At 34.2% G+C, this 71,110-nt stretch overlaps 8 protein-coding genes and 1 long non-coding RNA gene across 9 annotated transcripts; 7 read left to right on the forward strand and 2 right to left on the reverse strand.

The window, feature by feature from the left end:
* Nucleotides 1-2,208: 2,208 nt before the first annotated feature.
* LOC107415203 (protein GLUTAMINE DUMPER 3) lies at nt 2,209-3,643 on the reverse strand. Its single transcript, XM_016023491.4, has one exon. It carries the CDS (start codon nt 3,470-3,472, stop codon nt 2,963-2,965), a length of 510 nt encoding a protein of 169 aa, XP_015878977.1. The 5' UTR covers nt 3,473-3,643; the 3' UTR covers nt 2,209-2,962.
* Nucleotides 3,644-15,449: 11,806 nt separating this feature from the next.
* LOC107415204 (uncharacterized) lies at nt 15,450-19,047 on the reverse strand. The gene is made up of 6 exons (XM_016023492.4): nt 18,891-19,047; nt 18,744-18,770; nt 18,547-18,609; nt 15,984-16,062; nt 15,862-15,907; nt 15,450-15,740 (listed from the first exon to the last, which is right to left on the reverse strand). Exons 1-6 carry the CDS (start codon nt 18,930-18,932, stop codon nt 15,731-15,733), a joined length of 267 nt encoding a protein of 88 aa, XP_015878978.1. The 5' UTR covers nt 18,933-19,047; the 3' UTR covers nt 15,450-15,730.
* A 976-nt stretch (nt 19,048-20,023) lies between these two features.
* Nucleotides 20,024-21,607, forward strand: LOC132800360 (uncharacterized). The gene has a single exon (XM_060813861.1). It carries the CDS (start codon nt 20,024-20,026, stop codon nt 21,605-21,607), a length of 1,584 nt encoding a protein of 527 aa, XP_060669844.1.
* Nucleotides 21,608-26,086: 4,479 nt separating this feature from the next.
* On the forward strand, nt 26,087-30,037 carry LOC112490026 (glutamate receptor 2.8-like). Its single transcript, XM_060816926.1, has 5 exons — nt 26,087-26,565; nt 26,770-28,103; nt 28,251-28,563; nt 28,787-29,193; nt 29,448-30,037. The coding sequence occupies exons 1-3, from the start codon at nt 26,292-26,294 to the stop codon at nt 28,251-28,253; spliced, it is 1,611 nt and encodes a 536-aa protein (XP_060672909.1). The 5' UTR covers nt 26,087-26,291; the 3' UTR covers nt 28,254-28,563; nt 28,787-29,193; nt 29,448-30,037.
* LOC132803584 (glutamate receptor 2.8-like) lies at nt 28,344-29,954 on the forward strand. The gene is made up of 3 exons (XM_060816831.1): nt 28,344-28,563; nt 28,787-29,193; nt 29,448-29,954. Exons 1-3 carry the CDS (start codon nt 28,344-28,346, stop codon nt 29,952-29,954), a joined length of 1,134 nt encoding a protein of 377 aa, XP_060672814.1.
* Nucleotides 30,038-32,077: 2,040 nt separating the features above from the next.
* Nucleotides 32,078-35,925, forward strand: LOC125421758 (glutamate receptor 2.8-like). The gene is made up of 7 exons (XM_060816859.1): nt 32,078-32,303; nt 32,557-32,672; nt 32,821-33,356; nt 33,659-33,713; nt 33,806-34,012; nt 34,779-35,102; nt 35,425-35,925. Exons 1-7 carry the CDS (start codon nt 32,078-32,080, stop codon nt 35,923-35,925), a joined length of 1,965 nt encoding a protein of 654 aa, XP_060672842.1.
* A 3,519-nt stretch (nt 35,926-39,444) lies between these two features.
* Nucleotides 39,445-43,134, forward strand: LOC107408777 (glutamate receptor 2.8-like). Its single transcript, XM_016016195.4, has 5 exons — nt 39,445-39,806; nt 39,966-41,278; nt 41,373-41,685; nt 41,850-42,259; nt 42,429-43,134. The coding sequence occupies exons 1-5, from the start codon at nt 39,527-39,529 to the stop codon at nt 42,816-42,818; spliced, it is 2,706 nt and encodes a 901-aa protein (XP_015871681.2). The 5' UTR covers nt 39,445-39,526; the 3' UTR covers nt 42,819-43,134.
* Nucleotides 43,135-45,131: 1,997 nt separating this feature from the next.
* Nucleotides 45,132-49,622, forward strand: LOC125422276 (glutamate receptor 2.8-like). Its single transcript, XM_048473057.2, has 5 exons — nt 45,132-45,481; nt 46,256-47,541; nt 47,662-47,974; nt 48,203-48,612; nt 48,990-49,622. The coding sequence occupies exons 1-5, from the start codon at nt 45,211-45,213 to the stop codon at nt 49,410-49,412; spliced, it is 2,703 nt and encodes a 900-aa protein (XP_048329014.2). The 5' UTR covers nt 45,132-45,210; the 3' UTR covers nt 49,413-49,622.
* A 12,516-nt stretch (nt 49,623-62,138) lies between these two features.
* LOC132803068 (uncharacterized) lies at nt 62,139-62,733 on the forward strand. Its single transcript, XR_009638192.1, has 3 exons — nt 62,139-62,328; nt 62,456-62,550; nt 62,626-62,733. It is a non-coding gene; the product is annotated as an uncharacterized LOC132803068 (long non-coding RNA).
* The last annotated feature ends 8,377 nt before the right edge of the window (nt 62,734-71,110 follow it).

Raw genomic sequence — 71,110 nt, forward strand, 5'->3', positions numbered from 1 at the left:
TCTATAATTGTTTTATCAATTTTAAAATTTTTATCGGTTAATAAAAAATTAAATCAATATAATTAAACTTTATCTCATTAAAACTCTTTTTGTATAAAGTTTTCAAACCCAACAATGAAGTTGTAACTCTTTTTAATTTTTAGAAAAATAAAAACCAACAACAAAAAGTATTCCCAGTACGGTATAAAAGAATGCATACCTATCATTTCATATTATGTTATTGTTAATATTGCATTACGCAAGCATTATGCTCGATGTGAATGATTCATATATCCAATGTATCCATATACATAAGGAAAAGTGTATGGCACTCATAGATAAAGCGGATTACAATTAATACACTTTTGACAATGTATATAAGTGGCTGCATGTCATTGTGCACTCAATTAATTAATTTTTTAAGTGACTGTTTGGTGAGGATCGAGCTTAGCTTGTGAAGTAAGCACCTATCTTCAATGGGTATATTTAACAATTCCACAAACCCAAAAAAGAAAACAGCTTTTTATACAAGTTAAATACATCGGACAAAAGTCCTGTTTTGCATGATTTTTATTACTATATTTTTAAGGCTCAAAACTATTTCCAAAGTATAAGTAATTTTAATTTAAGAGCTTAATAACTTAATTCTTAACTTGAGTTTTTTTTGGCCAAGCCTATGCATAGCTTCTCCAATTAACTGTTAACAGAAAAAGAATTGCGCTTTCTATATTTTTAATTTTATGGTTATCTTAATTTGAAATTTTCATTGATCAAGAGTAAAAATCATTTTTTTTTTCTCTTTTTGTATGAAGGTTTAATTTTTAAATATTAAAGTTAATTCTAATCAAAAAAGTTAATCTTTTTACTACCGTTAATTTTTTAAAGTTAATAATAAAAACAAAAGCTATCCCAAAGAGATTCTGAAATATATGATGACTGATCAGTCGAACTCGAAAGTACTTAATAATTAGACGCATAAAAAGGGTTTATGAGGGACAAGCACTAAAAGTTAAAAGATAGACATTTTACCAAAACAAAAACAGGTAAAATAGAAAGAAAGATGAAAGCAAAACAGGGTGAATAAGAAAACAGTAGAAAGAAAACTTGTCAGTCCTGATGAACATCCATATCCATATAATGGTACAAAAATATTAATAAATAAAAACCCTGAAAGGAAGAAGCATCTTTGTATGTGCAGTGGTACTGCATGATGAGCAGCTATCTTCGTTGGGAAGATTAAACTCAAAGACACGTGGCATTCATTTACTCGATCTGCCTTAAAAGGGTGAAGAAAGTAGAAACCATGGGCTTAGTTACGTTTTATTATTCCCAAGGCATAGTACAAGGTTCCTTGTTTTTGAGCCATCTTTTTACCTTAATGCTCGTACAAGTTTTTATCCTTTCTGTTTCTCTTTTTATAAACGGATTCCAAAACCCATATGACATGCGTTCTCCTTCTGCCGCATCTTCCTTTCATATCAAGCTTCCTTATTATTTATCTACATTTTTCAATCGATTTCATTCTCTAGATTTTAATGTTTCATTCCCAAAACTTATATATATATATATGTATGAAAGTTAATTTGAACGACTAGTTACTATTTCAGCTTATGTATTACTTAATAGGCATAGATGGTTGTATTACTATATTGAGTAACCAATAAATTTTAATATTCTTGTTTATTAAATATGTGTACTACTATATATATTATTGTTTCAATGATAATTTAAAGCATGTAACATCTAGCATTTTATATCTCCTACTGTGAGTATATATGTAAGAAAACCTTAAACACTCACTCGAGCAGGTAATAAGAATATGTTGGATTTAGAAAATTCCTAATAAACCCATTTATCCTGTCATGAACATGTGCTCTAGTTTGGGAACAAATACCAAGTTCCAAAGAACCATTTAGAAAAAAAGGTAGTAGATTTAGTGGATTACTTCAATGTACCACTACTTCCAATCATTGTAGGTTTACCATCATTATCATCGTCATCATCATCATCTACCATCCAATATATGTGCAAATGCTCTGCCACAAATTACTGTATCACTACATCATCACCGTTACATGCACCACCACCACCACCCCCCAAAATAAAAATTAAATGTGTGTGTATGTGCATTTCGGCCGTGTTCCACTTACAAAACATTTGGCATGTAATTTGTGTATATAAATACTTAGAATTTCATGAAAGTATTGATGAATAGATAGGATTAATTAATGGACCAAATTAAAGAGTACCAAATGGCTTAATGGGTATGCAGCACTAAAATTTCTTACACATAGGACCAAAAACAGAGGGAGAGATCAAACTGAAACATGAAAAAAAGTACAAAAAGGTAGACCATTGCGAATGAAGGCTACAGGGAATGACATAAACACAGAACAGTTGCCAACATAGGAAACCAAATACCAACATTTTCAGCAAAATACAAAGTCCCATCATCTACTGCAGTTTCACCCCGCCGCATCATACACACCCCACCCTCTTTCTCCCCGTATGTGTATATATATATATATATATGGTCTTTATAACAATCGGCTTTGTTTTGTAATTTGTATATATTATATGTCCAACTTGCATGAACCCTCATAATTATAAACAAGGCCGCTCTGAATTTTCAGGTAGTTTTCTACCAGAGCATGTACTTGTTGCCAATAAGCAATGCCCCATAAAATTAGAAAAAGACAAGAATGGTTTACTTGCTAGATTGTGAAGCAATGAGTAATTTCCTCGATTTTAATTCAGCCTCAAATTAATTTACATCTGCCGGGAAAAAAAAAAGAGGAAAACATTTCAATCCTAAAAGAAAAGGGCCAAAAAAAAAAAAAAAAAGGGAAAACAGAGAACTTTAACATGCAAGCTCATATACAGACAACCCTCCATTAAAGGCCCTGAGCAAAACCTGTATACGAGTTTCTCTCTCTCACCATAAACGCATCCGGAGACCAAAAACGTCACATATAAAGGATAATTAATGGCTCTGGTCTGAAGCCTCACGAGTCTCTGAGTTCTGACTCGGTTCTTGATTATCACCATTAGTACTGCTTCCTTTCTTCTCTGTCTCAACCATTTCCACCGATTTTTCACTGCCCTTTAGGTTGCATACACAGCCGGTATTGTTATTATTATCCCCATACGATGAGGACCTGCTGGAAATGGGAGTGGCTAGGAACGTTGGCTTTGCATCACCGGCCATGATCACCAGCATTTTCTCTTCGTAAACCGGCGGTGGCTTCTGTGTTTCGTCTCCTTTCCCTTCTCCGGCCTCGAGGTCTCGGTCACCGGAGCCGCCTTCGCCACCTTCGAGGTAGCCTGAAAGCTTCCAGTATGAGCATGCAAGGATCAAAAGAGCGAAAGCAATCAGACCCAGCATCGCCGCCAAACCACCGAACAAGTATGGCACCGGGGAATGCCACGGCGAGCGCTGTGTCATGGCTACCGGGGGCTTGGCTGTCACGTTGAAAGGCTCTCTGGCTGCCATTTATCTTTTTTTTTTTAAATTTGAATTTCTTGTCGTGATTTTCAAGTGAAAATGGTTATGGAGGCAGAGGAAAACAGAGGAGTTTGGTAGATTGGGTTGTGAAGTGGGAGATAAGGAACAGAGGTATATATAGAGTAAGAAGAATGGTGGTTTCAGGAGGTTTAAGGAGAATGGTGGTTTTTCTGCTGAGATTAAATTTGGGTTTCTCGGGTGATTAATGTCGTCATCTTGCATGAATACTTGGGGTCCATTGGGACCCTCTCTCTGTTCTTTGTTTGGATATCTAAGACTACAGGATAACGCACTCAGCTTGAGGGGTAGATTTGGTAATTGGCACTTTTATGTTCATTGGATATTGGAATCACGGAACCTTTGGCAAGAAAAAATAAATAAATAAATAAAAATAAAAGATATTAGAGAAAGAAAAAAAAAAAGATAAAAGAGGATAGGAAAAAAAAAAAAAAAAACTTTTGCCGTACAGGTGCGGTACAGCACCTGGAACATCATAATATTACTTGCCTTTAATATTAACACTTTTATATCCTTGGGAGGGCTAGGCTCCTAGCAATTCTTGATATTTTTGTGACCAAATTGATCATCACCTTGAATTTTGTCTCCATTCATGAATCTAAAATCTTATTTCAATGTAGTTATAAGTTTCAATGAGATACATATGTTATTTACCAAAAAATGAGATACATATGTTAAATTCACAATGAATATTACAGCAATTAATATAATATTGTAATACAAAAAATATTTTATCCGTAATAGTTACAAACATGATAAGCAATTTATATATATATATATATTTAGGATGGTATTTTAGAATGGATGATCTGCATACGGATCAGTATCAAAATTAATATTCAACTTTACTGTATATATATACCAACAAAATCAATATTTTTTAAAAAAAATATCGACTTCGATGATAGTCCGTATCGTAACCTTAACTTATATATATATATAACAACAAAGTCAATATTTTTTTAAAAAAAATTGACTTTAATAATGGTCCGTAACATAGCCTTAACCTTTATATATATATATATATATATATATATATTTTTTTTTTTTTGTGTGTATAATATTAAGTTCAAGATGCATATTGAAATAAAGGGCCAGATCCTATTCAAATAAAGTTTCAAAAGCAATAGTCTTCAAGTGCCTATATGGAAAAAAGTAAACATTGGTGATGATCATCCTTATAATAAATGATATATATTATATTATATTATAATTTTAGTTTACCAAAAAAATAAATATATTTTTAATATAATCTTTACCTTTTCAGCCCTTGTCTAAAATATATTGGATGATTTTGAATAAAGTCCTAAACTTAACTTCTAAACTGAAATGATAAACATAAATCTTATTTGTAAAGTTCTAAAAAATGATCTATAAATTGTTCTGAAAATTCGAAATTTGATTCAATAAAGAATAAAGCATTAAAAAAAAAAAAGGCTGAATTTTGGATACGATTTTGATAAAAATGATCTATAAATTGTTCTGAAAATTCGAAATTTGATTCAATAAAGAATAAAGCATTAAAAAAAAAAAAAGGCTGAATTTTGGATACGATTTTGATAAAAGACTCAACTCGGACACAATTAATGATAGAAAGGAAGAAACTAAAGGGAGTTATAAGAAAATCTTCTTCTGAGTCATCATTTGAAGGATGATGTAATTTGAAGTTGGGGTCTGAGAGATATGATTATGTGTCTCAAGGAATGTTTCATTAGTAATGAGGAGCTGGGTCCCCTACCCTTTCACTGTATTTCGATAGGCATTTTTCTTATTAAGTAATAGCACTGTATTACCCATTATTATTATTATTATTATTATTATTATTATTATTAATCATTTAAAATCATTTATATTTCAAATTTAACTAATGTGAAGTATGAATGGGAATAGCATATTAATTGAATTAAACCTTATTTGACTGCATTATCCATTTTATACATTAACATTTTACTGCAAGTATATTAAATCTTTCAAAAACATGTTCACTTATCCCTTTTATTTTTGACAAGACACTCTTCCCCTCATCAGAGAAAAATAAAATTTACCAATTCTTATTAGACAATTTTAAAATTATTATTCTAATGTTGTTAATTTCATTAATTTGTCCTTTTTTTGATAATACACACGCACAGCACACATACACAAATGTGTTTGTGTATTGGGAATCCTAATTATCGGTAGTTCTTCCTCTCAAATCAAATTCTTTGACATCAATTGGAAAGAAATGAAAATAATATAACGACTTACATCTTCTCCCTGAATTTATGGTATAAATGTTTCTTAAGTTATTTAAGTTTAAAGTTTTAGGAGACAGAATAAATTGCCTTCTATAATTAAAGTTTATTATATTATATTATTTGCTTATCTTTATTTCTTGAAGCTCAAGTGGAAAGATTTTGAACATTTGAAAAAGCAGTAGTTTCTTAACTGAACTGTTATAATTATAGCTTTCAAATAATCTATACAATTAAGTACAGTTGACAATTGAAATTAAAAGACAAGAGTATAATTGTATAATAAGAAAAATAATTATCACATACACCGAGATTATACTGGAAATAGTTTTTTTTTTTTTTTTTCCTTCTTTTTCGAAATTTGTATCTGGCAAATAGTTATCCTGCCATCCCATGAGTTATATATTAGAATCATGTTCTCTCTTTTTGGAATAATAATAATAATAATAATGTTCTTTAAAAAAAAAAAAAAAAACCGGTGGGACAGGATGAGGATCGAATTGTGGGGTAAATCATGTCGCGTGAACGCAAAAAAATTATGGTTGGTTCACAAATCTAGAGATAGATCACTTAAAATGAACCAAGCCATTGAACAGACAAGATTCAACCATCTTCGAGAGGATTAGCATGAATCCGCAGCACACTGAATCACCGCCGACAGTATGCGCAATGATGAGGGTGTTTGGAAAACAGTTCGAGAAAAGGTTGTGATTTGTGAAAGAGGAGGGGTCCCTCGTGGGGTTAGTTGGAAATGTTGTAATAAAGGAGCTTCAACAAAGCTAAGCTAAAAGGAGCTTCAATAAAGCTAAGCTAAGCTATGGTGGTGCCTAGTACTTCAAATATGGACGAAACGGTTCCCATTTTTTATTCTTTTTTAATACAAAAGAAATAAATAAAGCAAAGAAACAACCAAAAATGGTAGATGAACAAAAGGAATCGGTTTTGGCTCATTTCTTGGATTTTTATTGGATTCCACTTATTCATACTCACACGCAATTTGCAGCCGCTGTTGTTTGTTGCTCATTTATTGATATGTCTGCCGCAGTTTTTTGGTTTTTGATTCAGTGTCCATATACTCCTTTTTATTGAATAAGATAGTAAAATAAAAATTATTAAAAAAAAAAAAGATGCATTTACAATAGGGAAATTCACATGAAATTACTAAAACAAAACTATTACAAAGTCAAAAAGTTTTTTTACAGTACTATTCTATTTGTGAGTGAGTCGTTTTCATGGAAAATTTCAAAAACTAACCTTTCATTTGACGTGAAATATTGCATTGTTGTATATAGGTTTTTAATTTTTTTTTTATAATAAATTATTCAGTGATCCGACTTATTATTAATGTATATAATTTTGTAAAAATAATAAAATATACCTGAAATAGATCTTTAACATACTAAGAATTGGTGAAATGGCTATTACCATAAACAACTAAACATGAAGATAGAGTGTGGAGTGGTCGAGAATGGGATCAAAAAAGAGAAGTAGCTTGGGGATGGACTGAATGCCCCACCATATCACCGCCATTATATGCTTTGCCTGCCACCCTTCACATCTCCCTCCCACCACTGCCCAATTTTTGTGTATGCAAACTCGAATCAACTACGACATTTCACTACTAGAGGCTATAGCTCTGTATACATACATTGCTAGCCATTATACACACAAACCCTATCCTATAGTTTTACAAGTGTAGGAATCATGCAGGATTAATTAAAGTTTAATAAAGTGTGATAGAAAATATTCACAAAGATAAAAATAAAAATAAAAATAAATAAACAATTTTTGTCGTGACAAATTTACTTTTTTCCACTAAAATTCTATATTTTTAAAAAATAATTTATAAATTGTACATCTTTAAAAGATAAAAAACAGTATATTTATAAATTACAAACTCTAGCTTTCTAGGATTTTATTTAGCACCTTATACTTAATTGATGAATTCCTTTCTGTCTAAATGACTACATAAATGAGCTCTATTACTTAATAAGCTAATTTGGAATTTTAATATTATTATTAATCAAGATTCTTGATCAAATCTTGTTTTTAGAACATAAATTCAACATAAACTTTCTCATAAATTAGAAATCCCTATGTAAATAATCCGATAGCAAAATATCATGTTTGCAAGTGCATCTATAAAATTGTGAGTTCAGAACATGAAAAAAATAAATTGTTATAAATGATAAAAAAGAAGAAGTTATTTTCAGTAAAAAGAAAATGAAAAAAAAAAATTTACATGGAGTTGAATTTCCAAACCCTACTGTTCCTCCACCCAATTGCATCCTTCGTCATCATCCACCACTCAACGTACACGCCAAGGACTATCTGCATAGGATATTCCTCCCCTTACGATACGTCCAAACTTTCTTTCAGTGTCATTTTTTTCTTTAATTTGTTGTAATTTTTAATTTGCCTTATTCTACTCGCATTATGATGATCTTATCCTGTTACTTGGATTGTTAATTAAGTGGGGTTTGGGGATAAAATTAATTTATTTGTAGAATCATATACGTAGTGACTATCAATTCCAAACCAAATCCCACTCTCTTGGTGATTAATTAACTAAATATAGTTGGGTCCATGTTACTTTAATTAATTAATTAGAGGTGGTTAAGTTAACGTAACGTAACTCTCTTTCTTCTAATACGTTAATTTTTTTGTTGCTGAACTTGTCAGGGTCTTATGTTGTATTTTAATCTGGCACAATATTTTCCAATTGCAGTTGACAATAGGTGGTAAAGTCAGAATAATTTTCGTGGTCTCAGTCACTCCTCACAAGTACCCAATAGTTCTCAAGCAAAGGTTTGTCAATAGATTCGGTAGGTTTTTAATTTCCTCCTCCTTTATGCTCCCTTTATTTATTTATTTTTTCTTTTTAAAGGAACCAAAAAAAAAAAAAAAAAAAGTGGAAATGAGAAATTAATTAAATTTTTGAGAACCAAATATATTATATATAAAACAAAAGAGCATCCAATACAGGTTAGCTTGCTAAATCCGATCATAGTAAGTTTCCTCTGATTAAAACGAGCCATAGTTGGTAATAGATTTCACTTGGGAGATTCATATCGAAAGAGTATTTTATTTCCTTTTTTTTTTTTTTTGACTATTTAAAATGTATAATTTCTCCTACAGACACAAAAAAATTAAAAATCATTTTTAATTTTTTAGTCAAGCACTATAGAGAAAACGTTTTATTCATTCTAAACAGAAACTAGTGTTATATATACAAAAGATAAGGAATCGAAATTGCCATAGAAAGGCTAAATAGAAAAAACCAAAAGTAAAGATTCAAGAAGACCCAAATTGGCAAGGAAGTATTATTAGCTTCAAGCTCCTTCCGTATATACATTTCATCTTCTATATACGTTACCATTTTTACTAAAAGACATAATATCAAAAGGCCGAGTTGTTACAATTTTTCACAAAGAGGGATTCAAAAAGAGTTGGAAAGTTTGAAGGGGCAACGGTACGTTTATCACCAATTCAATCATGTATGCATGCGAAAATGAAATTGATGATCATCTTAAAATTGCCAGCAATTTCCAACAAAAGGGTTTGGATAGCAAATGAAAATGATCCATCTATAAAAAGCAAAGAATTCCTATCAACTTTTTAATCAGTATTGAGTAACGTATCTTCTAATTTGTCCATGCTACCTAGCTAGCATGAAGATAAGCTGTTACTTTATTTTGCTTTCAATTTCTTTCTTTCAAACTTTTGATGTCTTTTTTATGTTTTCATTTTCTTTCTTTTACGCTATGTTGACATTAATCAAACTTAATGCACACAGGAATCCATTAGTTTCGAATCAATTATCCATTTGAATATATAATCTAATTAACGGATCCAGAAAACAATGACACATATGTCAATGCATGGAATAATTTCTTAAAATTAAGAGTGAGAATTATTCCACTTGTTTTTGACTATGAACTTTGCTGCTAATGAAATTAATTGTAACTTTAGTGAAGTGGGATTGCCACCAATTTGGCCTTCCTTTTTTTTTTTTTTTTTTTTTTTTTTTTTGTGGGGTGATCTTGTTCAGAGAATTATTTATTTTGCGGTGGGGGCTACAGAACCATTATTGATTCTTTGGTTGCTCTTATTTCTCTAGCTAGCTAGCTTTCCTAAACTTCTTATTCTTAAAAATATAAAAACACACACACACACACACACATATTAAATGTAGTTGCATAGTAAAGTTAAATTAAAGGAATAGGATCATATCTCAATAACTTTTATACATTAATATAATGGTTAATTAATTAAGAACTTTGTCCCAATAAATATATATATATATATATATATAGATTATGAAATGCTGGATAAGGCACTTGACCCCACGATGATCGATAAGGTTATTAATTTAATTAATAGGGATTGGGCCACTTTTTTAATTAATGGATCACTTTAATCAAAGGCTAAATATAAATATAATTCTAGCTTAGATATAAAGGACGGTATATAGAGCCACCTATAAAATTGATCAGTGGAAAAATGTTGGAATCTATTGTCACAACACAACATATAATGTAAAAGGAAAAGGGATAGAGAGCTATAAGTTCTTGTTCCCAACTAGGATGGAAACATTAGTAGCTAGCCATAGCTGTGGATAGGTGTGGCTTTTGCATTAGTAGCATCTATATTAAACTTGTTTACATTTCCATCGACTAGTAATTAATTTGCGTTTTAGATCTTAATTAAAATTGTGCGACAAAGGTGCACATAAGAAAAGAAATATGATGAAGTTAAAGAATAGGCACGTATAATTTAGTAGTATGCATTTGCGATGCGGCATATTTTTCCATTTGGCAAGGTTTTATGAACCTAAAATATATAAACTAAGTATAGATAACACACTACGGCAAAAGGCGAAAGATACGAAACCTCTTTTTCCTATAGAAAGCAAGATATAATTGTATGCATATATACATCAAAACAGTAAATAATAAGTATAAAATTAGCTAACTAAATATTAAACAATTTGATTCAAATTTGAGTAGTGGGTATATTGCATGAGGTAGGTTTTCGAAAAAGACCCAATTGTTAAATAAATTTGAAACGAAAAAGGATTCATCATGATTCATGAAGAAATAATTGAAGGGATATGTGTCAATTAGCTAGTATTGAGCCCTCAATAAAGTTGAATGCTGCCAGTTAACTTCAATGTACTAAAGTAAGCATCAATTAAGGTCATCCGGCCCCCATCAATTGGGCTTGAGCTGCTTCATTTTCTTTTTTCTTTTTACTTTTTTGTAATTAAAATTTTTTTCTAAATTTTTTTAAAAGCATACTTTCTAAATTTCAACCAATTAGAAGTGACCTTAGAATTAATCAGGATTAGATTGTTCACCTGAATGCCCCCTAGAGGGCTCATTCTTTATCTCTATCTTGATTGATGATTAAGTAAAGTTAGTTTGATTTTTGATGTAGACATTGTTTTAGTATGACACGCATTGTCATGATAGTCAAATTTTATATAGTTAAAATATTACGGGAGGAATGGAAACTATCACTGTCAAAGTAGGAAAACAAGAGTCAATTAAGCGTAGAATTTTTACCTTAATATAGAAAACAGAGACTCTGTACCCGTATAGATCTTATCTATATGCTATATATATAACATATGACAAAGAAAGGCACAAGAATAATGATAAATAAAAACATTACATGCAGTTGCATTGTCGTGAATGGTGATTCTTGACAAGAATTAGAAGCGCGTTTGATTTAAATAACTTCCAGTTTCCAAATAGAAATGATAAAACCCTGTTGAAGCTCAATCTCTATGAAATATGTATTCACCAAATAAATATGTCTTATAAATGTCAAACATATTAGGACTTAAACTAATTGGTTTTATACATAAATAAAACCCCGTTGACATGCATTCTTTTTTTTCTTCTCCCTAAAAAGTGGAGAAAAATATCTTAGTTGTTGAGGATCATTATACAATCAAAATTTCAGTATAACAGAGCAACCTGAGAGTTTCCAAAGTGAATATGTAGCTGAGTTTTTAAGGCAAAGTATATAAGGTTCCAAAATAAAAATGGATGCAAAAGGAAAGAGAACTTTGATTCTATCTGGCAGAAAGCATCTGACCCCATTTTCACCTTGGTTAGGTACAATTTTTATGTTGTCCAAAATGGCTAAGAATTTCCATGTGCTTTGCCCTGAAAAAATCCACCAAAAGAAGAGTTGAGTTGGCTCAATCTATCAAAATAGACAAAACCAAACCACTCTAAACCACCAAATAAAGAAGGATCCAATAAAACTCACAAAAAGGTACATTTCCGTACAAGGCAAACCAACCTTTTTCACTCTCTTGCCTGTTTGGTTTCCAAGAAATTGTTTAAGAGACCTGATATATACTAGACACAAATAAGATATAATAAATTCTTAAATCTTTAATGGTTAATCTGTATTTACTTTTTCATTTTCTTAATTTTTTTCTTTCAATATAACAGGAAAAACTTCTGCATCAATTGTAGTTAATAATCAGATTTCTGTACTATATTTCCACCCAAAAAGAAAAAAGAAAAAAGAAAAAAAAAAGATTACTGTACTATATTTCCACCCAAAAAGAAAAAAGAAAAAAGAAAAAAAAAAGATTACTGTACTATAATATTATGTATGAGTCAGTTAGTGGACTGATTTGGAAGATCATTAAGGAAACCGAGTGGTACAAAACACCGACCAATGAGAACAAAACAAACCCATTTGGAGAAAAAAATCAACCAAGGGCACTTATATCTTAATTGGTGGAATGTGCATCCCACTGTGGGTAAATTTCGTCGCAAAAGAATCAATTTTAAGCATATTATGTCTACGTAATGGACATTGACATCGACTCGAAACATTGTTCTCTGCTCCACATGCCTGCTAACCAATGCTATTTCCTTTTTCTTTCTCTTTTGTGGAAAGTATATGTATTGGAGCTACCATTTTTGGATTCCTCACCTCCCTTTTGTTATTAATGTCTCTCAGTTTTCATTATGTTTTGAATTTTTTTTTTTTTTTCAAAACTTTGTACTTCCAACTGGCTTTGCTTAAACTTATTTTAATTTAGATGCGGCGAAACGACCTTTTTTCCTTCTTTTAAAAAATTAAAATGTAGTACAAAATAAGTTACTCCCAATATATTTAGTGTCTGATAATTTGAAATTCATGAATTCGAATACAGAAATAAATTATATGTATGTGTTTATTATGCTATTTTTTTGGTTGGTTGCAAAATTAATGTGGGGTTTCCCATGAAACTTTACACAAAGTGTTTTTATATTATTTATGCATAGGATAGATATAGCTGCCTCTACTAGCCAAAGGCATTTTATGCGAACAAAAGTAAAGGAGATGATTCTGCAAATCTTTGTTCTGTACAAATTTCGGTTGGTCTTTCTAGTTTTGAAACTGCGGTGCACAATTATTGAGTGCAACCTCATATTTTCGACATTACCATGTCAAGGAAAACCTCTATTTCATCTGGTAGAAGCAGATTAAGAAGCCTAAGAAATCTGATCCCATAATGGCCAGGTAGACTAGGTTGGCTGCTCAATGGCAATTTTCTACTCTCTAGGGATTCCAAAAATCTACATCTAGTCGGTGGGTGAGTCAGACTTATGTAATTGCTGAGCTTTTTCAAAATGACCAATTGGGATAAGAATTAGTCATTTAGAGAAAAGATTCTGGTCAAAGAATTGTATATCGCATTAACAAAGTGAATAAAATACAGATGAAATACAAAAGTACTTATTCATATAAATTAAGGTCATTTTATCCACACACAGCTCTGTTTGATTCCCCAACCCTCTTTAGTCATCATGGTATAATAAAAATTCACCCACAAAAGCAAACAATGCAGAGCACCAAAATTCAAGAAAACGAGAAGCATTTTGGAAATGTAAAATGTTAAAAGAATGAAAAAGAGAGGACGATGAGGATGACTGGATATGATGTGTGTGGAGTATGAGTCAGTAATCAGTATTGACGGTGCTGACCACCCAAACATTTTAGAAAAAGAGATTGGAGCACTTTGCTTCCTCATGGGCAGACACATGGCACAAATGGCCAGCACAAGACACGGGTGCATCAGGACCAGGACCCACTGGCCCTACCACCTCAAAAACTCCAACTCCAACCACAGACCCAATCCAACCCAACCCACCTGCTTCTATGTTTATACATATATATATTTCAATTCATCACCTGTTGCTTTCAATCCACATTCTGCCTTATTGAATTGTTTCAATCACAGCGGGAAAATATATATATATATATCCCACTCTCATCTGCTGGTGCAAAATTGGCAATTATTTCGATCCATGTTTCATCTTGTTTTGCTTTACAGAGTTGGTGTATTTTGAAACAGCATTTCTGAAACTATAGCTTAATTTGCTGGTTTTTCATTTCTATTCAATATTTTTTTCATTTTCACTTCTGCCAAACAGTATGTACAGCTCATGTTTCCTACTCGGTTTTGCCTGTCTCTTTCAATTAGTAAAGTTAATGATATGAACTCTTTGAGTATTCTGGAATGGATAGTATTTCTTTTAAGAAATTGTGTCGGTTTTGTGTTGAGTTTCTTGTTTATTTCAATTAAGATATGGGAATATGAAATCTAGAATTAGACAACTATATTTTTAGGGTCAAAATAAGTATTTGAATAAGCTTCTTGTAGAAATTCTACTTGAAAGTAGAATGAAATTGAAAAAAAATATTTTGAAAAAGTTATTCAGAGTTCTGCATTCCTTAATTTTAAAAATTCAACATATATTCGGAAAAATACACTTTAAACCACATCAACTTGCCTTTAAAATTAAGAATATTTATTTTATTAACTTTAGATTTATTAATATACTCACATTTACACACATGAAAGGTTGTGTGATTAAAAAAAAAAAAAAAAAAAAAAAAAAAAAAACACCATTATTCTATGGCTTCCTCATCAACATCAATTAAAGAGTAAGGACATATTTATTATGCGAAACGAATTTCTAAATAAAACAAAAGAGTTTGATATGCAAATACAAAAATAAAATAACTATTCTATAATATTAATTTTTTCTGTATTTGATACGTTTTTAAAATAAATAAATATCTACTCCAAGGGAATAGAAATTCCCCGTTTGAAAAAATAGCATTTGTTTCTTTGTTTTACGAACTTAAAATTATTATTTTCATGTTTTTATTAAAATAAACTTTAAATATTCTTTTACCATAATTGTAATATATTTAAATTCAAATGGTTTATCACATTTTAAAAAAATACACAAATAAATATAAAAATTAATTTTTTATTGATTTTGATCAAATTCAATATTTTTTAAAGCCAAACTTGAATATAATCTTTATGGTTAACATATAAAATTTAAATTATTATTCCCCAAAGATGTTTTACTGCAGAAATATATATATATATATATATATACATATTAAACAATTTAAGGGTGGCAATTAGTTACCCATTTACAATCAAATCGATTTCAAGTCAGGTCAAATCCAAATTGCCACCATTATATACATGGAATTGTTTTGTTGGGTTTTAAGCACAAAAGCCTTAGAAGCCTCGCCATCTAGCCGGCCTTGATCCTAAAATCTATGGATTTCATTTTTTAGTCGTGCACACTAAAGAGTCTATCGCGTCAATCCAGGCCCAATGGGTCCAAAGCATCACAATGTTGCCAACTTGAGTTTTCTTACAAGTTGACATATCAATCAACAGACAGACATAATTCATTTCCGATAAACACATAAATGCTCTACAAAATAACCATAGTTTTTAATTTAGTCCTTCTCCCTACATAAGTAAACGAGATAAGAGCAGTTTCGGTGACGGTTTACTCAGAAGAAATAAAATCAACATAAAGGGCTGTAATACATGCCAGCTACATTGTACTTAAAAATAAACATTCAGCAGTAAATCAACATCGCTCCACCTCCATGTAATTGAAACCACAACTTGTCCCAATTAATCAATTCGCAGCAAAAACAATCACTTCCCCCTGGAATTTATAAAGAAATAAACATATAAACATGTTGAGAGAGAGAGAGAGAGAGAGAGAGAGAGAGAGAGAGAGACGAGAGAGAGACTAAGAGATTGATGGTGTTTAAATCTTTACTCACGTGTTCATCATCAGCGTTATGTTGTCTCCTTTTAGAAGTATCCTCCCTTTAAAATACAAATAAATTTATCAGATATTACAATCTAAAGGAGATAAAGAGGTAAGGACTAGAAGGATACTTACCTAATGACTTTCTGCTCTTCTTCTTGATGCTCACTTCTTCAGCATCATCCAAAACCAAATTCATGTACTCATCAAAACCCTAAAAGTCCACCATCAAACCAGAAAATATCAAAGAACTTGCATAGGAATTGAAACAACCTACAGATACCAACTGTACGAGAGGGAGGGAGTTCAAATGTTTGCTTCGTATGGTTAGATTGTCAATATGCAGCTACAAAGTAGACATTAAAATCAAATATATAATAAACACACAAACAAATGAAGAAGATTTCTTCAAGAAATGATACACCAAGCACAACAAATACATACCATGACGACTAACAGTGACATGACCCAACCCTTGACATCAAGAATTCATTGGAAGATGCAAGAAAGCAACAGATAGAGATAGAGGGGTGTGTCTACTGCATTAAAGCACACGGGCAATCTAAATATGTGTCTACTGCATTAAAGCACACAAGCAATCTAATAAACTGAAAAGATGCAAGGCAAACAAAGAGTTAATGCTGATGCAGCTAAAGGTCTTTTAAGTAGCCATCTATCATTATGCTGATGCAGCTAAGGGTCTTTTAAGTAGCCATCTATCATTATCCTATATAAAGCCCACACAGCTTTGAATCAACTTATTCTTTCAGTTCGATTTTGAAGGACAATAGATAACAAAAGTAGTACAGGATATTTATTCGATAAGTCCTCTCAATAATAGACATCTAAAGAGACTTTCAATGACAATTAATTATATGAAGTTTCAAACTTTTCCTTAAAAGTATGCTGGATATCACGTTATTATTCATTACAATATTAGACTCAACCATTGTCTAATATTTTTCACCACTTTGCTGCAAATAAATCAGAAAAGTATATTTGTTTCATTGTGTTTACATAAGAAAATATTAATAAAATAAAAGGAAAAAACTAAATTTGTGCCTACCATTTATGTAAACATAAATTTTGGTGGCATGGGAGGGACAATTTTCCGCTGTTTGCCTTTTGTTGCATAAATCAAAGATTGGAAATTATGTTCAGGAATCATGACCTCTACATCCTCTTAGTGGAATAAGGAAATGGTCATTAAGAGAAAATATGATTTAGACAAGGGGAAGGGGGCCATAAAGAGGATGAGCATGAGGGGATAAGCATAAGCTAGGAAATCTACTAGCTCTTCTGGACGCATAAAGACCCAGAAGTGAGAGTCCTTTCGCATGTAATCAGTAGAATTTCATAGGAAGTTATAATTTCAATTCCTTTTCTAAGCTTGGCAGTGAAAGAGATATTAGTGAGGGCATCCTCAGGCTTAGGAATCCTATATGAGACAACATGTACAAAGAACAGGGCAGACTTAAGCGAACGGAAAGTGAACAAAATGATAGTTCTGACCCTAAAATCGAGCGGCCAAAATTATATCACCATTTAGTTTCAGTTTGAATCTCCAAAGCACAAGTAAGATCCTATTGAAAGCAGGCTTGGAATAGATAAGAAGAGTGACCGAAGGAAGCAGGACAAGGCTACTAAAACAACCAATTATGCTATAGGATTGAGCCTCTTGTCTTTAATCAAGTAGAAGAAGTAAGCAAGGGGAACATTAGAGGCAAGCAAAGTAAGGCTGTTTGGACAACCTAAAGCCAGTAATACAGCTAGTTGTGTTAAATAAATTAAAATGCCATGCCTTTGTCAACATGTATGAACAATTGCTTCTATATGGAAGGTCTATAGGGCAAAGGCTACTAGATAAGAGTGACCAGGCAAGCCGGTGAGTATAGCAGCATTGGCAAGGCTACTAGAAGCAAAAATAAATAAATAAATAAATAAATAAAAATAAACAAAAATAACAAATAATAAATAATAAATAAAACAGAAGATAAAAGATCAAGCTTAATAGATTAAAATCTTCAAGCGATGCCCACTGGGTTGAGGCTACTTGTATGAAGGTCAAGCTGCTTGATTAAAGATGCTTTAAAGACAAAGTAAGCCTTAGCAGTCGAGATGATTGAGTTTAGTATAATCTAGCAAGCTCATACAGAAAGTACAATCAGAAAGAAAGTTCTTCTTCAATGCAATATTTCTTTTTCTAATGCAATCAACCCCTAATATATTCCTCAATACCGATAAGCTTAAAAGCTATCTTAAAGTATGCAATTCAAGCTGTAGCACAATTTAGTTACTTAATAAATAAATTAATAAATAACAGTGCATGCCAACCAGCATCTAATAGTTTGAAAAAGAGAAGGAAGTGAAGAGGCCAAACAAACATAAATATTTGATTATGAAACAATCACCTTATACTTCTGTCTAAAGCGCATAAATAATTGTACCCCATGAATAGTACGGAAAAAGAAAAAAAGGACCGAATTACATATTGGATTTACTCTACAGTGGAAAATTAATCATAATTTATATCTAAAACATACAAATTCGAAGAACTTGCTAGTGAGAATGTAGTCATAAAGAAAAAGCAAATAGCATGAAAAATATGAACAACTAATCACAAAAAGCGCTCCAAATGCATGGAAATAGGAATTGAGGGAATATATATATGTATATATATATATATATAAAGACTTACAATAATTCGGCCTTCGATCCTCAAGTCCTTCTGCTCAAAGAGCCAAATCTGAATGCGAGCTTTCTGGAAGAAAATTTAGCAGAAAACTCAGAAATTCATTATAAAAAAAAAAAAAAAAACATTTTAAAAAAACATATGGAAGCAAACCCAGAGGTGAAAATCAACCCAAAAAAAGATGAACATAATGGATGACTTACGCTCTGAAGAAACCTGAAAATCAAGTTCTGGAACAACAAGAAGCCGGAAAAAAAAGAGAAGACAAAAATAAGTTAGTGAAAATAAAAATAAAAAAAAATAAAAAAATAAAAACTTAAAAGAAAATCAAGGTGGAGAAAGAAACGCACAATGGGCTGGGTCATGATCCTCTGGACTTTGGTGCTCGCCATGGCTGCAAAATTGGAGAGGTGGAGTTGCAGATGTTCAAAACCCTAGCTTTTCCTCTGTCCAGGAAGAGTGAGAGAACGATACCTACTGAAATTGCCGCTTCTGACTTGACCTGACCCGCCCTTTTAATTCGCCAACAACTTAAAAATTGCAATTGACTCCCTATGGATTTTCATTATTATAAATGAATTAAAAGTTAAATTTAAACCCCTCAATTTTAATTGTTTTTCAGAAAGTCCCTCCATATTGTAAACATTATCATTTAGCACAAGGCATTCTGTTTTTCACATTACAAAATTAATCAATTACTTTTTTTGGGAGCGTTCAATAAATAATTTTTGACAAATTATTTTGATTTTGATTAGGTAATCCAAGGATACAAAAGCATTTGAAAATATAGATATTATTTATATGATTTGTATAACATTATATTCGTACATTTAATGAATAAAATAATATTTGTTAAAATTTTTTATCAAATATTTTAATACATAAAATGTGTCTTTATTTTTCTTTATTATAAAAGTAACCAATTACTTATTAACTATTTTTTTGGTTTGGTGTCTCTTTTGACAATCAAACCATGGCCACAAGAAGTCTCCTTTTATCTTCTCTGATCTGAACTTCTTTGATGGATATTAGGAGGGATCTAAATCGACCAATAGCGGATTCACGAAGAGGAAATTGCTGCTTCAAGTTGAGGTATTTGGGGGGTATACGTATCTAAGCTGCCCTGCTTGATGGGCTGAAAATTGCTGAGCTCTAAGATCTTGGTTCCTCTTCCTTTCTCGGTTATTCTTGCTACTTGTGTAGATTTCTGCATGCCTTATCTGAAGCTTTTATAAAGGGTTTGGATTTGCAGCCGGGGTCTTTGAAGGGCGTAATATCTGGGATGCCGAGAAGGTGTTTGTGGAAATGCCTGACTATGGCTCGGTGAAGCCAGGTCAGGCTACTGTTTCTCTGTCGGAGGCTTCGAGCAGCATGAGTCCCGGCCATTTCTAGTGGTGAGAATTTTCATTTCTCAAGTGGATTGTTTCCTAGTCCAGTCCATACCCAGGTGGTATCACAGATGAATTTTTCATCCCGATCCGATATGGAACAGAGTCAGCCACAGCTTCCTTGTAGGAACGCCCCGCAGTTAGAATTAGTAGCTGACGAGGCGAATGCTGTCCGCATCTCGCAATTCAGGTTAGTTGGAAAGGTGTTCTCAGACAAGTTACTTCGGAAAAATCTAGTCCAGTCAATCATACGAAGAGCCTGGTTCACCAATGACGACGTTCAGGTGGAATCTCTTCATCCCAATATCTTTTTATTTTGTTTCAAGTCCATAGCTGACAGAAACCGAATATGGAGAAAGAGGCCTTGGTCAATTAATGGAGCTCATCTTGCCCTTAGAGAGTGGAAGCCTGAACAAAGTTTCGAAGATTTGGATTTTAATATCTCTACTTTTTGGGTCCAAATTCATGGATTGCCTCTCCAGTTCATGACCAGTTCCAATGCCTCCACGATTGGCGGACTGTTTAAAAATTTAATCCATTGTGAATCCACTTCTAGAACCAACCTAGTAGGTTTGAAATACATGAGAATACAGGTTGATGTGGATATCTCCAAGCCGTTATTAACAGGTTTTTTTCATAAGTTGGGCAACCGTGGGTCTTGGATGCATTTCTCCTATGAACGATTGGCGGAGTTTTGTTACTCTTGTGGGAAAATAGGGCACTGCAAACAGGCTTGTACTATAGTCCCAAACGCAGCCAGCATCCAGGATGGTGATCAATATGGTCCATGGATCCGGGCCGAAGCGGAAGATAATAGAGTGGTTCAAGAAGCATATGGTCTTCGACAGGTTAACTTCCCCAGCAAAGACACCTACGATTCGCCTTTGCATGATGTGCATCAAGCTGATCAAGACGAAGAGGTGCATCAACCAACCAGGGCAATCAACTCGGTTGAACAGGAATCGGACATGCGAGAGGCGGACGAGTCAACCCGGATTTGGACGAGCTCAAAGGAGGATCATGTCATGCTACAGGGTCAACAACAAGATAATCATCAACATCCAATAGCTATTGATCATGTCGGCTCCTCATCGGTTTCGAGGAAGCAGGGTTTAGACTACTCTGATGCAAATGCACAACCTACATATGCTGGAAAAGCTGTCACAAGGTTTGAATTTGAAAAAAGGGGGGAACCCAGGCCGCTCAATCCTGAACCTTTTTTACAACAGGGCTCAACCAACTCCCAAAGCCCGAGTACTATCCACCGGCCCATTTCTTTGTTGGAACCCATCAATGAAGCTGGTAAAAGTGACAGGAAACCAGGCAAAAGGAAGAGGGGAGCCCCCAAAGCCCACAAAGCCCAACCAAAAGCTCTAAACTCCAAACTAATTGTTGATGAATGCTGTAAAGACACAGATCACTCCACCGGCTCAGGGCCTGTTTCATCCCTCAAAGGTACTCGTTCTTTCTCACAGGAAGTCATTCCGCCATCTTTTTGTATGAACGACAGTAATGTTTCACCTTCGAAAGTTAGACTCAAAGATCTGGCAAGGAAGCTTAAGCATAGCAATCGCTCGAAAGAGAAAGCCACCATAGAAGCTAAAGTAGCTGGAGAAGCAAAGGCAGTTACGAAAATGGCCGAGGAGGCGGGCCTAATCAAGCCCCCCCCTTCGCCATGAGTCTACTGTCATGGAACTGTCGAGGCCTTGGAAGAGCCTCGACAGTGCGAGGTCTGAAACACCTCGTTAAAAAATCTTCACCTCTAGGCCTTTTTCTCATTGAAACAAAGTCGAGTATTGGAAAAATGGAGAAATTAGCAAAAGGTTTACCTTTCGATAATCACACTGTCGTTGAAGCAGATAACAGAGCAGGTGGCTTGGCCCTTTTTTGGAATTCTGCTCTAGGTTGGACGGTCATGTATAAATCCAAATGGATAATAGGAGTTCGCACCTACCTTCCTAATGGCACTGACTGCAGCAGCTGGTTTTGTTATTGCCCGGCGGAGAAGGCTCTCAGACATTCCTTCTGGACTGAACTATCAGAGGCCATATCTTCAGGGAGTGAAGTGTGGATGTGTATGGGGGATTTCAACGATATTATTGTTCAAGAAGAGAAGATTGGAGGTAGAAAAGTCACAAGCAAATCAAACTATTTTTTGAGAAACTTTATCGCTAACATGGGAGCCTTAGATCTGGGTTTTTGTGGCACAATGTATACATGGTGTAATCGACGGGGGGGCACTGCAAATATCAGAGAACGCCTTGACCGAGTCTTAGCCAGCCCAGATTGGAGAATCCTCTTCCCTCAAGCAGGGGTCATACACCTACCCCCAGCAGGCTCAGATCATCTCCCTCTCAAGCTTACTATGACACAAGATCACCCAACCACAACCAGGCCCTTTCGCTTCCTGGAAGTATGGACCCGAGACCCCTCGTGCGAATCAATCATCAAAGAAGCTTGGAGTAGTAGCTCCCATAACCGGCCCAGAACATCTCTCGGGTTTAAACTCTCAAACACTGCTAGAGCCTTAAAGAGGTGGAACAAAGACAACTTTGGTTTCTGTCACACAAAAATCAACGACCTAGAAGCCTCTCTTTCACAGGTGTACAATCGAACCCCGTCTGAGGAGAACTTACGGTTAATGCAATCAATTCAATCGGAGATCGATGAATGGAGGCTTAGACTTGAGTTGGTTTGGAGACAAAAATCTCGGGAGGTTTGGCTTCAAGCAGGTGATAGAAATTCGAAGTTTTTCCATGCCTCTACAATTTCCAATAGGAAACGAAACTTAATTTCAGCGTTAAAAGATGACAATGGCACATGGCTAGAATCTAGAACCTAAATCAGCAGTTTTCTGATCCGCAAGTTTAATGAGGTATTTCAAACTGAACCTGTAGCCTTTTGTGACTGCCTAGATGATTTCTTTCAGGGTGGTATTACTGCTACTGATAACTGGAGTATGGAAGTTTTACCTACAGCAGAAGAAATCCACAACACAGTCAAGAGCATGCATCCCATTAAAGCCCCTGGGCCCGATGGGATGCCTGCTCTTTTCTTTCAAAAATACTGGAGTACGGTAGGGGAAGATGTTGTCTCTCTGATTCAAAATGCCTTCAGAACCATTATTTTTCCCCCTGCCATAGATAACACTTACATGGTGCTGATTCCAAAGACCAAACAGATTTCCTCTTTTAACCATTTACGACCCATTAGTTTGTGCAACTCAGTCTACAAGGCATTATCCAAGCTCCTGGCAGATCGTATCCGTCCTTTCCTAGACAAGATCATCTCCCCATTCCAAGCGGCGTTTATTCCAGGGAGATGGATTGGCGAAAACTCCATTCTTGCCAATGAACTTGTTCACACTTTTAAGCAGAAAAAGAAAGGGCAAGGTTTGGTGGCTTTTAAAATAGACATGCAAAAAGCTTACGACCGAGTTGATTGGGGAGTGTTAACCAGAATCCTATCCAAGCTGGGCTTCTCTCATAAAATCAATGGCCTCATTCTTCGGTGTATATCTACTGAATCTGTGGAGCTTCTTCTCAATGGCAGTGTGTGTGGCAAAGTGAACATGGAGAGAGGTATCCGTCAAGGGGATCCACTATCCCCTTTCCTCTTTATTATATATTCCGAACTCTTGTCAAGAATGCTTCAAAAATTGGAAAGGGAAGGTAAGATCCATGGAGTGAAAATAGGTCGAACCAGTCCGGCGATTTCCCATATGCTTTTTGCAGACGATATTCTGCTTTTTTGTAGAGCCGATTTACGAGAAGTGCGCGAACTCCAAAAGTGCATAGATCAATACTGCTGCTGGACAGGCCAGCGGGTGAACTTGGCCAAATCGGGATGTTTTTTCTCCAAAAACACTCACAGCAGGATTAAAGTTGGAATTAAGAAGCTATTTAGGATGAATGAGCTTCCTAAAGATTCGAAATATCTTGGTCACCAGCTTTTTCTTGGCAGAAATCACTCTAACGCTTACGATGACTTAAGGAAAAAGGTGGAAGCAAGACTTCAAGGATGGCAGGGCAAGCTTCTATCGCAAGCAGGCAGGTTTACTCTTACCAAATCAGTTATAAGTGCCATTCCTCTCTATGCAATGACTGCATACAAACTCCCTGAGAAATGGTGCCAAGGTATCGAAAGTTTGGCTAGTAGATTTATTTGGAATGGAAAGCAAGATGGTAGAAGATACACCCCAGTTGCTTGGTCAAAGTTATGCAAACCAAAATATGCTGGGGGAATTGGCCTTAGACGGCTGAAGCATATGAATCTTGCCATGCTAAGCAAGGTGGGCTGGTGTCTAGCTTCTGATCCAGCCAAACTATGGGTCCAAGCTTTAAAAGGCAAGTATTTTGCAGGGAGTTCTTTCTTGAGATGCAGACGAAAGAAATCTAGCTCTTGGACCTGGTGCAGCATTCTCTCTGCAAGGAACTTACTTTCAAATGGTCTTTGCTATAGAGCTGGTAAAGGGAATCAAATAAACATTTGGGAGGACCCCTGGATTCCTTTGAATCCTCTTTTTAAACCCATCCCCTCCCATGATTCCGCTACCAATGAATGGGGTATGGTGAGCTCCCTTAGATCCTCGGATGGAAACTGGGATTTCGGAAAACTTTCTCGTCTTTTCAATAGAAGCACCGTTGATAATATTTTCAAGATTCCGTATACCAACAGAAATCTAGAGGATATACTCATTTGGATCGGAAACTCCAACGGTCGTTTCTCTGTTAAGTCAGCCTATAAATTAGAGTTTGAGAAGAACATCCCTGTGTCTCCCTGGTGGAAACATCTTTGGTCCTCTAAGCTTCATGAACGACTTAAAATTTTTATGTGGAGACTAGCAAATAAGAGCTTGCCAACCGCTTCGAATCTGCTAGATCGCAATATTCAAACTGCTGCTAAGGATTGCATTCATGGCTGTGGGTGCTTAGAAACTGATTGTCACATCTTTTTTCACTGCCAAGTAGCCAAAGCAGTCTGGTTCGCCACCCCCTGGAACATTAAATGGGACACTTTTGAGGCTCACTCTCTTGCCGAGAAACTGATCCTCATTGCCAATCCTACCAATGCTCTCCCAGTTCACTTTGCTGACAAAGAAGATTTCTTTCTGATGGCAGTCATCGTTTTGGACCAGCTCTGGAAGATCAGAAACAGTACCATTTTCGAGAATAAGCTCTTCTCTCTTGTAAGTACCATGGACCTGCTTAAAATTAGGTTCCAAGAAGCAAAATATGCAGCCTCCAAAGGTACAACTCCCATGCCTCCCCCTAGACGACAAATGTGGCACAGACCACCCCCCCATTTTATTAAAATTAACTCAGATGCAGCGATCAGAGAAGGAACAAGTATGATTGGGGTGGTTGCCAGGGATCATTTTGGTGAAGTCTTGAAAATTAGGGCTGTTTCTTTTCAATCTGATATTCCTGAACTTGCTGAAGCTTATGGACTTCTTCAAGGTCTGATCTTAGCCTCAGAGGAAGGTTGGACCAATCTAGTATGTGAATCTGATGCAAAAAACATCATCTCTGGCTTAATTAATTCAAACTTGCAGCTCACGCACTGGTCAGCAGAAGGAATATTGAACGATATCCTCTTGATGCAAGGCTCATTCCAGTCTGTGGTTTTTAACTGGGTTCCTAGGCAGTCTAATTTCCTGGCGCATTTTGTTTGTAATTGGTGCATTAGGAATTCCATTTCTGGCACTTTCTCTGTTAGTTTCTTTCCTTCTTTGTTTTCTTATTATGTTTCCCAGGAGCGTGGCGGTGAAGCCACCTCTTTTGTGTAAGCTTCGTGTAACGTTTGCTTCCCTCTGGGACCCTTTTGGTTATAAAACAGTGACTTTCAGCCAAAAAAAAAAAAGAAGTAACTCTATTAAACATTAATTTATCCAAAAAACAAATAACTCCTTTAAGGAAATAATTTTGTTTTGTTTTATTTCACTTTTAGTTATAATAATTCTAACTTTTTTTCAAAATTTATTAAACAAAATGGCAAGATTTAACTAATGTGACCATTTCAAAAAAAAGAAGAAAAAAAAAAAAGAAGAAAGAAAAATGTGGAGTCTACAAGGAATTCAACTTTAACTTTCAGTCGTGTTATTTCTTCTGACAAAACAGCTAGCGGCTTTCCTTGAAGCTACTATGTACACAGGAAAACCATACGTTTCTCTCAACTTCTTCTCCCTGCTAACAGTGTTTTTCTTATTTGTTTTGGCTAATCATAATGGGAAACAATGTTTAACCATAGCACAAATAATATGTATATATATGCGCTCAATCTCTCTCTTTTTTTTTTTTTTTTTTCTTTTGCTGAGATACTATCTAGAGCTTTTTAGTAGTTTAGTCATTGATTTTGTACATTATGGCCATTCACCTAATATTGTCCATCATACTTTTTGGGCTTACTCTCTGCTTTGAACCCTCAAATTCTGTTGAAAATGGAAGCACAGGATCAAAGAAAATGGTACCGGTTGGTGTGATTCTTGACCAGGATTCTGGGGTTGGGAAGATGGGAAAAAGCTACATAGCCATGGCAGTTTCTGACTTCTATGCTAGATATGCAGATTACAAGACAAGACTGAACCCTGCTGCAATGAAGAATTCTGTGAAGGATCCTGTTGTTGCAGCATCAGCAGGTAAAGCTAATATATTTTCTTTTTTTTGCTAAAAGTAAAGCTAATATATTTTCACATTTTGTTATTCAACATTCAATATATTAGATCTTTGATTTCCATTAATTAGAATACCATAGGTACAGTCTTTCTTTCCTCCATGAGAAGTACTCCATTGACCACCATTTGTATATGTTCTCTAAATTTAATTTATATTATGGAATGCAGCTTTAGAATTGATGAAGAATGAAAGAGTACAGATACTTATAGGGCCCCAGACATCAGAAGAAGCAAAATTCGCGATAAATCTTGGAAACAAAGCTCAAATTCCCATTATTTCTATTTCAGCTCCTAGTCCTTCTCTGTCTCCAAACCAGAACCCATTTTTCATTAGGGCATGTCAAGGTGATTACTCCCAGATAAAACCTCTCACATCCATTTTTCAAACATTTGGATGGAGACAGGCTATTGTAATCTATGAAGATACAGAATTCGGCAATGGTTTGATTCCATATTTAACAGATTCCTTACAGCAAATCGAAACTCGGGTCCTTTATAGAAGCCCCATTTCTCCATCTTCCACACGACTGAACATTTCAAAAGAGCTTGAGAACATAAAGGCAATGGACACAAAGGTTATACTGGTGCACATGACAGCTTTGCTTGGGTCTCAACTGTTTGTTCTTGCAAAACATGCAGGGATGATTAGTGAAGGGTATGTTTGGATCGTCACCACTGAGTTATCAACTTTGTTGGGCTTGGATCCATTGGAGAAGAAAGTTATTGATTCAATGCATGGTGTTTTGGGTGTGAGAGCCTATGTGCCCAACACAAAGACTCTTCAAGACTTCAAAACCAGATGGAACCTCAAAAGGATAAACCTTTTTGGTTTATGGGCATATGATACAATTTGGGCATTGGCTAAGGCTGTTGAATTGATTTCACATGAGAGTTCAAATGCGTCAACGCAAAGTGTTAGTAGCAGAAATAGTACTACTACTGGTAAGGTGTTTGGCCTAATCGTCTCGGAATCAGGAAAAGGGCTGCTTCAGAAGTTGCAGTCTACCAGATTGGAAGGCCTAAGTGGGCAATTCCGTTTGATTAGAAGGCAGTTGAAAGTAGAAAAGTATGAAATAATCAACTTCAGGGGAAGCAAATCAGGTGAAAGTGAAACAGTAATTGGGTATTGGATGCCTAAGAAAGGGATATCTGCTGATTTAGTAGAGAATGGTAAAGTAGCAAACTCAAGCTCTTTGGAAGAACTAAAGCAGAGGATCATTTGGCCTGGAAATCATCATCCACAAGTCCCACCAAAAGGCTGGGTTATTCCAGCGCCAGGTAAGAAGTTGAGGATTGGAGTTCCCCAGACAACTGCTGGTTTTAGAGAATTTCTGAATATAAAATGGGATCCTGAAACTTTTAAGGTTACCAACATTTCTGGGTTCTCTTACGATGTCTTCATGGCTGCATTAGACCAACTACCTTTCAAGGTTCCACATGAGTTTTTTGCAGATGAGAATAATGCTACTTACGATGATCTTCTTTACCAGATTAAACTTCAGGTATTGTTTGCATGATTATTTGATACATCATCATATTCATACAGTTGTACTAATAACTAGATACACTATAATTTTTCTCGGTTTTTTGTTTATACATAGAGATGATTTATATGTGTTTCTATATTATATACCTACTTGAAAATGCAGTAGTATGATGCTGTAGTGGCAGATACAACAATTGTTGCAAATAGAACTACATATGTTGATTTTACATTACCATATACCGAATCAGGCGTCTCGATGCTAGTGAAAGTTAAAGTTGATCAAAGGAAAAATATTTGGATTTTCCTAAAACCGCTGAGATGGGATCTTTGGTTAACATGTGGAGCAGCATTTTTATTCACAGGGATTGTAGTATGGATTCTTGAGCATCATTCAGACACAGACTTGAGGGATCCACCAGTGCAACGACTTAGCACAAATTTTTTGTTCTTCTTTTTAACTCCACTGCTTGTCAATGGTAACTCTGATTCTCTACAACATTTTTCACTTAATTGTTATATGTTTTGGTCTCAAATAGAATGAGGGGAAAAAAAAAAAAAAAGCCTCAAAATTTGATTGTGTGACAGAGGAAAATTCCCTAGCATTTTGCTTCACATATAAAAGTTTGTATGGAAACAATTAAACGTACTCATTGCTTACTTACCAAGCTTAGTATTTCTACTCTTGATGTTATTTGTTAGGAAAGAAGGTGAAGAACAACTGGACAAAATTTGTGTTGGTCATCTGGGTCTTTGTGATACTCATCATTACACAGAGTTACACTGCTAGCTTAGCCACAATTTTGACAGTTCAAAGGATGCAGCCATTATTTGCTGATATTAACGAGCTCAGGATGAATAATTATGTTGGCTACAGAAAGAATTCTTATGTGAGAGATCTTTTAACAGGACAATTGAACTTCAATGAATCCAGGCTAAAAAGTTATGTGAGCCTCGAGGAGTTTCACCAGGCGTTGTCTAAAGGAAGTAAAAATGGTGGAGTTGATGCTATCATCGATGAAATCCCCTTCTTTAAGCTCTTTCTTTCTAAGTATTGCTCTGGATACACAATGGCTGGACCAATCTACAAATCCGATGGCTTTGGCTTTGTGAGTATCTCTCTTCAACAAAACCATGATAATATTGTACAGTTTGTACCAAATTATATAAACCAGTATGGTAGTTTACATTTACACAGAGCAATTATAGTTACTATAAACTTGCTTTTTTTAACATGTTAACTAGCTTATAATGACTAGTTGTTATTGTGATCAACCACTTCATGCATACAAATAGTTAACTATATATCATATATATATATATATATATGGAAATCTTATATTAATACAGTTATCTGCTTCAGGCATTTCAAATAGGGTCACCCCTCGTACCTTACATTTCAAGGGCAATCCTGAATGTGACTGAAGATTACAAGAAAATGCAAGAATTGGAAAGATGTTTCGATCATCTAAATATCTGCCAAAATTCAAGTTCCATATCCTCTGAAAATAGTCCTAGTCTTAGTGCGTCGAGTTTTGGCGGCCTCTTCATCATCACGGGAGTTGCTTCGTTGTTTCCATGTTTGATATGTTTGGTTAAATTCCATAGCAACAATTTGCCTACAGAAACAATTTCTCTTCTTTGGTCCAAAATTAGTCACTTGGTAGGGCGTTTATTCTATGGGGATCTACCTTTGAGAACTCAATCGTCTATGATCTACAGAGATGATGAACATGAAGCTTCAATACTTAGAAATACTGGGGACAACCTGCAGAGTCATTCAACATTTATCAGTCAAGGACTAGAGATGGCAGCCTCTGATGAAGAAAACGAGTCACAGCATGTGGATTCTCAACCATTTATTAATTAATGTGCTTAAGAATTTGCTTAATGTGTAATTTATTCTAGAAACCACGAGAAATTATTAAAATTATTTTTTACAATGGATTTCTTCTTGCAACACCTGACAAGCGAAAAAGCATTTTTTTATTTTTTTTATTTTTAAGTCAGAGGTACACCATCGGGTGATATCCTTTTTATTTAATTAGTTACATGTGAGACGGATTAACTTTTCTTTATAGGATTTTAATATTAAATTAAATCATATGTTAAATAGAAAGTGACACTAATTATTAATGTATCTAATATAGATATCAAATTACTATCGATCTCAAAAAACTAATAACTAAAAAATAATTTATTATTTTTTTTATGTTTCCTATTAACATTCATTTCACATGTAAATTCAGTTTCTTTTCCAAATTAATAGTAATTCAATGATAAAAAGGGGAAAATGTACAAGGACTTCATTTTTTTTTTTTTTCAAATAACAGCGACATAATTTATTGGATTTTTTTTTAAGCAATACTTATTGGATTTATTTTTTGGCACAAATGTTAATATATGAATTGTTTCATTATTCCTTATTTTTGGATCTTTTTGTTGCATTCATTTACAACAAAATAACCACTAACTTTTGGTGCATTCTTCTTTTTTTCTTTGGTCTTTTGTTCCGTCATAACGTATTAACTTTTCTTTAATCAAATCTCAGTTAATCAAATTAAGGGGTTGAAAATCTTCTTTATAACAGCCGGATATTACAAGGACAAATGGTACATATAACTGCCAAATTCTAAATTCAATCAGGACTATGGAAGAAAATTTTCTCAAATATTTAACTTATGTATATATTTAAAAGAAAAAAAAAACCACTAAAAGCTAGAAAAAAAAAAGTGTTTGAAAAAAAAGTATTAATTCGATGCAAATATTTCACCCAAAAAAAAAAAAAAAGGGATATATGATAATAATCAGCCTAAAATATTTCAAAACTTGAATGAAATAAAAATTTGCAAATTATAAAATGTGGAATTTGGAGAATCGTGAAACAGTAACTCCAGCATTCTCTCGGTGTCTTTCACTGATAAAAATGCCATGCCAGCGTCAGTATCCTCGTGAAGAGAAAGTGTTATGAAAACCGTGTGGACTCTTTCAGTTCGTCGACTTCTGGCGAGACCAATTGGACTCTTCAGCCTTTTGGCGTGCAAAGTTCCTAAAACATTTATTAATTCTCATTATTATTGGCCTTTCTTATGTCATTTTTCTTTAAGTTGTTTGATGAGACATCCTCATCATATTTATGCTTCGTATCTTTCAACATGTCCCCCTCACCAGCATCCTTATATATAAAAATAAAATAAAAATAAAAATTAGCAGAAAATAATGATGATAAATAATAATAAAAGAGGTCTTTGTGCGAATTTCAAATGAAATAAATATTAATTGGACTATCAAAATATCAATAAGGAGAGAGACCATCAATTCTGTGTCCTTATCTCCATCTTTTTGCCCTCCCATAGAATAAGATATTACATGTGAACCGTAGTAGGTAGGCCATGGTGTCGGATGTCCATTTAAGTAATCACGTACAACATATGTACGATATTATATGATGATAATCAGTGGTTTGACTTCGTAAAATTAAAAAGTTTTTGCTTCCATCCAAAGAAATTGTGCTTTCATTGAAAATGAGATGTATAAGGATTTTAAGAATCCGTTTAGGTATTGTAGGTTTTAATAATTATCAACATAATAATCATAATGAGGCCTTGATTGTTAGCTTGACTTTCTTTGATCCATTCAAAAAGAAAATTGGCTTGACTTTTTTTAATTGCATTTTAATATTTTATATTTTAATCTACAATAATTATTAAACTTTATAGTTGGAAAGTCAAATAAAACTCAAATTACAACAAATTAAAAAATAGAAAATCTAAATAAAAACCTGAAGGTTAAGTATGAGCGTGAAATTGACCCATCTTTCTTCTGCACAAAACGTCTTTCCTCGAAGGTGCAATAGACACAGAACATACGGGCTTACTTGTATTCCAATAAAATAAATAAAGTGCCTAAGACAGAGAAAATTATTGTTTTTAAGATCCTCAGCCAAACATGGACAACAAAATTCACAAAATGTTGTTGGTCTTATTTTTTGTGATGGTTTTCTGTGTAAATGCAGTTGAAAATGGAAGCATAGACCCAAAGCTGCAAAGGGTAGAATTTGGAGTGGTTCTTGACTTGGCTTCTTCAGTGGGGAAGATGGCAAATGGTTACATATCCATGGCGCTCTCTGACTTCTACATTAGAAATGCTAGTTATCGTACGAAGCTCGTTCCTTTAGTGAAGGATTCTGGGAAAGATGTTGTTGAGGCAGCATCAGCAGGTAACTATAATCTTTATATTTTTATGAAGCCTGCAAGATTTCATTTAACAAGTTCAAAAATTAATGTGTGTGTGTGTGCGCGCGGGCTGTTTTCAAACATATAAAATGCATAATTTGTATGATTTATGCAGCTTTAGAATTGATGAACAATCATCAAGTGCAGGCTATATAATAGGGCCCTAAACTTCAACAGAAACGAGGTTTGTGATAGATCTAGGAAACAGAGCTCAAATTCCCATAATTTCCTTTTCAGCTACAAGCCTTTCATTGTCTCCAATCCAGAACCCATTTTTCATTCGGACAGCCCAAGATGATTCCTCACAGGTGAAAGCTCTGACTTCCATTGTTGAAGCATATGGATGGAAAGAGGTTGTTCTAACTTCTAATCAATGAAGACACTGAATACGGAAACGGTTTGATTCCATATTTAACTGATGCCTTCCAGGAGTTGGACATCCGGGTCCCCTACAGAAGTAACATCTCTCCAAGTTCCAGTGAATTTAAAATCTTGAAACAGATAAACATGATAATGACAAGGGAGACAAGGATACTGTCGGTTCACATGTCCTTTTCTCTCGGTTTGAAACTCTTTCCGCTTGCGAAAGAGGTAGGCATGATGAGTGAAGGGTATGCATGGATCATCACTGATGGGTTATCACCTTTATTAGATCCCTTGGGAGCAAAGGTCATTGATTCTATGCATGGTGTTGTGGGTGTAAGGCCCTGTTTGCCAGAGTCCAAACGTCTTCGAGATTTCAAGACTAAACGGAATAAGACTTCAGGGGATGTAAATCTATTTGGCTTACGGGCATATGACACTGTATGGGCGTTGGCTATGGCTGCTGAATTGGTTGGACAGCTAAATCCAAATGCCTTTAGAAACAATTTTGGCATGATAAACAGCAGTCAACCCTTTGGCCTAAAAGTCTCAAAATCAGGTCCTGAGCTTTTCCAAATGTTGCAAAATACTAAATTTGAAGGCGTTTATGGGAAATTTAATTTGACTGGAGGGCAACTGCAAGCTACAGATTTTGAAATAATCAATGTGAGAAGGTAATTAGGAGAGAGAGTTATAGGACATTGGAGTCATTTAGACAAATCTTTGCATATCAATGGAAAGACAATTATTTGGTCTGGACACACAAACTTCCCACCAACAGGTTGGGTGAAACCTGTGTTTGGTAAAAAGTTGAGGATTGGAGTCCCTGTTACATCTGCTGGTTTTAAGGAATTTTTGAAGATAGAATGGAATCCACATACCGATGAGCCTTCCTTCTAACCTATGATGTCTTTGTGGCTGCATTAGATAGATTGCCATTTGCTGTTCCACATAAGTTGATTCCATTCATGAACAGTACAAAACAGAGTAATGGTACTTATGACGTGCTTCTTACTCAGATTAAACTTAAGGTAATATTATATGCTCTTCCTTATAATTATCAAAAAACTGATAATATTGTTGTTGTCTTTTATATCAATATATTTTATTAATTAAAATGCAGAAATTTGATGCTGTAGTAGGAGATACTACAATCAATGCAAATAGGAGTACATATATTGATTTCACATTGCCATATTCAGAATCAGGTGTCTCAATGATTGTGAAAGTTAAAGATGATGAAACCAAGAATATTTGGATTTTTCTTAAACCTCTTAGATGGGATCTTTGGTTAACTATACTCTCCGCCTTCATCTTCACTGGGATTGTTGTGTGGTTTCTTGAACGTGGAACGAATGAAGAGCTTAGAAGTCCACGAAACCGACAGTTTTGCACCATTTTTTGGTTCTCCATCTCAACTCTAGTCTTTGCTGACAGTAATTCTCTTCAACCAAATTACTTGCGTCTCTTATATATATATATATCTATGACTATTTGACTGGCAATCACTTCGAAAGCATTTTAGTTAATATATATTGTTAGATTTAGTGACCCGAATTCTTGTTGACCCGACCCGAAAAGCTCGCGGTGCTACCCATTTGGTGAAACTAATTTTGGAGAAAAATTTAGGGCTCTGTGGTGGAAGCGAAGGTCTCGGGCCGATAGGTCCGAAACCGTTCAATTTTAGGGTTTCTTCCGTACTATATATATATATATATATTGTTGTTCGGTTGTAATTGGGGTTTTTAGGGTATCTCAAAATTTGGCTCACCTTTGTACCAATATTTCGATATTGGATTTGCTTCTTCCTGCCCTTGGTTTTTCCCGTCAAGGGTTTCCACGTAAATTGTGTGTTTGTTCTTCGTTTTCTTTGTTTCCGTTGCTATTTGTTTTTCTCCCAATTCCGTAACATATATATATATATATATATGTATATATAAATACTTTTGCTTTCCTGATATAGCATTCGAAAAACTTATATATATATATATATATTTCATTCTTAATTATAATATATTTTAGGTGAGAAGTTAGAGAAGAGCTGGTCAAGACTTGTGTTGGTAATGTGGGTTTTTGTGGTACTCATCTTCACACAGAGTTACACTGCTAGCTTAGCATCAATGTTAATGGTACAGAGAATGCGACCAGCATTTATTGATGTTAACGAGAATAGTTTTGTTGGATACCAAAATAATTCCTATGTAGAAGAGCTATTAACACAGCAGTTGAACTTCTCGAAGTCTAGGCTAAGGCCTTATACTTCACCGAAGGACTACCACGTTGCAATGTCCAAAGGAAGCAAATATGGTGGAATTGATGCTATCTTCGACGAAGTCCCCTATGTGAAGCTCTTACTGGCTAAGTACTGCTCTAACTATATAGTGGTCGGACCAACCTTCAAATCCGGAGGCTTTGGCTTTGTGAGTTTGATCCTTTTCTTATTTATTTATTTATTTATCCACCAAACTATTCTTATAATATCTAAGTTTGACAACGATCATAGATATTAAAAGTATTATATATAATATATTGAGAATCTGCATTGATATGATAACTATTAAAAAATACGATTTATCTAATTAAAATTTTAATTTTAAATTATTAATTGAGATGTCACTTTTGATGTTAAGCAGATTACATGATATTACTTATACATGTTACTGGCTCATTGTTACATATATGACTCACAATTCTAAAATGCTTGAGTTGATTTTAAATTGATTTAATTTATATGCATTTCAGGCCTTCCCAAAAGGGTCAGCTCTTGTGCCTTACTTTTCTAGGGCAATCCTAAATATCACTCAGGACCCTAATAAAATGCAAGAATTGGAACGCAAATATTTTGAAGATGAAACCAAATGTGAAGATCCGGGTTCAACATTGTCTACGGATAATCCAAGTCTGAGCGTGTACAGTTTTGGTGGCCTCTTCATCATCACGGCAATAGCTTCAGCTTGTTCATGTCTGATACATTTGGCAAAACATCACTCTAACCGGTTCTCTACTCTGAACGCTAGCCAGTCAGAAAGAGCCCTTTGGTTTAGAGTTACTAGAATGGATGTCCCTTTGCATGACGACAGAGGTGGTGAGGTTTCACTTAGCAGTAATGGAAACCATTTACACAGCCCTTCAACAGCTTTAATCACCATCCAACATGCTGTAAATCAGACCACCGCAGTTGATGATGAAGTAGAACAATTTCATCGTATTCATTCTGGTCATTATACCTATGGATGTGCCTAAGAATATGCAATTTTTTCTTTAATTATTATTATTGTTATTTTCTATTTTTCAATTGCATTTGAGATTTGGTTGCTGTAACGTTGGAAAATCCGTATTGTATTTTTGTTTTGATGAATAATCCGTATTGCTACAGCCAACTGACAATCGAGTTGCGAATAAAAGTTTCGGATGTATACGCGAATGGGCCGGGTCATTTCTATTTTGGGCTGTTTACTTGTATTGGATTTAAAAGTTGAAACCCAAGTCCTTATTTTGAAGCCGTCCAAAGTTGATGATATATTCCAACCTTGAGCTCAACAATTTTGGATCTGTTTTGGTCACTTAGTTTTTAAACAGCAAAAAATTTTTTGTTTGGTTATTAGTTTTCAAAAACAATTTTAAAAATAAATAAATAAAAAAAATAAAATTAAAAAAATAATAAAACAATATTTTTATTTATTTTAAAAATAATAAAATATATATTATTTTGATTTGTTTTCTTCATCGTTTTTCTTTAATCTATGTTTTTCTATTTTATAGTGAAAAAGTTGTAGAAAAAAAACATTACTTAAATTTTTTGGAATATCATAGAGAAAAAAAATTGTAGAGAATGAAAGATATAATACTATACCTTAATAAATATATCCAATTAAATTATTTTATTCTCTTATTTTATCATTTTTTTTAAATTTTTTTTAATAAAACAACTTAAAAAAATAGGTATTCTTTTTTTTTTTTAATCCTTCATAAGCTATATTAATTATTTTTTTATTATTATTTTTTATTTTCCTTTTTTCTGTTATATACCTACTAGTTTTTTTATTTTTTATTTTTTTATCTTACTTCTTTTATCAGTTCTTTTGGCAAATATTTATTATATCAATTATTTATTTTGCTATTTAGTTCTTTTTCCTTATCTTCTGTTTTTACCTTATGAAATATTCTCTCTCTCTCTTTTATTTTGTTCTTTTTTCTAATTTTCTATTTTTCTTTTATTCCATTATTTTTTTCTTATTTTCCATTTCTATAAGATTTTTTTAAAAAAATTTTCAATTTTTACTTTTTGTTTTTCAATGTTTTTCTGTTTTTGTATAAGTTATTCTTTTTTCCCCCTTATCTCCATTTTTTATTTTCCCTTATCTCCCATTGTATTTATTTTTTTTCTTTTTAATCTTTATTTTTGTTTTTACCTTTCCTTTGCAACAGTATCAAAAAGATCTTCAGATTTGAATTAATTTCAATTTAATTCCTAAGGTTTTAAAAATATCATTACCTCCTCTCAGGTTTCAAACAATCTTCATTTTTATTTCCTATTATTTCATTCACACCCCTCAAAATAATTTCATCTACATCCCCTATAATAGTCTCAGTTGTAATTTTCAAAATCTGAAAGACTAAATTGAAATTAATGTAAAACTGTAAGTTTAGATGAAATATTCCCACAAAAATATATAACTATAAATATCATATATATTGTTAATCAATTAATAATAATTAAAAAAATTCAACAAAAAATAAATGTCATATTATATTTTGATATATATGTTATATATATATATATATTATATATAAGGTTCCGTATATGTGAAAAAAAAAAAAGTGAAAAATTTTTTAAAAAAAATTTAAAAATTGTTTAGTCAAATATGTAATCTATTTTTTAGTTTTGAAAATTGTTTCAAGTATTAATGACTAAACGCTCGTTGTTCTCGTTAAACAGCAGAAAACTATTTTTTATTCTCTATTTTGAAAATAATGTTTCAAAAATAAAAAATAAAAAACATGACCAAACATGCCCTTTGTTTTTACATAATTAATTTGTGTTATGGTGCAATGTAGGCTACGCTCACTCATTATTTATTTCCTTTCTTTTTTATTATTTTTGGGTGAAATACACTTGCTCAACTTTATTATACATTTTCTAGAAAAATCCTTGTCCAAGACTGGAGTACAACGGACACATCACCTTGGCATGTATATCTATTAAATTAACAAATTTTTTTTTTTTTTACTTGCTTAAATATTGTCAGAGTTTGATGGGAGATATATCTTAACCTAATCTGAATTTTTGAAGGAAAAAAAAATATATTTTTATAAGACTAAACATTGAATTCAATCTATATTATAACCAAACAAACTAATGGAAATATATATTTTCATATTTCCATCCAATAGTTTTCTAAAAATTTCATTGTTAGTTTTTATTCATATATTATTTATTATTTAAATAATGCTACATGCATAAATTAATCTGTCAAATTATTTATCAAATACATATATGTTATTATTTAATTGATTAATATATTAATATAACTTAAATATGGATAAATTAATTCTTAAAAAGATAAGTTAACTAAATATAAATTAATGAGATAATAATTATATATATATATATATATATATACACTTAGTAAATAACTCAATACATTAGTTGTGCCTCTAATATTATTTTTATTATTTGTTTTTGAAGACACCTGAAGCTTTGATATTAAAAATCCACATCGTTTTATGTAATCTTGTCCCAAATAATAATAATAATAATAATAATAATAAAAGATACAAAGGTAAAGCATGTGAATTCATTTTTATTTAACATATATATATAATAGAGTTTTTTCTGTGAAAAATTCCATATAAATTTTATCTGAAACACTAATAAAGATAACAATTTTTTAACAAATCATCATCTATTGTATATATATTAATGATTATCGCCATCTTTATAGGTATTTCGAGACAAAATTTGTTCGAGATTTTCCACATGTGGAAAAAGTTATATATATATATATATATTTATATATCTAATATATGTACATGAAGTTAATACTCTGCCGGAAATTTTCCTGCTACAACATTACAATGGTTGTAAATATGAACCAAAACTTTAAAAATCCTCCGACAACTTTCAACTAAACCAAATAGTAAAGGCTACCACAGTGATAAATAGTAATTTTTTTTTATAGTAAAGGAAAAACCCTTATCTTTGTCAAGGACGAATTGAAGAAGTGTAATTATATATATAATTGACTATAAAAGTTGATAAATGATTATAAAATAGAAATTGACCCAACATGCGACTAATTCCATTGACTCGTCCTACCACCTTAGACACGCAATGCTTTAGACAACCTTACATTTCGATTAACATCTGACCCTTCAAATACTTACCTGCGAAAATCTAAATTCTAATTTTTTGTTTAAAGAAATTTTTTTGGGCTCAAAATTGGAGAAGGGCATTTACCATTTAGCATCCAAATTTTTAACTGTTTAATTTCAATATTATTACATTAAGAAATTGCACGGTCATTATTCCTTGATATGCATGCTCTCTATTACAGCATATCTTAAATGGTAAATTTTGCAGTATTTAAATTTTAGAAAAAAAAAAATGAATTTATGTTGCATTGAACATAATTTAAATTAATAAATTTGAGAGTTTTAGAAGTCAAAGTCCATTAGTTTGACACGGTTTGATGTCTAGAATTTTGTTCAATTTTCTATCCTTAAGCGTGTACTGCTTGAAGCAAGTACACACATACGCAGAACACAGGTTAAACAAAATGAAAGCAAACCGAGTAATTATATTATTATTTTTATGCTCTGATTATTTGTGTGCTTGTAAAATATGGCCATTTACCTAATGTTGTTAATCTTCTCTACCTGGTTAAGCCACTGTGTCTGTGTTGAACCCTTTAATTATGTCGAAAATGGGAGCATTGGATCAAAACAAGCAGTACGAGTTGGTGTAGTTATTGACTTGGATTCAGATGTTGGGAAGATAGCAGAGAACTACACATCCATGGCGCTTTCCGACTTCTACACTAGATATGCAGATTATCGGACGAGACTGAATGTTGCAGTGAAGAATTATGGGAAAGATGATGTTATTTTTGCAGCATCGGCAGGTAAGATGCACATCCTTTTTTTATTTTTTATTTTTTTTATTTTGGGTGACATTTGTATGCAACTCTCTCTCTCTCTCTGCCCCTGTAATTACTAATCTAGGCACCAAAATTGGTTTTTATAAATTATATTTATATTTTGTCTGTTTCATTCTAACACAGCATTAGAATTGATGAAGAATGAACAAGTAGAAGCTATAATAGGACCCCATAGATCATCAGAAGCAAAGTTTGTGATAGGTCTCGGAGAAAGAGCTCAAGTTCCCATTATTTCATTCTCAGCTACCAGTCCTACTCTGTCTCCAACTCAGAGCCCGTTTTTCATTAGGACATGCCACGATGATTATTCCCAGATAAAACCCCTGACATCCATTGTTCAAGCATTTGGATGGCGCCAAATCATTATAATCTACGAAGATACGGAATTCGGCAACGGTTTGATTCCATATCTAGCAGATGCCCTTCAAGAGATTGATGCAAGGATCGTTTACAGAAGTGTCATTTCGAAACCAAAGAATATTCCTCTAGAGCTCGAGAAGATAAAGGCAATGGAGACAAGGGTAATATTGGTGCACATGACTGATGCACTGGGGTCTCGACTCTTTCTTGCTGCAAATCAGACAGGAATGATGAGTAAAGGCTATGTCTGGATGATCACAGATGGGTTATCGACATTGTTGCATTCGCTTGAGAAACAAGTAACTGAATCGATGCAAGGTGTGTTGGGTATAAGGCCCCATGTGCCAAACACCAACCGTCTTCAAGAATTCAAAACCAGATGGAAAATTTCAGAGATAAACCTTTTTGGTTTATGGGCATACGATACCATTTGGGCATTGGCCAAGGCTGTTGAACTGGTTTCGGAATCACACTCAAATGCCTCAACTCAAAGCATCAATAATGGAAGGAATATAGGTGAAGCGTTTTTAGGCCTAAGGGTATCTGAGTCAGGTCCAGTGCTCCTCGAAAAGTTAAAATTTACTAGATTTGAAGGCCTAAGTGGGAAATTCCGTTTGATTAGAGGACAGTCCGAAGTGTCAGAGTTTGAAATAGTGAATGTGAGAAGGAAAATGGGTGAAAGAGTTATTGGTTATTGGACCAAAAAGAAAGGAATATCAAGTGATTCATGGGAAAATGCTAAAACGGGATACTTGTCTTCCATGCATGAACTAATAAAAGGAATCATTTGGCCTGGTTATGCAAAAGCCCCGCCAAAAGGTTGGAATATACCAGTGACTGGTAAGCGGTTGAGGATTGGGGTCCCTTTGACATCTGGTTTTAATGAGTTTTTGAACTTTAAATGGGATCCTATAACTCTTGAGCCCACAAACTTTTCAGGATTCACCTATGATGTTTTCATTGCTGCTTTAGAAAAATTGCCATTTCAAATTCCCCACACGTTTGTTCCATTCGTAAATAGTTCTAGACAAAGTAATGGTACTTATGATGAGTTTCTTTACCAGATTAAGCTTCAGGTATTTATTATTATATAGCAAAGTTATTAATTTTTCTTCATTGATAATTATTATTTTATATGTGTTTTATATGTATGGCTGCATGAAAATGCAGAAGTTTGATGCTGTAGTAGCAGATGCAACAATAACTGCAAATAGGAGTACATATGTTGATTTTACAATGCCATATTCTGAATCAGGGGTATCAATGGTTGTGAAAGTTAATGATAAAAAAAATAATAATATCTGGATTTTCCTAAAACCACTAAAATGGGATCTTTGGCTATCATCCGGATTAGCACTCTTCTTCACAGGCTTTGTAGTATGGCTTCTTGAACATCGTACGAACAGAGAGTTCAGAGGTCGACCAGACCAACAGCTTAGCACAATTCTGTGGTTCTCCTTTTCAACTCTGGTGTTTGCTCATAGTAACAAATCTATACCTTTTCTTTTTTTTTTTTTTTTTTTTCACTTTCCTCTGTTATGCTCATAAATAGGATAAATGAAATTAGCATAAAAATTGATTGGATATATACCATTTTCCATAATTGGCAAGCTTATTATCAAAGTCTGCGTTGCTGATATTTGATAGGAGAGAAAGTGGAGAACAACTGGTCAAGGTTTGTGTTGATCATATGGGTTTTTGTGGTACTCATCCTCACACAGAGTTACACTGCTAGCTTAGCCACAATGTTGACAGTGCAAAGGTTGCAGCCATCGGTTGTGGATGTTAACGAGCTGAGGATGAATGATTATTTTGTTGGATACCAAAAGAACTCTTATGTGAGAGAGCTCTTAACAGGACAATTGAACCTCAACGAATCCAGGCTAAGGCATTATAGTACACCAGAGGAGTATCATGATGCACTGTCTAAAGGGAGTAAAAATGGTGGAGTTGAAGCTATCTTTGATGAAATCCCCTATATTAAGCTCTTCCTTGCCAAGTACTGCTCAGGATACACAATGGTTGGACCAAAGTACAAGTCCGACGGGTTTGGCTTTGTGAGTGTCTCTCTTTCTCTCCATATACGTATTGTTTTTACACATCGAGAGAAGTTAATTTGCTTTTGTTTATATTATTAGCTTGCTTATAACTTACATTGACATTTATGCCAACTATATTTCATATACATTAGACACATATGGAAATCTTATGGCTTTTCTGCCTCAGGCCTTCCCAAGTGGATCCCCACTAGTCTATTACTTTTCAAGGGCAATCCTGAATATCACCGAAGATCATAATAAAATGCAAGAAATGGAAGAAAAGTATTTTGCAGATCAGACCAAATGCCAAGATTCTGCAGCTTCATCCACTACATCATCAGGAAGTAGTCCTAGTCTCAGTGTGTGTAATTTTGGTGGCCTCTTTATCATCACAGGACTTGCTTCGATTTTTTCGTGCGTGATATATTTCGTTAAGTTCCAACGCAACAACAACATTCGTTCTTCTATGAATGCCATTCATTCAAAAAGCTCTCTATGGTCCAGAACTACTCAAATGCTAAAGAATTGTGCCTGCAAGGATCTCCCTTTGAGAGCTGAATCAAACATGCGGAGTTGAAATTTTCAGTGCTTAATTCTGATAGCAATAATAATACTGGGGAAAGTGAATCTATATTGTATATGTGAATGTGATATGTGAAAGTGAAACAGAGCAGTAATTGACAATCTCTATTCTGCCAAAACTAAGAAAGCTACTATAGCTGTAGTAATCAATAACAAAAAGCCTGTATTATGTCCCTCGCATTTATACCCAAATCTAGATATAGATTTGGCAGCAGGAATACTGAAGGTCTCGCTTATTTAGAAGTTTTAACACAAAATTGTTTTAAAGATTTTTGTTGTAATATTTAGAATTTAACAAATATTTAATTTCATAAAAGGTAATTTCTAAAATATTTTACATTTTTTATTTTTTATTTTTCCATAGAGATTCCAACTTAGTATTATTATAACTTTGCTATTGGCCTTTCTTTGAGAACATTAAACTTTTTTGTTTGAAGGCACCGTTTGGTTCCCAAAAAATGCATCCTTATATTCCCTAGGCAATTAGTGGAATATCTATTTTTTAACAACAATTTTATGCTTATTTCTAATATGCATAATTTTTCTATATATATATATATAGATATAAATCCTAAAATTTTCTAGTAAGAAAAACAAATTAAAAAGGAAAAAAACAGTTTTCTATAAGATTTCAGCATGAACCAAACATTGATATATTTTATTTTATTTTTTAAAATTACAATATAACCCCTCAGTTTTCACTTTCCACCTGTCTCTCCTACTTGAGAAATTCTTCAATACATTATCACACAGTTCACGTGTACGACATTCCCATAAAATTTTGACACGTCAATCAATCGCCACATCAGGAGCCATATTCCTCTCTCTCTCTCTCTCTCTCTCTCTCTCTCTCTCTCTCTCTTTCTCTTACCTCTCTGGTCAACGTTTTCGGAAAATAAGGGAAAACATCACATGACTTGTGCGAAGTACTAAGAAATTTTAAAAAATATTATGTATTTATAATCATTCAGATATATATTTTATTTAATAATTTAAATGGTTATCTAAAAAAATTTGTTTTATCAAATTAAAATTTTAATAAAAATTATTATATAATTAAGGATGACTGATAAATAATAACTATATTAGCAACAGTTTCATTTACCATCAAATAGCAACACTTAAAAAGAATTCAAGATTGCATATCAAATTGAAAATTTTGATAAGTCCAACTTTGCGGTCACAAAGTCAAACAAATTTCTTCTATGAAGAAATTGACTTCTCATGGACCATACCTTTGCAGTGCACACAAGTGAGGGATTGTAGAAAATAAAAAGAAAAGGTTGTTTCATAACTAATATCTTTTGTTATACTTCACAATACTCAGTGGTAGATGTAGCGTTGATTGCCTGCTGTCCATGAAGCCATGGATCCAAGTTTTCGAATTTTTCATCACTTTAGTGAAGTTTTTATTTATTGAACCACAATCAGTACCATTATTTTCAAAAATTTAAATTTATGAGAGGTGAATCGGAATTAAATTATATATTTTAACATTTCTTTCACACATGACAGAATTATAAGCGTATCATTTAACATGAACCATCTATATTTAACAAAAATGCCTCAAGAGTCCAAGTAAACCCCCGTAACTCTTAATTGGAGATAAAATCACAAAAGGTGGGCGGAAGCAAAACACAAAATAGTATATAAGAGTCGGTAATTGCTTGGGGAGAAAGCTTGGCCTGCAGTATACAGGAGGTCAAGCAGCTAGCAGGGAGGCAAGTCACTATTCTCTTCACTGTGTCTCTGCTAAATCCTAAACCCAAATTGGATTTCAATATAATAAAATGGAAAAGAAAGTTTTAGTATATGTATAAAAGAATATGAAAAGTATAAATATGTCAAAGCTACAAATCCTTATCTCCCAAATCTCAATTATGATTTGCTTAAAAAAAAAAAAAAAAGAAAAAAGAAAAAAAAAAAGGAAAAAAAAAAAAATACTACCTGTTTTTTCAAGGGTGGACATCAAGTCTATAATTTTGCTAATATATCATGGACGTGTCGCGCACTTATGTTGTAGGATAGGCAGACCACGTAGGCGACTATGACCATAATAGCAACCTTGGTCAAGTCTATATGTCAAACAGTCCGAGTATAAATGCAAGTTTTTAACTTTTCATACACGACTAAATGTTTCACGCGTAATGGGATTTGAAAATGAAACAAAGAGGAGAATAGACAAAGTAAACGATCCTGGTTGTAGTAATTAATTTCTGTCAAAAGCAAAGCTTCGTCCTTGTAGCTTGCAGCTATAAAAAGCAGACTTCACCTATTCAGAATAAATAAAGTCCAATAGAGAAAGAAACAAAAAAAAAAGTGACTATACAAGTAATTAAATTCAGCTAGCTTCTTGTTGTTGTTGTTGGTTATCCTTGTATATAAATATGGCAATTCATCTTATGTTGTTAATATTAACTTTTGGGATAGGCCACTGTGCTGAACCCGTAGGTGCCGTTGAAAATGGAACCATAGGATCAAAGCAAGTGGTAGCCGTTGGCATAATTCTTGACTTGGCTTCTCCGGTGGGGAAGATTGCAAATAGCTACATATCCATGGCGCTCTCTGATTTCTACACTAGAAATGCCAATTATAGGACAAGGCTGTCTCTTTCAGTGAAAGATTCTGGGAAAGATGCTGTAATGGCAACATCAGCGGGTAAGTTTCTGTTATTTTTTATTTTTTATTTATTTTTTACATCAGTTTTAATGGAATCTTCGTATATAAGCTCTATGAAATCTGGATGGGTTTCAATCATAATATTAAGAAATAATTAAAAATATACATAGAAAATTAAGGATGTTTGGTTTCAAGTAATTAGTTATCAATGCATTAGGTACTACTTCCTCCTCTATCATCATCCTCTGGAAACTAACAATAGACGGAAGCCATGGATGTTATATTTATAACTCACAATTTTCCAGCATATAGAATTCTCAAGAAATATCATATGAAGAGGTGAATAGGACATTTTAAACGTTCTTGTCTACATATATAATGATTATTTTTCTTGTCCTGAATCTTAATTTGATTTTTTCTATTTTTTATTTTTTATGCATTGTTGTTCTTCTCATTTTGTTTTTTTCTTATTATTAATTTGGATTTCTTACTTAAATATGTTAATCTAGGTGCATGCATGAAATTTCATTCCCAACTATATATGTACCATTTATATCCTTAACAAGTTTAAGTTTACAGTTTATATGATATGGAGTGCGCATAAAAAACTTCACTAACATTCAACGGCTGGGCATAACATTATTCAGTCGAAATCCTTATACATTTAAATATGTATTTTTACATTTGCATTAACGAAAAATAAATCCAGTAATATTGCAATAAGCTAGAGTTTATGTGTTACTCTGTTAACTCTTGTAACAGATGCTAATTTCAAATAATAAAAATGCACAACTTAATTGTACAATTTTTCAGCTTTGGAATTGATGAATAATGAAGAAGTACAGGCTATAATAGGGCCCCAAACTTCAACAGAAACAAAGTTTGTGATAAATCTAGGGGAAAGAGCTCAAGTCCCCATAATTTCAATTTCAGCAACCAGCCCCTCATTGTCTTCAACACAGAGCCCATTTTTCATTCGGACATGCCAAAATGATTACTCCCAGATAAAAGCCCTCACATCCATAATTGAAGTACATGGATGGCGAGAGGTTGTTATAATCTATGAAGACACTGAATATGGAAACGGTTTGATTCCTCACCTAACAGATGCCTTTCAAAAGCTCGACGCTCGGATCCCTTATAGAAGTGCCATCTCTCCAAACTCTGATCAACTCCAAATTCTGAAACAGCTAAACATGATAATGGCTAGGGAGACAAGGGTACTATTGGTTCACATGACGGCTTCTCTCGGGTCGAAACTCTTTCCGCTTGCTAAAGAGGTAGGCATGATGAGTGAAGGGTATGCATGGATGGTCACTGCTGGTTTATCATCTCTTTTAGATCCTTACACCGGGCCAAAAAGCTATGGTTCCATGCATGGTGTTGTTGGTGTGAGGCCTTACTTGCCAAACTCAAAACTTCTTCAAGATTTCAAAACAAAATGGAATAAGACTTCAGGGGATATAAACCTATTTGGTTTATGGGCATATGACACTATATGGGCGTTGGCTATGGCTGCTGAATCAGTGAATCCAAATGCCTTGATGAGGCATAAAACTGGCATAAACAGCACTAGTACTACTACTGAACCCTTCGGCCTAAGAGTCTCAGAATCAGGTCCAGAGCTTCTGAAGATGTTGTTACATGCTAAATTTGAAGGCCTTAGTGGAAAATTTAATTTGATTGAAGGTCAGATGCCAGCTACAGACTTTGAAATAATCAATGTTAGAAAAAAGTTAGGAGAGAGAATTATTGGGAATTGGACCCAATTACATGACCAATCTTTGCAGATGAGAAGGGAAACAGTTATTTGGCCAGGACACACAAAAGTCCCACCAAAAGGTTGGGTGCAACCTGTGGTTGGTAAAAGGTTGAGGATTGGAGTCCCTGTTACATCTGTTGGTTTTAAGGATTTTTTGAAAATAGAATGGGATCCTCGTACCGATGAGCCTACCTTCTCAGGATTCTCCTATGATGTATTCATGGCTGCATTAGATAGATTACCATTAGCAGTTCCTCATAAGTTGATTCCATTCATGAATAGCTTCAGACAGAACAATGGGACTTACGATGAGCTACTTAATCAGATTAAACTTAAGGTATTAATATTTTCCGAATTAATTAATTATATGTCAAGAATTGATATTTGATTTTTTTTTCCTTTTTTGTTTATTATTACAATGATATTTATGATACTTTTACATGTAAAAATCATGCAGAATTTTGATGCTGTAGTAGGAGATACAACCATCACTGCTAATAGGAGCACATACGTTGATTTTACATTGCCATACATAGAATCAGGCATCTTGATGGTTGTAAAAGTAAAAGATGCAGAAACAAAGAATATTTGGATTTTCCTGAAACCTCTTAGATGGGATCTTTGGTTAACTATTGGGTTGGCTTTCGTTTTCACCGGGTTTGTTGTATGGTTCTTTGAGCATCGTTCCAACGAAGAATTCAGAGGTCCACCACACCGTCAGCTAGGCACCATGTGTTGGTTTTCCTTCTCAACTCTCGTGTTTGCTCACAGTACGTATAATTTCTCTTCATCCTAGAATACACATATGCCCTGCCCCACCCTCTCTCTATTTTATTTTTTTCCCCTGTTTTGTTTTTCTTATTTTTTATATAATCTAAGTTGAGCATTTTTTTCTGATTAAGCGAGTTCCACATAATTAGGTGCATGATGTATTAATTACGTTCAAAAGGTTTGACCAGCAGGTATACTTACATATATTTTTCATGATAATTTCTTAGGAGAGAAGGTAGAGAGCAAGTGGTCCAGATTTGTTTTGGTCATATGGATTTTTGTGGTTCTCATCTTTACACAAAGTTACACTGCTAGCTTAGCTTCAATGTTGACGGTGCAAAAGTTGGGACCAGCAGTTGTTGATTTTAACGAGCTCAAAATGAACGACTATTACGTTGGATACCAAAAGAATTCCTATGTAAGAGATTTTTTAATAGGAAAATTGAACTTCTCAGAGTTTAGGCTAAGGCCTTACACTTCACCTGAGGAGTACAATGATGCAATGTCCAAAGGAAGCTTAAATGGTGGAATTGATGCTATCTTTGATGAAATTCCCAATGTCAAGCTCTTGCTCGCTAAGTATTGCTCTAGGTACACAGTCACTGGACCAACCTACAAATCGGCAGGATATGGATTTGTGAGTTTGATCTTTCTCTGATGTTCATTTCATTTTGGGGAACCAAAATTACATGCATCCTTCCTTATTCATATTATTTTACACACACACACACACACACAATTCAAGGGCAACTTTGAATTCTATATATTATCACATACAAAGAATAGTGTTTAATTATGTTACTAGCAATAATAATTTGAACTGATAAACCTGAATTTTATTTTTTATTTTTTATTTTTATTTTTATGTTTTTGATTCAAGGCCTTCCCAGTAGTGAATTCTCTCACCCATCCACACAAACAAAGAAAAGTACATATTTGTATTTTATTAGCTATATATATAGCTAAAACTTTTGAACTATAATTTTTATTGTTTATAATTTTCTATGATTGCAGGCCTTCCCAATAGGGTCCCCTTTAGTCTCTTACATTTCAAGGGCAATCCTAAACATTACTCAAAATCATAACAAAATTCAACAAATGGAGCACAAGTATTTTGCATATGATACTAACTGTCAAGATTCGGGTTCCACATTTTCTTCAGATAGTCATAGTCTCAGTGTCTACAGTTTTGGTGGCCTCTTCATCATCAGCGGAATCTCTTCAGTTTTTGCATGTTTGGTATATTTGGCCAAATTCTACCCTAAACATTGGTCCAGAGTTACGAACCGATTTGATCAAAATCATAATGTAGACAACTTACAGATCCCTTCAACGGCTTTCAGCCTAGAAGTAGAGATCGCAGCAGTACATGTAGAAGATGAAGGAAATCACATTCATTATACAGATTCTGATCAATACATATATGGCTGTGCATAGTTAATTGTGTGATTTATTCAATAATCAATGTTAAATTCTGAGGGGGTCGAATTTTAGCTCAAGTATCAAATAAATACTAATAAGATTCCCAGACCACGTACCAGAGATGGCTGTGTCAAGTGAATATATATGTATTCCTAAATCTTAACAAATTGATTATATATTTAATATCCCGAATAAATGAATAAATAAAACAGCTGTAACACGATATTAGCTTTTGACATTGCACTTGCACCTGCTATGTTGTGGATTTGATAAACTTTAAATTTAGATGGTGTATGGTTTTTAAAAATATATGAATAAATATAAAAATTATTTTTTATTAAAATTAAAAATTATTTTTATTAATTTTAATTTATTTTAGTTAAATTCGATATTTATAAAGACTAAACTTTAAAATTAATTCTTTATGGTTATCAAATATATAGATAGAAATTAATCCTCATAAATAGTTATTTCCATTTTAATAGAAATAACTATTCTATGCCATTGGTGTTATGGTGCAACATAGGCTACATTTGCTCAATTTCATTAGTTAACAATTTTTTAATTTACTTGCTAAAATATTGTGAGAGTTTGATGGAAGATCTTATAATTGGATTATTGAAGCTTACCCTTAAATTTTAAACATACAAGTTCATTTATTATACAGTGCTTGAAAGATATGGAACCACTGGGAGAACAAAACTTTCAAGACATGGCACTCATGATGTATTTACTTTGTAAACTGACTTTTTTTTTTTTTTTGCTTGTTTTTATTCGTTAGCAGAATAATTTTTAATTTTATTTGTCATTCTGTATTTTGAATGAATATTATAAACAGTTAATTTCCTCTTGCTACTTCTAGAAATAATGGATTCTTTTACATCAAAATAAATTAATTAAAAAAAACTGTTTTATGAGGAATTTTTTAAAGAAAATAAACAAATAATTTTTTTTTTGCTGGAATATTGAACAAATATTAAATAAATCCATTAGATTCCTAAAAGACCACGTCCTAGAGATGGCTGCGACAGGTGAATATACAAGAACAATTAGCTATGCCGTCCGATTACTTCAAGTAATCGAGTTGATTAAATTATATACATAAGCGTGTATATATATATATATATATATATATAAGTTAAAAAAAAAAAAGGGTTTTTGTCTCAGTAAAAAGAAGAAGGAAAAAAAAAGTATGCTTTTATCTTCTATTTATTTATATTTGTTTAAAAGTTCTAAGCAGTCAAAATATGCCTTCTCACTAAAAAAGAAGACGAAAAAAAAAAAAAAAAGTATGCTTTTGGCTTTTATATTTTTCTTAATCAGAGTCAAAGTAAAGACGAATAGATAAATTAATACTGTTCCATGACTACATTTCTACCGTTTATACGAAAATTAATGGAGTCCATACTAAACTGATGGTGGAACAGATTAAATTCAAGAAAATAGCCCAGCTGATCAACTCAAAAAGAATGAGAGTCAATTGGATGTCATAAGATTCAAAGATAACAGCTTCCTTTAGCTTCAAATTTAACAATGAAGGAAAATTGTAAAGATTGACTCGATCTAGTAGACGATGGACCTTATATGCTGGTCCTCATACAAAACGTACCGTTTCAAGCAACGGTCTGAGAACATCATCAAAACATTAACAAGCCAACTCAAATCTTATTGGTTAACACCGGAGACACGGAAGCGAAACAAAACAAATAAAACAAAACCAAATTAGAATTAATGAAACGGTCCGCTTCAGGACTGAGGTTGGAAGACAAACACGAGCAAAACACGTCACAGATCCAACTGTCATTGAAAATTCAAAGTTGCTCAAGTCCTCGCCTTCGTCCCCATCATAAACTACAATCTCTCAAATGGACTGACGTTTCACATGGGTTTTATGCTACATATCCAAATTATGAGACGAGACTTTCGTTTTTGGTGAAAAATTCTGGAAGGGCAGCATCAGCAGGTAACAAAATCTAGTCATCCAATACATTAACGGGAAAAAATCATTAAACTCTGCTAGGAATATTTTTTAAAATTTTTTTCTAATTAAATCGGTACAATATATATTTTTGCTTTTGTATTTTCTATTCATGCGTAAGCATATGACTTTGATTGTATGATTTTTTTGCAGCTTTAGATTTGATGAAGAATGATGGAGTGCAGGCTATAATAGGGCCAGAATGGTCAATAGAAGCAAAGTTCGTGATCGATCTTGGAAAAAAAGCTCAAATTCCTATCATTTCTATTTCAGCTTCTAGCCCTTCTTTCTCTCGAAGCTAGATTCCCTTTTTATTCGGACATGTCAAGATGATTACCCTCAGATGGAATCTCTGGTGTCCATTGTTCAACAATTCGGTCGGCGCCAAGTTATTGTCATCTATGTAGACACAGAATTCGGCAACAGTTTCATTCCATACTTGACAGATTCCTTACAGAAAATCGATATGCGGGTTGTTTATAGAAGTGTCATTTCCCCATCTTCAAAGAATATTTACATAGAGCTTGACAACATTAAGAAAAGTGAGACAAGGGTATTATTGGTTCACATGACTGCTTCGGTTGGATCAAAATTGTTTCCTCTTGCAGAACAAGCAGGGATGATGAGTGAAGGTTATGTTTGGATAATCACTGATGGGTTATCAACTCTTCTATATCCAATTGAGAAGAATGTCAGTGATTCTATGCACGGTGTTTATGGTTTAAGGCCATATCTGTCCAATACAAAACGTCTTAACGAATTCAAGACCAGATACAATGTTTCAGAGATAAACATTTATGGTTTATGGGCATAAGACAACTTCTGGCATTGGCTAAGGCTGTGGAATCGGTTACACATTTGGACTTGAATGCCTCAGCTCAAAGTCTTGGCAGAAACAGAGAAGTTCTTGACTTAAGAGTCTCGGAATCAGGTCCACGGCTTCTAAAAAAGTTGCTGTCTACTAGATTTGAAGGCATAAGTGGAGAATCCCATTCGATTAAAGGACAATCGCATGTAATAAAATTCGAAATAATCTATGTGAGAAGGAAAAAAGGTGAGGGAGTAATTGGATATTGGACTGAGATTGAAAACTAAGAAAGAAAAATCAAGACAAACAAAACTAAAGCAAGAAAAATCAAGAAATGAACTGTTTGGATAACAACAAAACCAGAAAGAAAGTTCCAGAACCAGAGAAGAACCTTTACATTTCTATTATTTTTTGTAAAAGTTGATGAAAATACAATAATAAACTTGTATTTATACACTTGTCTAACATTAACAGCTTTTACACAATACGATTGGTTAATATTGGTATCACATGGATTGATGAGCTGTCAAACCTTCCAACAGAAAATAGATGAGCTGTTATAACTATATGTGAGAGTTCGTTGAGCTGGCAGTAGCATTCTGGAAGTGTCTCTAACACCCCTCTGCTAACAAAAGTCTATTGTAATGAAAGCCAACTTTTGTTTGATATAAAGAGAATTAGCTCTTCAGTCTTTGTAGAGTTGTCATGAACTTGAATTATTCTTCCTTTGAGAGTTGTTTGGAACTTGAACTATTTTTAGTTTTGATCTGAGAAAGAGAAAACGAGCTGTTCCCAAAGGTTTAGTAAATATATCTACAACTTGCTCTGCTGTAGGAACATACCTGATTTCAACTAAAAACTCTCTCTCTAACATAATGTACATCAATTTCAATATGTTTTGTGTGAAAATGATGGACAGTATTATAAGCTAAAGCTATTGCTCCCAAATTGTCTGACCACATGATAGGAGGTTGTAAATTTAACTGTAGTTCTTTAGACAACTCAGTCAAACAGCTTAGCTAGGTTGAAATATTTGCTAAGGCATTGTATTCAACCTCTGTACTCGAATGAGCTACTACCGACTGCTTCTTTGAGCTCCAAGATGCTAAATTTGGACCAAGAAAAGTACAGAAACCACTACATGACCTTCTGTCATCTGGATAGCTTGCCTAATCACTATCTGAAAACCCATGAAAACCAAGTCTGTGTGGATCAGGAATATGTAGATGAAGGCCACAGTGAATTGTTCCATTTAGATATCATAGGAGCTTTTTACAAGCTTCCCAATGACTTGTTTTTGGAGAGTGAACAAACTGACACAACTTATTTACAAAGAAAGTAATTTCAGGTTGTGTAATAGTGAGATATTGTAAGGCACCCACTATACTTCTATATTCTTCAGGATTAGTAAGAATATCACCTTCATGACAGGAAAGTTGTTTACAAGAATTCATTGGAATAGAATAGCTTTTAGCTGCATGCATCTTGGTTTTACTCAATAAGTCCTTGACATACTTTGTTTGAGAAAGATACATTCCAGAGGCATTTCTTTGAACTTCAATCCCCAAGAAATAGTATAAATTCCCAAGATCTTTAAGAGAAACATCTTTGTTTAGGCTGCAAACTAGTTCTATAATATAGTTAGTGCTAGAGCCAGTGACGATTATATCATCAAAGTATACCAGCAACATAATATGCACATTGGAATTCTTCAAAATGAAAAGGATGAATCAACAACTGAGCTAATAAACCCTCTTTGCAGCAAAGTAGTTCTTAGTTTGTCAAACCAAGCCTGAGGATCTTGTTTTAGTCCATAAAGAGTCTTATGTAGATTGCACACATGTATAGGATAAACAGTATTGATATAATCTTCTGGTTGTTTTATATAAACATCCTCAATTAATTCCCCATTCAAAAATGCATTTTTGAAGTCAACTTGCTTAACGGGCCAATTGTATGCGAGAGCTAAAGTAAGAACCACTCGAACAGTTGTAGGTTTTACTACAGGACTAAATGTTTCAAATAAATCAAAGCCAGGTTATTGATGAAAGCCTTTTGTAACTAGTCTTGCTTTATGCTTCTGAACAGATCCATCTGCATTATATTTTACTCTAAATACCCATTTGTTCCCAACAATATTCATGTCAGATGTGGCAGGTACTAAGCTCCAAGTTTTATTTCTTTGGAAAGCCTCATATTCACTATCCATAGCAGCTTTCCATTCAAGAAGTTAAAGAGCTTGTTTAACTGACTTTGGCACTTCCAGATCACCAAAAATCTTTATTTCTGAGTTTTTTGAAGTAGAGGCTCTATTTAAAAGATCTTGATGTTGATTGAAGAAGACTTTAGGTTTACTAATACCATTTTTGGATCATATCTGCATAGGATGAACATTATGAGGAGCAAACAAATGTTTGTGTAACTTGAGAGCAGGCAAGGTCACAGGTGAATTTTGAGGGTTATCGGATACTGGTGTGGTAAGAACTGAATTTTGAGCATCTGAAACTTTTAAGGTGGAAGCAAAATCATTAGGTAGAGCTTCAACAGATTCCATAGTAGGCAAGTTTGAGGCAAGCTCAGAAGGTAGATCTCCAACAATTTCAAAGGTAGATTCGTTGGGAATTTCTTCAGCATGAATATCAATTTGAGATAAATTTTGATTCTCAGTTGGACATGATTCACTGTTTATCATTGTTGCTGCAGATAAAAAGTTTTGAACACTAACACCATTACTTGTAACAGTAGGGAGAGGAATAGAGCATTTTGACTTTTCTTGAACAATATAAAGAGGATCAGTTGACCACTTCAAACTTTCAAATGAAGTGATTTTAGATGGAATATCATTTTTAGTTGATGAAGGGAAACCATATTCAAAAGGGAACTCTTTTTCATTGAATTCAATACTCTTTGCAATATACACTCTCTTTTTTGTATCCAAGCATTTATATCCATTGTGCTCAAGACTATATCCAATAAACACACATTTAGTTGTGTGAAAATTAAGCTTCTGAGAATGATATGGTCGAAGATAAGGATAACAAGCACAACCAAATAGTTTGAGGAAAGCATAATCTGGAATCTGTCCATAAAAATTTTGGAAAAGGCTGCATAAATTAAGAACTGTTGTTGGTAGCCGATTAATAAGAAACACTGCTGACTGAAATGCTTCCCACCAGAATTGCAAGGACATATGGGCTTAAGCAATCATATATAAGCCAACCTCAACAATGTGACAATGTTTTCTCTCTGTTCTACCATTTTAAGCATGCACGTAAGGATAGGAATGTCTCATGCTAATCCCATATTGCTTCAAATAGGAAGGAAAGCTTCTATATTCACCACTCCAATACGTTTGCAGACATTTGAGTTGAAAACCTGTGCTTCGTTCAACCATTTTATGAAAAGTAGTAAAAATAGTAAGAGCTTCATCTTTGGTCTTCAACGGATAAGTCCAAGTAAACCATGTGAAATCATCAATAAAGTGAACATAATAATGATAACCTTCTTTGGACAGGGTTGGTGCTGGCCCCCAAAGATATGAATGAACCAACTCAAGGGGTTATTTGGTTTTACTAACTAAAGAAGGAAAACTTAGTAAATGTTGTTTACCAAATTTGCAAACTTCACAAAACAAAAGTCTATCTTTATTGATATTCTGAGAATGATTACATAGCTGCAAGACTTTACGCAGAATAGGAAATGATACATAACTAAGTCTTTGCTGCAATACATTCAAATCGGTTCCAACATTTTGCTTAGCAAAAGAAGACTTGATTACAATATCAGAAACATCATCAGTCTTAATCACACCATCAGATACACTATTAGATTTTGTATTGACAGAAAAAGCATCAGTTGGTAATCCAGGAATTACATCAGAAACTACACCAGATAGAACAAAAGCATTGTAGAAATCTTGTGATACATTATTCACAACAGTAAAAGTTTGAGACAGTTGAGATGAACCATTTTCAATCATTGCAGCTCCATTTTGAGTAAAAGAAGGTGAATTCAAGTATTGACGAGAATAATCAGCCAAATGTAATAAATCTAGCTTGTACAATCCCCCTACAAGGTTCCTTGTAGAATAGCTACTCCCAGCTGCTTATCCTTAATCAAGCAGTAGTTAGATTGAAATTCAATGAAAACTGAATTATCTTGTGTCAATCTAGAAACACTAATAAGTTTCTTAGATATGTGAGGAACTATAACCACATCCTTTAGCATCAAATGACAAGTAGTATAACAAGGTATAGTAGTATGATAATACCAACAATTGTTAATCATTGACCATTTCCAACAAGTAACTGACTCTTACCATTATAATCAATGTGCTGCATCAAGCTGCTGCTATAATTGACCACATGATTCGTGGCTCACTGTCAAGGTACCAGTTTGGATCACCTATAGTCATAGGTGTTGTTATATTTGCAGCAGTAGAATTCTGTGGCAGAGAATGATTACCAGTAAAAAGGGTTTGATATTGAGGTAATTGAGTTACTTGCAGACCAGAACTAACATTTGGACCATTGACAAGTGAATGATATCCTTTAATAACCAGCATTAATTCCTCCATGATCAAAAATTGGCACTCCAAATGTAGAATTATGTGGAACCAGATTGGAAGAAACATGTGTGACTCTAAGAGCAGAGATAGATGTATGGGTCTGTGGAAACCAAGAAGATGCTGGAAGACAGGTTAGATTAGCAATAGGTGATGGACTTTGATATTGATATCCTGAAACTGGATTTATTGGCCTTCCAAAAGAATTTCTGGTATTATAGTATCAAGTTGTTGCTATATGACCCTGTATCCCACAAATCTGGCATTGTGGTGTGCCTTTGCCCCCACGTCCTCTACCTCGAAAGAACTGTGGTCTATAATCTTGTTTGTAACCAATATTTCTGTTAAAACAAGATTTGCCTTGATCGATAATTGGATTTCTGTAATTTTCACCTCTGCCATAATTTCTATACTCTTCATAACCTCTGTAAGCAATAGAACCTTTCTCAATTTCAACTTTCTCAAAATTTTCACCAATTGAAGAAACATTAGCATGCATATTATAGTAAGGAAAAGAAGTTGTAAACCCACTACAAGGAGATATGTCTGTACAAGCTAATCTCTTATCACCAGATCGAGCATTATTATTATTTATCACAGTATCAAAATTATGTCCAACATTAACTTGAGACTTGGCATATATATGATTTGCAGAGACATCACACAAATCAAAAGTTGCAGTTGAATTTAATCGTTCAAGCTTAGATTCAAAGGCCAGAAGATGTCTTTTTACCTCTTCAACTGTATATTATTCTAGTCTGATTCCAAGAATTGTTGATGTAGGTTTATAATCAGAACCCAATGCTCCAAGGATATATGTCACTAGATCAGTTTCTGTAGCATTGTCTCTAGCAGCAACTAGATTATTCATCAAATCTTTCATCTTCAACACCAAAGCATCAATTGAAAGGTTTCCTTTCTTAGCATTTTGTAGTGTAGAATCTGACTTTGTGACTTTGCTGCATACCGATTCTCTATTGCATTCTAGAGTTTGTAAGTTGTGTCTTTATCAATGAAACGACCAGAAATTACAGATGAAATTGTTCCCTTCAGCCATCCAACCAAGAATTGATCTTGAATATACCAATTCTCCTTAGCTTGAGAGAAATCCCTAAGATTTGGATCTGTATTCTCAGCATCAATTTCTGAATTAGGATTTCGTTTGTCATTGCTAATTGAGTCTTCAAATGAAGAAAACTCTAAGAACTTGATGAACTTGTGCCCTCTGATAACCAGAAGAACCTGTGATTTCCAAATGAAGTAGTTGCTATCATCGAGCTTGATCTGATTGCTGGGAAATGGAGACACCATCAGAATTGTGTTTTGCTCAGCCATGAGCTGAGGCTCTAATACCACGACCTAAAGGGATAAATATTGATTCCGGGGAAAATGGTAAAGCAACAAATTCAAGCTCCATTGATGATCTAAAGGAGAGAGTCATTTGGCCTCGAAATGATCATGCAAATGTCCCACCACCTAAAGGTTGGGTTATACCGGTATCCAATAAGAAGTTGAGAATTGGCGTCCCTTTAACCACTGTAGGTTTTAAAAGACTTTTGGACATAAAATGGGATAATAAAGCTCTTAAGGTCACCAACATTAAAGGTTTCTGCTATGAAATCTTTCTGCTGCATTGGAAATGTGAGAAAAAGAATCCTTAAATTTGGTTAGCTATATATCTGTGTTTATAAGCTGTTGAACAGAGAAGAAAGAAGAGGAATTTTGCAGATCCAAAACGGCATCATTTTACTGCAATAACAATGAGGGACAGAAAGGTCTTCTCATATGTTTATAATTACCTCTTGATGCTTGCCACGTGGAAGTTGTTAAAGGAAGTTAGTTGAATGCACCATTTCTTGTTTTTGGGCTGTATATGTATATTAGTCTTCTTTTTCTTCAGTTAGTTGCTGTGAAAAAATAAGAGAGTGAAAAAGCTTGAAAACAACCCAAGAGAAAGCTTTGTGCGAAGTGAGTCCCTTGAGTTTCTAAAAGCAGAGCCATTCTTTCTTGTTTCTTTGTATTCTCAACGTGGGTTTGAGAGAGATCTCAATGGAGATGGAAGAGTGAATTGGTGTATTGGGATATTGGGTTCTTCGTTTGGGTATTCTTGTGTGAATCCTCCATTATAGAGTCTGCAACTGAGCTTGTAAACACTACATTTACATTGTGCAGAAAGCTCAACACCTAAGCAATAAGGACGTAGGTCGATTTTGACTGAACTTCAGTAAATTTGTGTGTTTTTTTTAAGTTTCTTTATTATAGAAATAGTTCCAGAATTCTACAACAAGAAAAACTACCTTTTGATGTTCCACACGAGTTTTTGGCATATGCAAATGACTCAAGCCAAAGCAACGGGACTTATTATGATCTTCTTTACCAGATTAAGCTTCAGGTATGTGAATCTATAATGTTCATCATGTACATTATTACTTTGTTACATCATAGAGTAGTTAGTTTTTCTTTGTTATCTCTGTTTTTTCTTTTTTTTTTTTTTTTTTTTTTTTAAATATGCGGAGACGATTTTATGTGTCCTATATGGTTACATGAAAGATGCAGAAGTATTATGCTACAGTTGCAGATACAATAATTGTTGCAAATAGGACAGCTTTTGTAGATTTCACATTGCCATATACCGAATCAGGGGTTTGGATGATTGTGAAAGTTAAAGAAGACCTATCCCCATGCATTCTCTAACGGGAAGCAAAAATGGCGGAGTCGATGCTGTGTTTGATGAACCTCCCTACCTTAAGCTCTTCCTTGATAAGTATTGCTCTAGGTACACAGTCGTTGGAACAACCTACAAACCCAATGGCTGGGGCTTTGTGAGTTTTTTTTCTTTCTCATCACCAAATCACCATTCAAAAAGTGTAGAAATAAATTTGCATCTCACCAGCATGGAAATCTTAAGACTTTTTTTGTGCTTAATGTTGCAGGCCTTCCCATTGTGTTCACCACTTGTACCTTACATGTCAAGGGCAATCCTAAATGTGACGGAAGATCATAAGAAGATGCAAAAATTGGAACTCAAGTATTTTTCATATCAAAGCAAATGCCAAGTTTTGAGTTCCACATCCTCTGTAGATAGTTGTAGTCTTAATACGTTAAGTTTTGCTAGCCTTTTCATCATAATGGGACTCACTTTATTTTTACTTTGCTTGATATTTTTGGTTAAATATGGGTACATCAGGACTTGTCTTTGCTAGCAATGCTATAGAAAGCTCTGTTTGGTCCATAACCATATTACAATGCTAAAACATTTCGCTTATTATAAGAATCTTGCTTTGAGAACTGAATCAAATATCATTAGAGCTTAAGAATTGCTAATTCCATTATTTAAAATGTTGGAGACGAGTGCAACTTGCAACATTTTCAGTCAAGATGTAGAGGTGGTTGAAATCGATGAAGACGACAGAATATATTATTTGGATGGAGCTGTTATGGCAAAAATAGGATAAAATTTCATTTATATCCTTTTGGTTTTGTTCTAATTACAATTAGACCACATAATTTTGAAAATTATCACTTAGGCTCTATTATGCTAGTTTTTACCAATTACATTTTATAATTAAAGGCCATAAATAAATTTTTATTGTAATATTCAATTATTAAATGTTAATTTCAATCTTTTTATGATTTTTAACAATTAAAATTAATTTCAAAAAAATAAATAGATCTAATTTAATAAATAAAAAAAATAAAAAAATTAATGATAATTTTTCAAAAATATAAAATATATATGTAATAGGGATATTATCACATGAAGTCCCTAAACTATATAATCAGTATCATTTTATTCTCTAAACTTTTTTTTTGACAATTTCATCATGAAACTAACTTCAACAATTCACCTTAGTCCCTAAACTATATATTCAATATCTCTTCTGTCCTTAAACTTATTTTTTTGATAATTTCATCATCAAATTAACTTCAACAATTCATCTTAATCCCTAGGCCTTTTTTCCATCATTTTTCCATCCATTTGGAATAGTGAAACTCACATGCTTTAAACATAAGCCAATTATGAAGGACATTTAAGGTTTTGACATTTAAGGTTTTTTCTGTTATCCCTTTCTTTTTTTTTTCTTTTTTTTTTTTCGTCTACAAATCTAAAAAATGAACTGAAAATAATTATAATATTATTGAAATTTTAACTTTTTTTTTCATTGAAGAGCAGTGGCCTGCCTTTGTTGTTCAAACTTTCAATTTACTAATTATAAATAAGATTTAAAATAATATGAAAAAGGATAAAATTTATCCAAGCATAAACGCCAACCATAATATATATCAGGATCAACCAATCAAATTCTAATTAAATTGGCATTTAAATAGTTTTTGTATTTTTTTAAATTATATTATTGAATTAGTAATTTTTCATTGATGATAGAAAATTGAATCATCTTCTTGATATGCATACAAAAACAAAATGGAATAATTTACCAAACCAGCTATCATCAATGAAAAATCAATAATTCAATAATATAATTTAAAAAAGGCAAAAACTAATTAAAATGCCGATTTAATTAGAATTTGATTGGTTGATCCTGATGTGTTATTGGTATTTATGCTTGGATAAATTTTTTCCTTTTTTATATTATTTTAAATCTCATTTATAATTATTAAATTGAAAATTTAAACAATAAAGGCAGGCTATTGCTCTTCAATGAAAAGAAATATTCAAATTTCAATAATATTATAATTATTTTCAATTCATTTTTTATATTTGCAGAGAAAAAATAGGGGAAAATGGATAATGAAAAAAACCTTAAATGTCTAAAATAGGGGGAAATGGATAATGAAAAAAACCTTAAATGTCTTTCAAAATTGGCTCACATTTAAAGCGTGTGAGTTTCGCAGTTCTAAATAGATGGAAAAGGGGATGGAAAAGAATTTAGAAACTAAGGTGAATTGTTGAAGTTTGTTTGAGGATGAAATTATCAAAAAAATAAGTTTAAGGATTGAAGTGATACTTATTACATATATTAGGGACTAAAATGAATAGTTAAAGTTAGTTTGAAGATAAAATTATTAAAATACTAAATTTAGAGATTGAAATAATACTAACTATATAGTTTAAGGACTCCATGCGATAATATCTCCATGTAATATCAGAGCTAAAAGATCATTGGATTTGTGCTAGTGGCGGGTCATTTTTATAATAGGTTTTCTTGAATGGGCTGGTCCGTGTTTGTTTAGAAAAGAATGGGCTGGTTCATTGCTTTCTTGGGCAACCTACATGCCATGGATATGAAAGAGGGGAATTTGGCCCAATACCCCCATAGGACCGAGCTTCATGAATTTTGCCCCCTCAATTCATTTCTTTTTTGATCTACCCCTCCAATCTTTTAAAATCCCAAAATACCCTTATGTTTATTTTTTATATGTTTTTTTCTTTCCTTTCTTCGACTTTTCCCCTCCATCTCTTTATCCATAACCAGACCTTAGGAGCCCTCTGTTTCCTTTCATGAATCGGCCGGATTGTAAGTGTGGAGACTGCGCGTTTTGAAGGAGATGGTGAAGAGGCGACTCAGAGAGAAAACTGCAGGATTTTAGAGAGCCCTAGGAGCAGAAGCAGAAGCAACAGGTAGGCAACAACTCTAATTTTGATTTTCTTTTAGTGGTCTTGGGAATTTTTTTTTTTTTTGGGAGAAATTGTGAAAGTTGTGTTCTGTTTTTTTTTTTTTTTTTTTTTTTAATAACGGTGGTGGTAGGCATTTCTTGCTGAGAGATATGTATGATGATATGATGCTGGATGGAGTACAGCCAACTAGGGATACATTCCATTCTGTCATCAGTTAGTGGAAAGGTGCTTTCATGTTTGTTATCATGGACTTTCATTCTTTTTGGAATTTTCCGTTTGCTTGATTTTGTTTTGTTGCAGGTGGATAAGCAAAATGCTCATTTCTTTGGTGTTACGATCAACGAGCAACAAGCCGAGTGTGGTATTGTAGTAAGAGTTACTTCAAATGCACAAAGCAAATTTAAGGTATGTATATTTCATATTTTTGCATTTAAATTGTTTATATACCATGTTTGATGACTATGAACTCTCTCTCTCTCTCTCTCTCTCTCTCTCTCTCTCTCTGTGTGTGTGCATCTGCATTTTCTTTTGTGTTGCTGATGTGACATTAAATTTATAATCTAATTGCTTTATTTTCCAGTTACTTTATTTCGGGCAAGATGTGAATGGCGGTTATGGTTTGGCCCTACAGGTACCATATCTTCTTTCCTATTGTGTCTCCAATCCATTTTCCATTTTATAGTGCATATGATTTTTGCATTCTGAAAGCTGTCATGGTTGTTTAAAAAATTTCAAGCATAGATGGAGTCAACAGTGCCAATGATCATATACAATTGGTAGAAATGTTTTGTAATACTCTTGTCATGTTAAACTTTCTGCTGTTATATCCTTCAATTTCTAAGTACTATGCGTCTCTAATTTATTTTCAAAGCATAAAATTGTGGCTGTGAAATTGTGATTTTGAATATCACACATGGGTAGAACTTAAAATTAGTAACCTACCTGTGAATGTGACAATGATGCTCAACTTCTCTTTTCAAGTGAATGCCATTGCATTGTTTCAAGTGGTCAAGTGGTATTGGTGTGGCATTTTAATGTATTTCTGTTCAGTCCTTTGACCTCATTCCCAAGGGCTTTCTTACTTGCAATTTGACTACAATCCTTTAAACAATTGACTTATATAATTGTACTATGATTTTATGTAGCATGCTTCTTTTTATTTTACTTTGATTCAGCAAATCTTTACCTTTAGTTAATAATTTTGTCATATGGAAATGCTTTTTTTCCCCCCACCCCTCATCAAGCCATCTAAATTTCAATATATATCATTGACACACAAAAATCATGACAGTCAATTGCCTATTTAATTAAAATTCATTTAGCAGAATCTCTTCCTATGCACATGCATTTGACATTAGTGTGGTCTCTTTACAGATGGATAATTGATCCTCCTCTGGAGGTCACTGTACCATCAAAACGCACACCATGGCCTGATGCCCCTCCTGAACTCCCTACCAATGAAAATGTAGTGTTGGGCATCCAAGAGCATGCTGTAAAGCATCCTACAAAGACCCGCACATCTAGATCAAAGAGACGAAGCAAGAGAAAACATGACACAAGAACGGTGGACACACAGGTTGCTTCAAAGCATTCTGAACAAATTTGAAAATCTTAGCACGAAGACGGCTAGAGATGCATGCTGCTGTGTGAATTTTAGGCATCATTCTTCAGCATCATAAAAAAATTTGAATTGCAAAGGCTTATTAGCACAGAGGCAGATGGCCTAACCTGGTATATGTGAAAAGAATCCTTCACGCTAGGCCAGTTGATAACAGGCATTGGAGTTTGAATTTTCACTTAATTTTTCACAAATTTTTTCTTTCTTTTATATATTTTTGTTTGGGATATCAGGATTCTGGTTCAGCATGAGGTATGCCAGCAAAGTCTTGCCGTGTCTGCTACCTTGTAGGACTTTGTATCCAATATGTTTCGAATCTTATACATAATCTTGGAACATAGGAATTATAGAGTTGTGTTCAGCTGGATTTTCGTAGAAAATAAGATACCAAAATGTAATAAACAAAAAAGAAAAAAAAAAAAAAGGAAACTTCCATATTTGTGAAAGGATCCAATTTCTTCCATATTCAGATTTTGTTTTTAGTTTTTGTACTTGATTCTCGTGTCAATATGATGTGTAAGGATCCAATTTCATTATTAAATTATCCATATTATTTGATATGTGGAGAAACAATAAATAAGAAGGATGATAATTTAAATGGATGGTATCAATCACTTTTACATGAATGGCTCCATGGTAGTATGTCCAAATGAGACTTGTTAGGAGGGAATTAATTGTCTGGCTTTTGTAAACTATTTAAATACATGGATACCTATGAAAGTGTAAAGTAAAAATAACAGTTTTCTCATTGACTGTCTCGAATACAGGTGATAATATTAAAACAACTTTTTTGACCATCCCTCATTTCTATCTACCCCATTAACTTTTGTCCTGCTACCACATTAAATGTATACTGTGTCTTCCTCTCTCTTTCTCTTTTGTTGGTTGGGTACCTTTCAGCCTTCTTTCTTTGCATTGACGAACATTGCAGAAAATCCCAAAATCTCTTCAGTTCAGTTCACTCTCCCTGCATCATCTGAAAATATTCATTGTGGAGCCCATACACTTCAAAAGGATGTAATTAAATTGTATGTTTCTGCAGATCGGAGTTAACGATTACCTGGTATGTGGATATATATACATATATATATACATAATTTGGCTTTATGCTACTTCTTTACATAATTTTTTTTATCATTTATAATAAATTTTTTCCATCTTAATGTTTTGAAATCATGAACTCCCAATAGTAAACATAAATGGCTTAATAAGTAAGCCAAAAAATAAATACAATATACTTCATATTAATTTTGTTAATTGATTTTACGAAAAAATTTCCTAAAATATATTTTACGTATAGGTGATAGATAAAGTCAAAATCAAATAATGACTTAGCCTTATCACAATACTAGTAGTGAGGAAAAAGTATGAATTGGTACGAACAAAGGAGGCGTTATAAACTATGAACAAAAAATTAAATATAATATTATAAAAATGAATCAAAAATGTTTTGTTTGAATTCACAGAAAGATGATATTGAGGTCAAATTTAGAGCATTAGACCTTTCAATGGATCGATTTAATATATAAATATATATATATGGACTGGGCCAAAGAGGACAATATCTTGATGCGGGTTGAGCCTGAGCTAGAAATGGTATCAGAGCCTAACCCGGATCGGTGTGCCAGGACGGACTCTGGGCCCCAGGAGGGGGAAGGATGGGTGTGTAATATCCCAATATCCCACATCGGTTGGAAAGGACAAGGTGTGATGCCTTATTAGTGTGAGACTACCTTTCCCTTCAAGACGCGTTTTGGGTGTGTAATATCCCAAAAAACCTTGAGGCCCGATGGACTGGGCCAAAGAGGACAATATCTTGATGCGGGTTGAGCCTGGGCTATAAATGGTATCAGAGCCTAACCCGGATCGGTGTGCCAGGACGGACTTTGGGCCCCAGGAGGGGGAAGGATGGGTGTGTAATATCCCAATATCCCACATCGGTTGGAAAGGACAAGGTGTGATGCCTTATTAGTGTGAGACTACCTTTCCCTTCAAGACGCGTTTTGGGTGTGTAATATCCCAAAAAACCTTGAGGCCCGATGGACTGGGCCAAAGAGGACAATATCTTGATGCGGGTTGAGCCTGGGCTATAAATGGTATCAGAGCCTAACCCGGATCGGTGTGCCAGGACGGACTCTGGGCCCCAGGAGGGGGAAGGATGGGTGTGTAATATCCCAATATCCCACATCGGTTGGAAAGGACAAGGTGTGATGCCTTATTAGTGCGATGCTACCTTTCCCTTCAAGACGCGTTTTGGGTGTGTAATATCCCAAAAAACCTTGAGGCCCGATGGACTGGGCCAAAGAGGACAATATCTTGATGCGAGTTGATTTTTAAGTCTATTAATATGATTATCTAAGGAAGATTGAGTTGATTCTGTATCAGAAGAAGATTTATTGTTGATGGTAGCTAGATTGGAAGAAGAGGCTTCATTTTTTGAAGTTTTTAATTGTAATTCTTTTAAGAGTTGACTCAGTTGATTAGTTTTAGTTGGAAGAGTTGGGACTTTTGTAATATCTGGAAATTTTATCAGTGGTTGAGGTTTAATTTCTTCTTTAGAAGATTTATCAATTTTAGTTTCTATTTTGTCTAACTGCTTACCTATTGTAATTAGACTTTGATTGGTGTAATTATTTTGTTCAATGACTTTCCTAGTTTCATTAATTAAATCGTTATTTTCATTTGTGGATGTTTTAAAGGGTGAAGCTATGACTTGATTATTTAAATGGGGAATGATTATTTTCTCAGCGGGAGGATGACTAGACAGGACTGTGGATTTATCTGATTTAATCCATTTTTCTTTTGTTAAAGTTTTTAAATTGTTTAAAGGATAATAAAATTTTTCAAGAAAATCAAAAAATTTAATATCAAATTTAAGTTGTAACATTGTTTGTTTCCAAGTTTGCCAAATTTCTTCTTTTTGATCTTTAGTGTGTGATTGTCTATATTTGATTAGTTTGTCGTGATTTTTATCAGACATCATTTCTTGATTTAATTGTTTCCAATGTGGTTTAAATGGTGTATCTAAGGTGTTTAATTGGGGATCTATGAAATCTGAGGCTATTATAGTCTCCATGAAGCCCTTGAAATCACCCATAGAGAATTAGGTCCAAAAGCCTTTGTTCACCCTTGGGTTAGAATGGATCCAGAGTTTTCCAAAACTCTCCGTTCCGTCCAACAAATTATTTCTAATCAAGCTTCTAGTTCCCAATCAGCCCACAAAATGCAACATAATCAACTTCGCCCAATCACTTTTCTTGTTAACCCACAGCACCCCATTAATCAATCTAGAGACCCACTTGATATCCTTGAAATAGAACATCCCTTAGAATTCCGAGTTCATGAACTCAAACACAAAAATCAATGCCTTGAACACCAAATTCAAACCTTACTCCACAACAATGCCATTCACCAACTTCACATTAATCATCTCCAACAAGATCTAGATTATTGGACCAACAAATCAAACCAAGCCTCAACCAGCCATTCCAATCAACCTTTCCAGTTAATTGACAATCCTTATCCTTTAATCAAAAGTTCCACCCTTACCTTGGGACCCTGTCCGTATCTTTTTCTATCCTAATCAATGGCTACAACAGGCTGGTTTACCCAGCGATATTATTTCTCGCATTTGGCAAATCAAAAGAAAACAATTTTATGCTAAATTCAATTTTCTTCAAAAAATGTTACGCTCATTTATCCAATCACCCAATACCTGTCCCCGTGGTATGTATGTATATTCGGAAGCTGCTTTGCATCCTTCCAATATCAAATGTACCACATGTGACCCTGAAAATATTCCCCTTAATCATGTTGGTTGTCCACACGAAATCAGTTACTGTATTTATCGTGTTGGCCTCTATGCCCCAACATTCCACAATTTTATTTACCAAAATAAAACAATCACTTGGGCCACCCTCTTTGACTGGGGATTAGTTGGTACCATTGTATTCACCCATATAGATCAAGCCCAAAACTGTACCGAACTAATCAAAATGGCCATTCACTGCCTCTTTTTACCTCACCAATCAGCACCATTAAAACAACAAGGATATATTGCTGTTCACATCACATCCACTCCACCAGAATGGATCCATGGATGGGAACCAGCACGCCACCTAATCACTTTTGAAAAATCAAAATATGCTACTAATCATTTCCGCCAAGACGAACAGGTACGAAGATGTTCCAGACCAATCACTCAACAGCTACGCCATTGGAGAGCTGCTGTGTATGGAGACAATTTTAATCTCCAACACATTAATTCAAAATATTTTTTAGCAAAAGAAAATCAATATACAAAATTATATTTACACCAAGGATTTCGTTATGTATGGAATGATGTTTTTACATCTTTTCATTACAAAACAATGTATCCAGATTTAGCTGCTATTTATCATAAAATGTTCAAAAATCTAAGAATCAATCCACTTAATCAAGAATCAGAAGAAGATGTAGATATTGACCCAGAAGAGGATGATACCTACCAATATGGAGACGAAGAAGACCACAACATCAACAACATGTTGGAGGTTTGAAATCATAATCAACAGAAGGAATCTTTGACAGTACAAAGTTACTTTCAAAATTCCACCCACAAAAGCAGATCACGAGACTTTACTGTTCAAATCACTGTTCATAAACAGTAAAAGGAGCCGAAAGCAGATCACTGTTCAATCAACTATTCATGCACTGTTCACCGACAGAGCGCTGTTCAATCACTGTTCAATTAAATTATTCATCAACAGGAATCAAGACCTCCTTTGCCTATAAAAGGAGCCTCATTTTTCATTGGAAAGGACAAGGTGTGATGCCTTATTAGTGTGAGACTACCTTTCCCTTCAAGACGCGTTTTGGGTGTGTAATATCCCAAAAAATATTGAGGCCCGATGGACTGGGCCAAAGAGGACAATATCTTGATGCGGGTTGAGCCTGGGCTAGAAATGGTATCAGAGCCTAACCCGGATCGGTGTGCCAGGACGGACTCTGGGCCCCAGGAGGGGGAAGGATGGGTGTGTAATATCCCAATATCCCACATCGGTTGGAAAGGACAAGGTGTGATGCCTTATTAGTGTGAGACTACCTTTCCCTTCAAGACGCGTTTTGGGTGTGTAATATCCCAAAAAACCTTGAGGCCCGATGGACTGGGCCAAAGAGGACAATATCTTGATGCGGGTTGAGCCTGGGCTAGAAATGGTATCAGAGCCTAACCCGGATCGGTGTGCCAGGACGGACTCTGGGCCCCAGGAGGGGGAAGGATGGGTGTGTAATATCCCAATATCCCACATCTATTGGAAAGGACAAGGTGTGATGCCTTATTAGTGTGAGACTACCTTTCCCTTCAAGACGCGTTTTGGGTGTGTAATATCCCAAAAAACCTTGAGGCCCGATGGACTGGGCCAAAGAGGACAATATCTTGATGCGGGTTGAGCCTGGGCTAGAAATGGAAATGGTATCAGAGCCTAACCCGGATCGGTGTGCCAGGACGGACTCTGGGCCCCAGGAGGGGGAAGGATGGGTGTGTAATATCCCAATATCCCACATCGGTTGGAAAGGACAAGGTGTGATGCCTTATTAGTGTGAGACTACCTTTCCCTTCAAGACGCGTTTTGGGTGTGTAATATCCCAAAAAACCTTGAGGCCCGATGGACTGGGCCAAAGAGGACAATATCTTGATGCGGGTTGAGCCTGGGCTAGAAATGAAGAGCCTAACCCGGATCGGTGTGCCAGGACGGACTCTGGGCCCCAGGAGGGGGAAGGATGGGTGTGTAATATCCCAATATCCCACATCGGTTGGAAAGGACAAGGTGTGATGCCTTATTAGTGTGAGACTACCTTTCCCTTCAAGACGCGTGATGGGTGTGTAATATCCCAAAAAACCTTGAGGCCCGATGGACTGGGCCAAAGAGGACAATATCTTGATGCGGGTTGAGCCTGGGCTATAAATGGTATCAGAGCCTAACCCGGATCGGTGTGCCAGGACGGACTTTGGGCCCCAGGAGGGGGAAGGATGGGTGTGTAATATCCCAATATCCCACATCGGTTGGAAAGGACAAGGTGTGATGCCTTATTAGTGTGAGACTACCTTTCCCTTCAAGACGCGTTTTGGGTGTGTAATATCCCAAAAAACCTTGAGGCCCGATGGACTGGGCCAAAGAGGACAATATCTTGATGCGGGTTGAGCCTGGGCTATAAATGGTATCAGAGCCTAACCCGGATCGGTGTGCCAGGACGGACTTTGGGCCCCAGGAGGGGGAAGGATGGGTGTGTAATATCCCAATATCCCACATCGGTTGGAAAGGACAAGGTGTGATGCCTTATTAGTGTGAGACTACCTTTCCCTTCAAGACGCGTTTTGGGTGTGTAATATCCCAAAAAACCTTGAGGCTCGATGGACTGGGCCAAAGAGGACAATATCTTGATGCGGGTTGAGCCTGGGCTATAAATGGTATCAGAGCCTAACCCGGATCGGTGTGCCAGGACGGACTCTGGGCCCCAGGAGGGGGAAGGATGGGTGTGTAATATCCCAATATCCCACATCGGTTGGAAAGGACAAGGTGTGATGCCTTATTAGTGCGATGCTACCTTTCCCTTCAAGACGCGTTTTGGGTGTGTAATATCCCAAAAAACCTTGAGGCCCGATGGACTGGGCCAAAGAGGACAATATCTTGATGCGAGTTGATTTTTAAGTCTATTAATATGATTATCTAAGGAAGATTGAGTTGATTCTGTATCAGAAGGAGATTTATTGTTGATGGTAGCTAGATTGGAAGAAGAGGCTTCATTTTTTGAAGTTTTTAATTGTAATTCTTTTAAGAGTTGACTCAGTTGATTAGTTTTAGTTGGAAGAGTTGGGACTTTTGTAATATCTGGAAATTTTATCAGTGGTTGAGGTTTAATTTCTTCTTTAGAAGATTTATCAATTTTAGTTTCTATTTTGTCTAACTGCTTACCTATTGTAATTAGACTTTGATTGGTGTAATTATTTTGTTCAATGACTTTCCTAGTTTCATTAATTAAATCGTTATTTTCATTTGTGGATGTTTTAAAGGGTGAAGCTATGACTTGATTATTTAAATGGGGAATGATTATTTTCTCAGCGGGAGGATGACTAGACAGGACTGTGGATTTATCTGATTTAATCCATTTTTCTTTTGTTAAAGTTTT

This window comes from Ziziphus jujuba, chromosome 1 (genome assembly GCF_031755915.1).
Source record: "Ziziphus jujuba cultivar Dongzao chromosome 1, ASM3175591v1".
Taxonomy (NCBI): Eukaryota; Viridiplantae; Streptophyta; class Magnoliopsida; order Rosales; family Rhamnaceae; genus Ziziphus; species Ziziphus jujuba.

Coding starts and splice junctions, on each gene's coding strand:
- LOC107415203 (XM_016023491.4), bottom strand. CDS start 3,472: ATGGCAGCCAGAGAGCCTTTCAACGTGACAGCCAAGCCCCCGGTAGCC.
- LOC107415204 (XM_016023492.4), bottom strand. CDS start 18,932: ATGGCGAGCACCAAAGTCCAGAGGATCATGACCCAGCCCATT. Junction 18,771..18,890: donor GGATCATGACCCAGCCCATT/GTGCGTTTCTTT, acceptor TTGTTGTTCCAG/AACTTGATTTTCAGGTTTCT. Junction 15,908..15,983: donor GAAGAGCAGAAAGTCATTAG/GTAAGTATCCTT, acceptor TGTATTTTAAAG/GGAGGATACTTCTAAAAGGA.
- LOC132800360 (XM_060813861.1), top strand. CDS start 20,024: ATGGAACAGAGTCAGCCACAGCTTCCTTGTAGGAACGCCCCGCAGTTA.
- LOC112490026 (XM_060816926.1), top strand. CDS start 26,292: ATGGCCATTCACCTAATATTGTCCATCATACTTTTTGGGCTTACTCTC. Junction 26,566..26,769: donor TGTTGTTGCAGCATCAGCAG/GTAAAGCTAATA, acceptor TATGGAATGCAG/CTTTAGAATTGATGAAGAAT.
- LOC132803584 (XM_060816831.1), top strand. CDS start 28,344: ATGCTAGTGAAAGTTAAAGTTGATCAAAGGAAAAATATTTGGATTTTC. Junction 28,564..28,786: donor AACTCCACTGCTTGTCAATG/GTAACTCTGATT, acceptor GTTATTTGTTAG/GAAAGAAGGTGAAGAACAAC. Junction 29,194..29,447: donor AATCCGATGGCTTTGGCTTT/GTGAGTATCTCT, acceptor TATCTGCTTCAG/GCATTTCAAATAGGGTCACC.
- LOC125421758 (XM_060816859.1), top strand. CDS start 32,078: ATGGTTTTCTGTGTAAATGCAGTTGAAAATGGAAGCATAGACCCAAAG. Junction 32,304..32,556: donor TGTTGAGGCAGCATCAGCAG/GTAACTATAATC, acceptor TTTCCTTTTCAG/CTACAAGCCTTTCATTGTCT. Junction 32,673..32,820: donor AAGCATATGGATGGAAAGAG/GTTGTTCTAACT, acceptor ATCTTGAAACAG/ATAAACATGATAATGACAAG.
- LOC107408777 (XM_016016195.4), top strand. CDS start 39,527: ATGGCCATTTACCTAATGTTGTTAATCTTCTCTACCTGGTTAAGCCAC. Junction 41,686..41,849: donor AACTCTGGTGTTTGCTCATA/GTAACAAATCTA, acceptor GATATTTGATAG/GAGAGAAAGTGGAGAACAAC. Junction 42,260..42,428: donor AGTCCGACGGGTTTGGCTTT/GTGAGTGTCTCT, acceptor TTTCTGCCTCAG/GCCTTCCCAAGTGGATCCCC.
- LOC125422276 (XM_048473057.2), top strand. CDS start 45,211: ATGGCAATTCATCTTATGTTGTTAATATTAACTTTTGGGATAGGCCAC. Junction 45,482..46,255: donor TGTAATGGCAACATCAGCGG/GTAAGTTTCTGT, acceptor ACAATTTTTCAG/CTTTGGAATTGATGAATAAT. Junction 47,542..47,661: donor TTAATCAGATTAAACTTAAG/GTATTAATATTT, acceptor AAAATCATGCAG/AATTTTGATGCTGTAGTAGG.